The 60,948-nt window shown below is 40.6% G+C and overlaps 1 protein-coding gene across 1 annotated transcript; it reads right to left on the bottom strand.

Moving 5' to 3' along the window:
• Nucleotides 1–330: 330 nt before the first annotated feature.
• On the bottom strand, nucleotides 331–29,562 carry PI4K2B (phosphatidylinositol 4-kinase type 2 beta). Its single transcript, XM_066384630.1, has 10 exons — nucleotides 29,098–29,562; nucleotides 21,008–21,153; nucleotides 18,484–18,684; nucleotides 17,749–17,880; nucleotides 16,492–16,645; nucleotides 14,926–14,987; nucleotides 12,418–12,517; nucleotides 8,764–8,897; nucleotides 8,155–8,214; nucleotides 331–2,696 (listed from the first exon to the last, which is right to left on the bottom strand). The coding sequence occupies exons 1-10, from the start codon at nucleotides 29,402–29,404 to the stop codon at nucleotides 2,523–2,525; spliced, it is 1,470 nt and encodes a 489-aa protein (XP_066240727.1). The 5' UTR covers nucleotides 29,405–29,562; the 3' UTR covers nucleotides 331–2,522.
• Nucleotides 29,563–60,948: the final 31,386 nt, after the last annotated feature.

The raw sequence follows: 60,948 nt of genomic DNA, 5'->3' as shown, positions 1-60,948 counted from the left end.
TTCTGCAAACCGCTTGTTTGTAATCAAACAGGAAGACAGGCGAGTGTGTTCAGTCATGACCGCTGACGGTGAGGGCAGTGAGTTACTGCCAGGACTGGAAGTCACATCGATCTTCCCCACCTCTCACTGGCTAGAATTCAGTCACACGGCCCCAAACTAACTCTAAGATAGGACTGAAAACAGAGCAAACTGAGACTTTCTGCCCCAACTCTGTACAGGTGCCCAAGCAACCCTGGCAAGAAGGCAGACTATCAAACACATGGCACTGCCTGGCTCTTCACAGACCCGTGAAGGACTCAAGATGTAAGCTAATCAAAGAACATGTCACCATCATTTTTAAATAAAGTTTTAATTCCATTAGTATGGTATTTTAAATTATTTTTTAAAATGTGAATAAAATTGTTTTCAAGTCTGCAAAATACCATGTTTCCATGGTCTTCAATTGCTGACACATTAGGGGAGAATAAAGAAGCATATCATTAAATAAAATTAAAATGTCTCCAATGATAAAGGTTCCAGTTAAATATAACTTTTAGAATTATTAAGAATTAAACTATACCATTAAATCTAAAGTTCAAAAATGGTAGTTTGGCATGATTTATAAACATAAATGTCTTCACAAACTTTCTAAATATTCAATATACATACTTTAGAAGAAATCTAGACTTAAGACAATGATTTTTATTACCTTTAGTCTACCATTGACACTATAAATATACTCCTAAAAAATTAACACAATATTTAAATAAGAATTAAATTCATAAACATTTACAAAATATAACCAATGAACTCTGACTTGTAATCACATCTTAAATATTTCACCTTAACTTTTCTGGCCTGGTCAGACCATTAAAAAGTATTTCCACACTATTTTAATTTTAAGATATAAAACAGTAGCAATTTGCCATGGTTTCCATTATAAAAATTAATATAGCAACTCTCACAATACTGAAAAAAACTGTTTTTTGAAAGCAGTACCCACCTCCACACGCTTAGTTCTTCCAGAACAAACGTTTTCAAAGGCACAGTTCAGTGACGAGCACTTATCTAAAGACAGTAGCCTGAGCTTTGCGTTTCCAGTTTTCCATCATCTCACCGTGGAGATGACACAGGGTCGGAGGTAGCAGGACACTTCTACTGGGACAGCCGTCTTCTCACTCGTCACACCCGTGAGATCGAGAGACAGGAGTGAAGGAAGGGAGAACTGCAGACCTGTCCTCCACCCTAACTTAACCTTCGGGAATACTTTACACGAAGTACTTAATTCAAAAACACCACGAGATAGAAAGCGGAAATAAGGCCAGCAGCACATGCGGCCCGGTTTGGTCCGAACGGCGGTACTGTTTGTTTGGAGCCCGGAGAAGAGAGTGAAATGTCTGCTTCTTTGGAATCACGTCTTCACTTTGGGTTCATCTTAATTTAAATCACTTGGTGAGTTAAAAGTGCTACAAATTCCCAGGATGCCAGACATACTGATATTCAGACTCAAATATAAATAATGCTACCGTTAACTCTGTCATGTCCACTTTAATTAGGACTGATATTCTAAATGTGATTGTAATTATAACAACACTGGGAATTTCAAGTACCTTAAAATGCTGCTGTTATTTTTAAGAGTGTATGTCCTAAGATCCCAAAATGTAATATAATGTGCACTTTGAGGTATGGTTTACTTTTCAGTGAAGTTTTAAACTAACCAAAGTATTAAATCGAACAAGATTAATTCTCTGGAATACTACCTGATTATGTCATTGATCCTGTGCAAGGAACAAAAAGAAATTTTTAATGCTATTGTAGAATTTCAAAAACATTAAGGATTTACCTTAATTTTATATAATCCTCCTCAAATCTCAGTTTAGTGTTTCTATTTTTTTATAAAGGAAATATCTTTAATTTTTTTTTTCTCACAGTAACAAAATAATTCACCAAAAATATTCTGAAGCAAAAAAAAAAGTCATCAATTACTTAACCAAGGTATAATTTTCTGGTCCCTCAAAATGGTCCCTTTAGGGGTACTTATTCAAGTTCTAAAACAGCAGCGTTTTACATTAAGGCAGCATTGCTTTACTCTGACCTGCTTTTCTATGAACTAATCTATTAGAGCTCTTAAAAGCAGTTTCACACTCAAAGGCCTTTTATAATGTAAGAAGATTAACATGAACATTTTTTCTTCATGTTATAAAGGATATAAAAAGTTATTCTATTGAACGTCAAAGTCTATCTGGAATTCTACAGTCATTTTAGAATGTGTAAACCTTTTACACATCAACAACATCAAGTACAGTTTTTCTACAAAAATACAATATAGGAGATATACGACTTCTTCCCTGAAATAGAAATTTAATATTTGGACAAAAAACTGTAAACGTTTGATTACATTCAAAATATAACCTTTTAAAAACTTATATTATTTGAGGTTTTGGCAACCAGAACGCTTAACAGCAGATGTATATTGCTGGAATGTAAAATGAACACGTTTTACATTGACACCACCACCAGACCGTTTGCTTCTCTCCCGTCAGCTACCAGGAGGAGAAGAAGGGCTTCCGGCAGTGGAAGGTCTGGGTGAAGGAGCTGTTGAGGTGGACCACGCAGCCCTGTGCTCTCCCCCGGCTCTGCTCCACGACCACACAGGGCATCTGCACCAGCTGCAGGGGACTCTTCCCGTCCCGCAGGGCCTGAGTGAGATTTAAGATCTGAGAAAAGAAGAGAGCTTTTCACCAGTTCAGAAAAGATAAAAATCCTTCAGTTCACTGACAGTAGTTTAGCCATTTATTCATAATTACAATTTTTATTTTATCCATTTATGCCCAATAGATTGTGATGAGGAGTAGCTGCTATAAATATATATTACGTGGCTGTACGTATATTTATACATACACGCATATATACACACAAGTGCACAACATTAGAATTAAATAACTTTTGCCAACTGGTACCTCTAAAACATTCAGTACTGTACCTGTGTCCAGGAGAAGTGAAATCAGAGACTGAATAACGAATGGTTCCACATACTCCATTTGACGTAGACCCTAAACAAATACTGGTCTACACAGTCTGGATTTAGCTAAATAACCATTCAACAAATACACTTATCTCAAGCAAACTACACGCTCAGTTGTTTTAGTGCAGGGGATACAACATAGAAAAAAGCAAACTCAATCCCAGCCTTTACGGAGGTCACATTTTAGCTGGGGGGGGGGGGGGGGGTAGTACACATTATGAATAAGTAAACAACACCAGGACTTAGAAGGCAGAGAGAAGCATGACTCAGGGCAAGTGGGTTACAGAGTTCGGGAGAGTAGCCAGTGAAAATATTTAAGAGCTAACTCTTAAATAGGAAATAAAAAATATATTGCATTCCATGTTTACATACTCTTGGAATTACTACTTGAACTTAAAAATATGGTTATGAAACTCAATACATAGCTTACAGACTATCCTACTCTGTTCAGATAAAATTTTAATAATTCATTTTCTTTCTTCCCTGAATAACCCTTTGTTATGTACTTTAGCAATAAGGATGTCTATTTAGAAATACCTAATACACGGTCCTGGCCGGACAGTTCAGTTGGTTAGAGCATCATCCCAAAGAGCAGAAGTTGCCAGTTCGATCCCCAGTCACAGCACATACAAACAGATCAATATTTCTGTCTCTCTCTCTTTCACCCTCCCTTTCTCTCATGCTAAAATCAATAAATAAAAATTTTAAAAAAGAAACATCTAATATATGGATGATATGCACTTTACTGGTTCATTAAAGATTATCTAATAGTGATAAGGATAAAGATTTCAACACAAAGCCATACTAATAAATACCCTTAATAATACTTTAAGTATTATAAACTAGATGGTTTAGATTTTAGAAGATTTAAAGTATTTAACTCAGCAGGGAATCATTTCTAACAACAGTTATTCATTGCACTTATGTTTTAGGATCCCTTTTAAGTTCTTCCCTTAACATCTTCTAGGTAGCTATATTTGAATAACAAGACAAAAAAGAATTTATGAAATTCTTAAGCACATCATTCTTCACCATGAAAATAAAATGTGGGCACCTGCATGGCTAAGGGATTAAATGGTCTGGTTGGTTCCCTCTACTGCTGTTAAAAATTCTGTTCCAGAAATGTTAGTCTAAACACACTAATTCAAGTAACATCTAATATTTTCCTGACTCTAGAAACAATACATAGTTGTACAGATTCTGGAAAAGAGAACGATATGCAGGAAAAAAAAGTGATTCTACAAGAGTAACAGTTTTCAAATATACACTAACAGCAAAAATTATTGTATTCTGAAAGTATCCTAATGTAAATATTCCTTGAGAGTTGAGAAGACACGAGACAATCTTCCACTTATTAATTAAAGAAACATTTACTGAGCATGCACCATGTTGAGGAGAAGACTCCTCTCAGGAAAAGAACTGTGTGAGCCTTAAAGAACCCACATTCTATAAACAGCCTCATGAACAAATAATGGGAGTTGTGTAGTAAACACTTCAACAACAGCAGATGTACGCCCTGACTTTAAATATGTGCCCCTTCCCTACATAGCACCATTTTTTCATTTCTCAAAGAATAAGCAAATCTGTTATGTTTCCCCCATGAGAACTCAGCAGAAGCCAGGAGTCACAGCCAACCTGCAGCACGCACGTGTTACTACATGTTTAAATCAGAGATTATTTTCAGAAATAGACTAAACATTGTAGTCAAGAAGAAACACTTCAGAATTCTCCGTTTATGCCACATTTGATAACTTGGTAGGGATATGATAGTTATGTCAAGGGCAGATGGTATAAATGTACAGATTTCTTTCCTTTTGACAAGTTAATTTACTGCTCCTTACCTTTTAGTAGGCATAAGAATTACTGTATTACCTCCACAAGGTCAGATATAGTCTACCTTATGGTTGATTTTAAGCTATTTTTAAAAAATAATGTGCCTGATATGCTGATTTTAAGATCCTATTTCTGAGTAAAATGTGACACCAGTGGACTCCTAGAGAGTGCTGTGGAAATCAGAGCTCCCTGGGTGGCAGGTCAGAGCTGGGGCGTCAAGGAAGGCGTGCTCCAGGGGGAGGGGGAGGGGGAGAGGGGGAGGGGGAGGGGGAGGGGGAGGGGGAGGGGAGGGGAGGGGAGGGGAGGGGGAGGGGAGGGGAGGGGAGGGGAGGGGAGGGGAGGGGGGAGGGGGAGGAGGAGGGGGAGAGGCACCCGAGGCCGGACAGCAGGACGGCCCACACAAGGGCACCACTGGGAAAGGAAAACGGAAGGCTGAGCACTGAGGCGGCCAGGCTTGGGGGAGGCTGCACGTGACGAGAGGGACAGGCAAGCGGAGGGCTGGAGGCAGACTGGGAAGGGTCTTTGTTGCCTGCTCGAAGCCGGGCCCGGAGCTTGTGCACACTGATGAATCACAGAAGTTTTCCATCACAGAGGATGGATCAGGTTTTCTCTGAGAGATTGTCTGGTCCAGTGGGGAAGAGAGAGGCCCCGGGCAGAGGCGGTACCTAATGCTGCAGATCCACCAGGCTGAGAGACCCCTTATTTCACAGGTGTGACTTAACCCATTGGAGCCAAGTTTCCTCCGTGTGAGACACAGATAACTATGAGGATAAAGGTAACAAACATAAAAATATCTAGCAAAGGGTCAAATAGTCAGGAGATACTCAAGTGTTAAGTTCATTCTCTTTAACATCAATCATTACTGAATCTGCACAGGAGCGTGGTTTACAAATCACTGAATACAAGCTCACTACGTGCTCATAAAGCCATTTTCTTTTATTATTTCTGCCTTTTTTTATTAGATCATGTGTAAAATATATTTTACATTGCTTATAAATATTTTCTGAGGTCTAGTGTTCCAAACTGGCACAGAAAGAAAGAGAAATGATTATTCTTATTGAACTTCATCTTGACCTACTGCTATTTAATATAAATGCAAAACATGGTTTATCTTTAAATTTCATAAACATTACTATCCCAGATTTTAAAAGAAATGCCTTCATACTACAGTAGTTTCAAGTTCCATTCCATATCTTTATGTGAAGAATTAGAGCATGTCGCTGATAATGTGTATAAAACTAAAGACTTACTATAAACTAGGGCAAAAGACGTGGCTGCACCAAGCTCAGATCATGAAGTTAATTGGCAAAACTGGGGAGAAGAGGGACTGAAGGGATAATTGGAAACGATGGAAGTGACACTCATATTTTGACTCAGTTAAGGAACCAGCTAAATAATGATTCTGTTGTTTGGAATATAGGTTACTGGTATTTGATTTTGTTGTCTGTTTTGTAATGATTTACTTTGGAATATAAAACACTACCTGCTTTTTCACATCAGATTTTTAAAAATACTGTTAAAAACTAGAAAGCTACATAATCATGTACATGGTCAGGGTACCCTACTCTTTCTGGCTATCAGAAAGTTCAAAACCAAATTTTTAAAAAATTAATAAAGTTAAATTAGAACATATAAATTAGGTATTATTTTATTTTTTTCTTTCCCCAGATCTTGATCCTGTAATCTTTCTACTTTATAATGTACATGTGTATAATACTTTAACTCCTTTGTGAATGAGGAAGGATATAAATAAATAAAGGTAAAATATCAGATAGATATTTTGTAACAGCCCTCCCTTAGTACTGGAATATCTCCATGTCTTTCCAGATAAACAGTTTTTAATTTAAATTCCTCATGTACTAATTTTGATTAACAATTGAAGCTTACAAAATTATTTACAGCTTTTATGTTGAAAAATTATCCCTATGAGAAAGATATCTATTTGGGACATGACAATGCCAGAAGATGGAGCATATTGATTGGTTTATTTGTTTCAAGCGGTCAAATTAGGGCATAATTATCAATGCCTAAAAATTTAATTCAAAGATAGCTGGGATGGTAACACTGCAACATAATCACAATCACTGATCACCTAAGCCCTTCATTCATGCCTGAATTATGGAAAACCAACCCCAAGAAGCCTGCTGGCTCTAGACTCCTCCTCCACAGAGTAAACCTGCACGCACTGTCCAGCCTAACCCTCCACAGTGGTTCTTAGTCTTTGTTGGGACAGGGATCCCTTTTGCTGACACAGATATCCTAGTGCCTCTCCCCATGCCCCAAACACACTTATAAATGGTATCTAGTGCACAGTTCAGGGGCTTCAGAGAAGAAACCCGGGGTGACATCTCCTCCAAAGACATGAGTCTCACCAAACCCCTTTAAATGGGAAATCTCTGACTGTTCCAGTCCCTTCCATGTGGAATCTATGCTCTGTCACTCAGAGCCCTTCATGATCTTCCCCTTACTATTTAAAACTTAGGACTCAGCAAAGCAGACATCCATACAATGGAGCAGAGATGGGCACGCCCACAACCAGCCCTTCCTTGAGCTCCCTTAAAAGAGGAACTGGGTTTGCTCACTGCTTTACCTCAATGACTAGAACAATTTCTGGCACTAGTTGTGACAATAAATATTTGCTGAATAAAAGATTGTCTAATTTAATCATATTTATTTGTTAAAGTTATATAATAGTGCCAAATCTAGACTTGTCTTTTTTGCAACAGGGATGCAGCAAACAGCTACCTTAAATAAACGTATATTTTAGGAAGAAAAAGTTCATTAGTAAGTCACTAAAAGACAGTGTTTACAGTATTATTTCTTTTCTTGTCAAGTCTTCCTTTTGGCATCTAAATACTTTTACTAGAGTGAAGGAATGAGGTGTCATCTGTAGGCCAGCCCAGCCTGTGGGTCCACCCCTGCAGCCCTCAGACCTCCACTCAAAGGAGGTGACAAGGGGTGAGAGGACCGAGTCACAGTTAGTACTTTTATGCTCCAATCAGTACTCAACCTTAGTGACATGATCATTTACTGACTGCTCTTGCAGAGGTGAAAATGTTCTATGAGACAAATAATGAACAGGCAACAGCACATCTAAGCAAGTAGGGGAAAACTGAGTCACTTGGTACAACAAATAATAAGACAATAGAGGAAAAATACTATTGAAGTCAACTTCATTTCTAATCACCTGAGCTATTTTGATACAGCATAAAGACAGTATCCAGAATTGCATCTTTGAGTTACAATGGAGAAAGAGGTTGATTCCTAGTTCAAAGAGAGCTTTTTTTTCTTAGTAAGAACATAAAAGGGTGACCTACCTGACCCCTCATCACAGACATCTGACTTTCAAAAGTGCCTCTGTCAAATCTCTTGTCAATCTATCACAGAAAGGAAACGTCATTATAATTTCAAAAATCAAGGTCTTAGAAACAAATACTTCAAAACAAACTCTTTCAATTTAGCACATGAGGTCATTAGAAAGCTTTCCTAACTGATAAAATAACATGAAACAGTATTTTTACCTGAAGTATTTTTGTATACCCCTAGAATGATAACAGTTTATTTATATTCCAACTTGTTTCAGAAAAGATTTAAAAATGACACTCCAGCCAATGAGTTTAGGCTTTTTTGAGAGAAGGAAATTATAGGTCACCAAACATTTGTTATAATTTTTAGAGCTATTTTATAAATATTCAACTTTTGAAGAATACACTGTCTCAAGTTTTAGGTCTCACTTCAAAGAATACTCATAGTAAGTGTAACTTCACAAATTTATGTTCCTGTAGAGTAAAACTGCTAATTCCTTTCTGTTATGTTAAGTTCTACTGCAAGAAGTGATAACAGCAGCAGTAAATTACAAATGAGCCCTACTGAGAAAATCTCTTCTAAGGTTTCATTTTCTGTAATAATTGAAACTAAAAATTTACCTTAAAAAGTTCATAAAGATCTTCACATAAATCTTGCACAAAGTTCATGTCAGAAATATATGGTAGAATCAAGTTTCTTGTTTCTTCAGAAAAAGAAACTTTTGCTTGAGGAAGCCAGGCCCAGTGAAATGGATCTAACAGAAAAAGGTGTATTAATCAGTGGGGAAAGAGTTTATTTTGACGGACATTTATCCTACTTCTTTTCCTGTAATTCCCTGGTTCTCAAAAAACAAACAAATACAGATAGGAGAAAGAAGTTAACAGAGAACAATTATACTTTGTTATCTAAATTTTTCAGATTCCAAGTTTGGATGTTCAATTCAGATGGCAAAACACAGCATTGTATTACCTGAATTAGGTTTCTTTAGGTTTTAAAGAATAAGAGTTTTGATAATGAGTCTATTTCAAACAGCCCTATATAAAAACATATATCTGAATCTCTGGTTCCTAAGTTTGGAAATTAAGAGATAGCTATAATTTGTTCACAATCACAGATCAAAAACATCTTGGCTGAGGTCTCCCTGCCTGCCCTTCCAGTCACAAATCATCAGGAATTGTGCGCGCACACACACACACTTCTAACATTTTAAATCATCAGTAGGTAAATAGGTGAGTGGCTTTAAGGGATAAAAGACTCATCACCCCAGGCTAACTGTAGTTTTCTTCCAAGAGGACCAATATCCACATAGTGCCCAAACTAGAAAGAGTCGTAAAAGCTGTAAAGTAATGGAACCTTATAGAGAGAGTGCATATTCGTTTTCCTGTATGAAAGTATATGGCTTATGACGCGCTCACTGACAGAAGTACTGAAGGTTTATCAGACGAGAACCTCCAGCTTTAACGGAACCTCCAGCTTTAACGGCGCCTACCATTCAGAGAGCCCTAAGGAAGAGATCTGCCTGCAGTCATTCCTTCTTACTTTTATCTGTCTTTGGACACTGTGCTAAGTACACAGTCCATTCCAAAGGAAGCTTTTCTGCTGGCCCACATCTCTGAAGTTATACCCAATTTCCTTTTTACCTTTCCCCAATCAATTACATAAGAAAAGCCCTTCTTCGGATGCCTGCCTCTACTTCCAATCCCTATCCCTCAACTTGACTATCACTGTCTCCCCCAAGAGCACATAAGAGTCTCCCCAAAGGCCCACGTGCAATCCTCATCCATTCAATGTCCTGGTGTCACAGAGCTCTGTTTTCTGTCATCTCCTTCTGTGACATTCTCTGCTGGCCTTTGGAGAAACTCTCCAAGTTGACCTTCTGTCTCTGCTGGCTCCTTTTCCTCCTTCGGCGCCACCCCCCCCCCCCCCCCCCCGAGTCTATCCTCACTCCTCTCTCACTCGTTTACTGATCACTCACGAAACACTGAGTACGATGTCTCTGCTGGCTCCTTTTCCTCCTTCGGCGCCCCCCCCCCCCCCCCCCCAGTCTATCCTCACTCCTCTCTCACTCGTTTACTGATCACTCATGAAACACTGAGTACAATGTCTCTGCTGGCTCCTTTCCTCCTTCGGCACCCCCTCCCCCCAGAGTCTATCCTCACTCCTCTTTCACTCGTTTACTGATCACTCATGAAACACTGAGTACGATGCACCTTGAGTTATCCTAGGATGGCACTTGTTCACCATGCTGTCCTTGGGTGACACAACCATGGATTCCAATACCAAGGTGATAGTTTCAAAACCATATTCTCAGTATCATTTCCTCTTTCAAGTTCAAGACCATCAATCCCTAACTGGGTGTTTGGTAAAATTTCTCAGATGTAATATAGGTACCTTAAAATTAACATTTTTTTAAGTGAGGAGTGTGATTTATTAACTCTCTGTACCTGAGGATCTGAGTACCAATTATAAAACAAACAAACAAATCATTTCAAAAATTAAATAGAAATAGGAAATACATTTAAAAATCCTAACACTTTTAGGACTGAAACAAATATCAACTCAACTAACAATGAGACATCAGTTACAGTAACAAATTAGCAAATATTTAAAATACACTGCTCACAAAAATTAGGGGATATTTTATCACTTCATATTCAAAATTAACCTTTTTAAAGTACAATTTGCATCAGATTCCAGATCATTGGAGGAAAAATAAATGGAACAAGACATCTCTAGTCAGTTCAATAAAAATAGGAAAGGAAAAGAATAATTGGAATTTATGGTAAATAGAAATAAAAAGATGGCAGTGTAAGTTCAAACATATCAGTAGTTTATTAGACAAACTATAGAGTTCACTGTACCTATTAAAAGAATCTCAGGCTAAGTTAAGAAAAAAGTCAAGAATGTGATTTGACTAACAACTAACAAGCTTTTGTTAGTAGATAAAGAAATTTATGCCCAAACATATTCTTTTCAAGTGCAGTCCTTCAAACTGGCCATATATCAGAGTGTATAGAAGTTACTAACAAATTTCAAAAAGCAGATTTCACACCGTCATGTTCATAGGTCACAAAGCAATTAAACTTAATAGTTTAATTAATCAATATTTTAATTCTAGATCCAATATTTAAATGGATCTAGAAATTTTACAGTCAAACAAAATGTGTCTAAATGACTTCTGTCAAAAAGCAAATCTGAAGGTCTGACTCTATAAAGCAGACTAATAGAGAGAGCAGCGTGCCCAATCTATGGTTTAGCCAAAACGATACCTAGAGAAAACAGAGGAAAGAACATACAGGATGAATAGAGAAGAAAATAATGATGATGGAAAACATAAATCAATGCAAAAGAAAAAGTAAATATACTGAAAATCTGATCAATAGAAGGCCAATTAGCTGAAAAACAGAAATAGATGTAAAGAGGCCACTGTTTTATAATAGACAAATCTTTGGCATCTCCGATAGAGAAAAAGGATACTAACAAATAATAGAAATTTAAAACAGGCATAGTAATAGATACAGAGATTACTTTTAAATTTATTACACATATTTCAAACATACAAAAATAAAAAAACTAGTACTATGAACTCCTATATTCTGAATAACCTAATTCAATTATTCCCAAATTTTTACAAAACTGGTTTAATCTATCACTGCTTTCTCTCCAAATACTTCAAGGCAAATTTCAGACATTTCATTTCACCCCTAAATACTTAATATACAAAGAGGAGATTTTCTTGTTTATAAGAGAATTCTATAAAAATCTTTATACCCATAAATCTACAACTCAAGATATGGACAATTTGAAGAAAAATAAAAATGTCTAAAAGTGGCTTTAGAAGACATAGAAATCAGACCTTGACACACAACCCAAACCAGTCGAGACTGGTCAGGCAGCTAAAGCACCACTTACTGACAGGGGGGAGGTAAGACCTAAACTGTTTTGTCAGTGAATATTACCCAAAATATTAAAATAAAGCTCTACCAAAATATTAAATCGATAACTCCCATGTTTTATATACATTTAAACTTGGAAAGCTACCACACTTACTTTGCAAGGCTAGCACAAGCCAAAAACTCAGGAGCAGACACAGCTACCCGGAGATGAGCGAATACACAGCGAGGCCCACGTGGTACCGAGTGCCGAGAGAAGAGTCCTAATGAATGAACTCTACCCAGGTTTTCTTCTGCTACTTTAATAACCATACAGTTTGTTCCCTTCCGTTTCTGGAAAAGGGGTAATTACAGAACCTATAGGAGGCTCTAAATACTCACATGCTCTCCATTCGTCAGGGTGTTTAAAAGGAAATGCTAGACCGTTATCAATTGCAGCTACTTGAATAAGTGGTTCTTTATCATCAATCCAGTTTGCTTCCTAAGAAGGAGAAAAATGGTCTGATAATAAAAAAGTATATAAATATTTTTAACAGATAAAGTATTTACAGTAATTGTTGAGGGTAAAAGATGTTTTATCTGAAGAGCCTATAAAAATTAAAAAATAAGTTCCCAGAAAGTACAAATTCACAACTGAAGGGCAGAGACTGTTTTCAAAATCAGTAAGAACTTGCCTGACTGGTGGTGGCTCAGTGGACAGAGCATCAACCTGAGCTGTTGGAGACCCAGATTTGAAACCCCAGGGTCTCAGGCTTGAGCGCAAGCCCACCAGCTTGAGTGCAGGTTGCTGGCTTGAGCGTGGGATTATCGACATGATCCCAAGGTCACTGGCTTAAGCCCAAATGTCACTGGCTTGAGCAAGGGGTCACTGGCTCAGCTGGAGCCTCCCAGTCAAGGCATGTATGAGAAGTAATCAATGAACAACTAAAGTGACACAATTACAAGTTGATGCTTCTCATCTGTGTGTGTGTGGGTGGGTGGGTGTGTGTATGTATAGGCAGTTACCATTATTAAGCAGTCTAGATAAAATAATAAAAGGTAAAATCAATAATCTTTAAATTAAAAGCACATGAGTTGATAAAAAAGCTGTGGTATATTTATACCATGGAATACTACTCAGCTATAAAAAAGCAGGAAGTCTTACTTGTTGTGACAGCGTGGATGTATCTGAGGAGTTTATGTTAAGTGAAATGAGCCAGCCAGAGAAAGACAATACCATATGTGGACTCTAATGAGCAAAATAAACTAACCAGCAAAACAGAAACAGACTATGTCATAGATACACAGAACAGACTGACAGCTGGCAGAGGGTGGGGGACTAGAGGGCCGTGTAAAAAAGTGAATGAATTAAGCAAAAAACAAACAAACAAACAAACCAAAACCCTCATTGACACACACTATAGTGATTATCAGAGGGAAAAGGGGCTGGGGGAGGTAGAAGGTTAAGGGGTGTAAATGGAGATGGAAAGAGACTTGACTTGGGGTGGGGAACACACAATATAATGTACAGATTACTTATTATAGAATTGTACACCTGAAACCTATATCATTTTATTAATAAATGTCACCCCAATAGATTAAACAAAAATAAAAATAAAAAATTAAAGTATTAGAGTAAAGGTCTATATGATATATGCCAGGTTTATTTCTTTTAGTTTATATCAAATATCTCAGTGAAAATGCACAAAATACTTAAGAGAAAAATAATTAAGTTTTCAGTAAAATCTAATTGCTCAAGATATACCAATAAAATATATTGATATTTAGTAACTACTATAAATATGTACATTCAAATCTGTATTTTAAACCCATTTCTGCTCTAACCGGCATTTATTTTTTATTTCTATCAAATTATTCTATTTAAAGCTTAATTGGGGTATGATCACACACAATAAACTTCACATGTTAAAGTGTACACTTGATAAGCACTGACAGACATGCAACCTGCACCCCAAAGTCCTGTGCGGGGCAGCCCCCGCCCGGCCCCAGGCCGTGAGTCTGCTGGTCCGCCTGCCAGAGGGTCGTCTGCACTTGCAGGGCTCCCCTGGCTGGGGTCAGAAAGCACACCGCCTTGGGGTGCAGCTTCTCCCCCTGCTCCTCTCCCTCAGCACAAGTCTGAGGCAGCCACATTGCTCCCTGTACTGAGTCTGCTCTGCTTCATTGCTAAGGACCATGAATAGGAAGTTTTAAATTGTTTTGACGAACACTGGAAAGTACACACTCACTAAACTGACGCTGTTCCTTAAAGTGATGAGAACACACAGATTATAATATTGGGCAAATTATTTTTTTAACTAGTTAAAACTTTCTCAAATGCATAGACTATTTTAAACTTAGTAAAACTTCTGAAAATATCTCATGTAAATATTTAAAATTTGAACTTGGGTAGTCAAAGTTGACAAAAATTGATCTAAAATCTCTGAATCTGATGTGTTATGGTCTATGCAGTCCATTATGTACATTAAACCTAACACTGAGCCATAAAAACCAGAAAGAAGTGAATTAGTAATACAAAAACATGACCAAAAATACCAGAAGCCTTCATTACATAAAAGCAAAATAAATCTGGTCATTCTACAAAAAGTTTCCAAGCTCTATTAAAAGTACCAAGCTGGTATCATATTCTATTCCAATGCACCATAAAAAATAAAGCTGCATGGAGACTTTTTAAACATAGAATTAAAAAAATGTAAACAGAGGAAGGAAAAAAAAGAGATGAGAAAAACAGAAAAAGGAGGTAAAAACCAAGGATCTGAGTAAAGAAAATGAGAAAATGATGGAGAGTTACTCAAAAGGAATCTTTTACAGGAACTGTGTATGCATGTGTGTGTGTGTGTGTGTGTGTGTGTGTGTGTGTGTGTGTGTGTGTGTGTTTCAAATTTTCCTTACCTTAATTTCCTTTCCAGGTTTCTGCTTTTCATATTTGATTAACCAGTTATCATTTCCCCTGTCTTTTGAAATAACAACAAAAAAATGTTACTTGGTTTTTTTATGGATATCATAGCTTATTATCAAGGGGGGAAATCTAGTGACCTCCTGATTTTCAAGACTTCACTGGTTATCTGTGACATATGTTTATATATGAAAGGCTTCAATTTAACACATACAAGCTAAAAATATTCATAAATATTAGCTAACATTATTGAGCATTTATTCTGTAGCAGACATTGTTATAAATGCTTATCATGTATTAATTAATTTAATCCTCATAACCACTCTTAATAGTTCTTCACAGGTAGGCATTACTGTGAAGAACTATTCAATCAATGTATTAAAATCAAGGATAATTTCTCTTCACCTTAGAAAGAAAAAGCACCTTACCCTATTACCTGGCAAACATCTGGATAGGCTCCCACCTAATGTCTATATAGAAGTATTCTAGACTCTACACTAATTTTAACATTTAGTTTATTATGAATTAGTTTATTATGAATTTAATATGAAGACCATATTAAGTTAAAGATGGTAAATCTAGAAAAATATATAATGCTTGTTGAGAAACCAATATAAATAAACAAATGTTTTGAACCTGTGGTTCTCAAACTTCAGAGCACAGCAAAATGACCCAGAGGATTTGTTCAAGTACAAGCTGCTGGCCCCAGATGCAGGCTCTGCTGCAGTAGGTCTGGGAGGGCTCCTGAAGACGCACGGGGAGCAAGCCCCCACGTAACACTGACCTTCACTGGCCAGGCACCGCATTTGGGCACACTGCTCCCTTCCAGCCCATAAAGAGTTGAGAGTTTAGCCTGACCAGGCGGTGGCGCAGTGGATAGAGCGTCAGATTGAGATGCTGAAGACCCAGGTTCGAGACCCTGAGGTTGCCAGTTTGAGCATAGGCTCATCTGGCTTGAGCAAAAAAGCTCGCCAGCTTGGATCCAAGGTCGCTGGCTCGAGCAAGGGGTTATTCGGTCTGCTGAAGGTCCACGGTCAAGGCACATATGAGAAAGCAATCAATGAGCAACTAAGGTGTCGCAATGCACAACAAAAACTAATGATTGATGCTTCTCATCTCTCCGTTCCTGTCTGTCTGTCCCTGTCTATCCCTCATTCTGACTCTCTCTCTGTCTCTGTAAAAAAAAAAAAAAAAAAAAAAAAGAGTTGAGAGTTTAATGTATTTATACATTACCCTAAATTACCTATATTTAAAATCATTTACACAATCTGTTTTAATTATCCATACTAAGCAGATAACATTTCTAATAACTAGCTTTGTCTGCTGCAAGAAACACCACCACCACTAGGGACAGGGACTGCGCTCGCTCCTGAGGGCAGAAGCCTGCTGTGCCTCACCTCTGCCTGGAGGGTCTGCACCACCCCATTGTTTCCTCAGGCAGGGAGGGAAAAGTGGCCACGAGATTTCTGCATCAAAACTTTGCTTTTGATTTCGATACCAACAGTTGAATACAGTTTAAAAACTAACAAGAGCTGAGTGTACAAATGAGAGAATTTCAATACCTGTATTTCTGATGATGTAATCCAAAATCACTAATCTTTCAAACTGTGACTGAAATTGTTTTCTAATATTTTCAGGCAAAGGGTCAGCTTCAAATTTCCTAAGCCAAAATTCAGCCTCTTTGTAACCATCAACAAATAACTGAAAGGAACCAATCTATAATTATAAGAACCATAGTTAGAAAAGAAAGTACAAAAACAAAGGGATTATTTTTAAAATTTCTCTGCAGTATCATCATAAAAATATATATGTATACACAATAAGAAAAACAGAAAAGTTAACACTAATTTAGATAAGCCACATTTATCAATATCAAGAACACTATTTTTATATACCAACTTTAAATAATCATATAAAGAATACATAGCAAATAAAAATGTTCAACCCTAGATTTTCAAGGGGCATAGCAGCTATTTTAGGATAAAAGGCAAAGCTATCACTAAAATTACTGGTTAACATTAAAAAAGTTATTAAAGGAAATACAAATTTATACTGCACATGACACACAGGTAATGGGTAACCTCACAAATACAAGAAATCACCACACAAAAAAATCTACTTCTTATTCTTCCTTAACAATTTATGTTCTTGTGGTTGGCATGAAATTTTAATGATTTCCTAAAGGTTTTCTCTAGAGTACTTATAATTAAGTTCTAGTAATCATAAATATGGAAATAATACCCATTTTTAGTCACACTTTATTTCAGCATATCCAAGGAGCAATAGGCCTTGTAAAAATTTTCCAACTCCTTGCTTTGACTACAATTTTAAAGACAAGTTAGGCTAACCATAAATTTCTACTCAAATTTTTTATCTAGATAAATGCATAGCTACTACAAAACAACAAAATCACAGGTCAAATATATTTAAAAAAAAAAGCCTAGAGCTTTTGCTAAAATACCTCTCCCATTACCCCTCCCACTATTACTTAGCTAGCTGCTCATCATCCCTTATTCTCCACCTGTGCTTTTAGCCATTCATTTATAAAGCGTTAGATGCAACCTCCTCTTGCAAACATTCCCTAGTCCCCAAAATAGGTTAGGTATCCCTCGTCTATCCTCTCTGAGTTCGCTGCACTTAACTATCCTAACAACATTATCATATTGCACTGAGATTGCTTATTTACTATATAAGCTCTTCGAAGATAAAAACAAATTTCTTTTACTATTACATCCACAGCCCATCCACGATGTAGCACATGGAGCTCAGGTAATAGGTGCCGAATTGCCCCCCAAATAGAGCTTATCTCAGTAACTTACCTTTGGAGGAAGTCCTATCCGATGAAATTTTCTGCCTACTTTTGGCACTTTCTCTAAAGCATACTTTTTGCCTCTAGCTTTTGCACGGTCAATTGTATTGTAGTTAAATGTCTCACTGACAAGCCAAACCACCTAGAAACATGCCGTTTAGAAAAATGGTTATTAGAATTTGCATGATAGTATCTATATTCATATACTCCATGAAACTCACTCAAATACTGTAAATTAGCAAAGTTCAATCCTATGCTAAATGCCTCACAGAATCTCAAATAGAAAGGCTAAGGGATTTTGCAGGCAGTTAAATGGCACATTTTTCTGAGAGAGGCAGAGAAAATTAGCCAGTGGAAGAAAGAACAGTCCTGAAATGTACAATGAGGAATGAATATTTTGAGGAAGACTTCAAGTAAAAATGTATAAAGGACAAAAAGATAAGAAACAGTCTCCTGGGCACATTAGTTATCTCTGCCTTCAACAGAGTTTCTAGATCCCTGATCTGTACCAGCTTCTAAAGCTCGTTCTTTTTCCTCTTTTTGTTAGCATCATCTTAGTTCACGTGTGCACGAGATACTCCCTTTGGTACTTTGGGGTCTATGCTGGAATCAAATTGTTAGTAACTCATGACTCTGGGTTACCAAAAAGGCAGTGCTCAACTTCGGGCTCTGCCATTAGAAATGTGTTCCCAGAGAAGTAGGCTGTAAATGAGAAGTCCACGCTTAACAACAAATTGTCCCTTACCCTTGTTTTCGGTACAATGCCCAGATGAAGCTTTTCGTCCACAAGGAAGGCAGCGGCCTCGGAAAGGTACCCCTGGTTGGGGATCAGGCAGCCCCTGCCGAAGCAGCACGGGCAGCAGACCTTGTGAAAGTATTTGGTCCATTTTGGGTTCAGGTGACCATAAGGCTCTTCTGACTTGGGTTTAAACACACCAATAATTTTCTATGGGGGGAAAAAGTAGAAATTTTATTAGACTTTTAATATATAAAGGATAATAATCAATAAAGTTCATTCTGATAATTTTTTCATACTTTTTCCCATCTCAGACTTGGATAACCCTTAAATATTAAGGGATTTAGTTTCAATCCTATTTTTATATTCATTCTCATCCAACAGTCTAAAATCAATAATTCTTTGGGCTCGTGGTTTCCAAACTGTGCTCTGAGAAACCCTAGGGGAGGGCGGGGGAACAGGGGAGGTGGGGCGGGGCTCTAAGGCCTCACACCACTGAGCCTGATGGACTTGGATGCCACCTGTTTTATATTATGGACTTCCCAGTTATTAAAGGGTCCCACTGATTTTAAAATATGTGAAAACTCCTGCTCTAGATCAAAGTTACCATTGAATATGTTAAATATCCAAATTATATGTTTTATTGTCTACTTTCCTGACTCGATGTACATTCTAAAAGGACAGGAACTCTCTTAAGACTGTATCCCACCTGACCAGGCAGTGGCGCAGTGGATAGAGCGTCGGACTGGGATGCGGAGGGACCCAGGTTCAAAACCCAGAGGTCGCCAGCTTGAGTGCGCCTCATCTGGTTTGAGCAAGGCTCACCAGCTTGAGCCCAAGGTCGCTGACTTGAGCAAGGGGTCACTTGGTCTGCTGTAGCCCCCAGGGTCAGGGCACATATGAAAAAGAAATCAATGAACAACTAAGGAGCCTCAATGAAGAACTGATGCTTCTCATCTCTCTCCCTTCCTGTCTGTCTGTCCCTATCTGTCCCTCTCTCTTTGTCTCTGTCACACACACACACACACACACACACACACACACACACAAAAGGTACTGTATCTCAAGTACTCAGAATAGTACTTGACACACGCAGGCATTCAAGCATTTGTTAAATTAATAAAACCAATGACAAAACGAGTTCTCTGTACAAAGATAAAATGTAAATGTAATGACAGGACACAGTGAACACCTTTGTTGTCAGGTTCTCCTACCCTAATCTTTTTTCCATTTTGGGGGGAAAAGACAGACAGATTCTTGCATGCGCCTGACCGGGATCCACCCGGCATGCCCATCAGGGGGCGATGCTCTGCCCATCTGGGGTGTTGCTCTGTTGCAACTGGAGCCACTCTAGCGCCTGAGGCGGAGGCCATGGAGCCATCCTCAGCGTCTGGGCAAACTTTTCTCCAATGGAGCCTTGGTTGCAGGAGAGGAAGAGAGAGATAGAGAGAAAGGAGAGGGGGGAAGGGTGGAGAAGCAGATGGGCGCTTCTCCTGTGTGCCCTGGCCGGGAATCGAACCCAGGAGTTCCACACGCCGGGCCGATGCTCTACCACTGAGCCAACCAGCCAGGGCCTCCAATTTTTTTATGAACCGATTTTAAATACATTTTCTCTCAAAATTTTTTTGCTCATGAACATCTATTAGTTTATAACCTTTACTACTGGTCTGATAAACTATATTCATATTAAATTTAGGGACTGAATTATCTTTAGACAAGAAATAAAAATCTTATTATAATGTTAAGTATATAATAGTTTTATAATGCAAAATGTCTGCAACACTAGTCAGAAAGTAAACAAGCGCATATCAAGAAATCAAACTCAGATTAAAGACTGAGACTGACATTACTTATATACCTATACCACAAAAAAGACTGTTTTAAAATATAACTTCAATCTTTATAAGAAAATATCTAATAAAATTATAATCTCTCTTCCTCCTGAAAAAGGAACTCATGGCTATGCATCATCCAGAAAGCTTTTACAAATGATAACATCGATATCTGAACAATTTTAGACTCAATGGAACAAAGTCCCATATCAGCCTCTCTTTTCTGCCCTAGAATTATACTTCGGTTCGCTTCCCTTTGTGACATCCCAGTGCCTTCAGACTTCCCTATTCCTAGGGTAGAATAAACCTTTAAAGAAATCAAGTAATTTGGGAACTAAATGAAACATTATTTGAAAGTTTAAACTTCTACTTGGCTAATACTGTTATAGACAACTGTAAGGTAAGCACTTATGATAAATTCAACAAATCTACAGCTGAAAGTGAGTATTCAATAAATGCTTGAAACCAAATATTAAAATAACAGAACAGTAAACTATGACTTCAAATGAACAGCTCTATTTCTAAATAGTAGTGCTTTAGTAAAAAACAAAACAAAACAAAAAAACAACTGACCTTTGTTTCTGAAAAGAGGTAGCAATCAGATTTATTAGGAAAATATCTTCAGAAACTCACAATGACTTCACATTTAAATTAGTGTTTTCCAAAATTTGTTACATATAGTAGGTCTGTGAAATTCTCACCCTCTTAGGATCCTTCACAAAGTAACTTCCACTTGAACCCTGAGGTATTCTTTCTGGAAGAACTCCAAATTCTATGGCTTGCTCCGCTTTCAATACAACATCGGCAAACTCCGGATCATCCAAGAATGTATTCAACTCTGAACAACCTACAATTATTGCATTAAGAAAGTCAATGTTAATACTGTGCATGAAGAAGAAAGAGCCGCTATGAAAACGTTCATGATATGAACCTATAACATTGGATCAGGTTAACAGCACTGGGACGTGAAAATGTAGTCGTGTATTATATGGGCTGCTTTGATCCTCCTTTTTCCCCGCTACCCCCACTTTCCTTTAAGCTTCAAGTAATGACACATGGAACACAAGATTCCTATTTGTTGAAATAACCACAGTACTACTTCACATTACTTCGAATGCCTCTCTTCCGGTGATTTTGTTTTCCATTTGACCTACGTCTCCAACTACACAGCGATACCTCAGATCTGTCAATACCAACACCTGCAATCTCTCCATCCTCTGAATTTCAAGCACCTTATATCTTACCTAATTCATCTTCTAGCACCAAGCTCCAAAATTCTTCCATCCCACTAGGATCTATAAGCACTGATCTATCATGTTGTCATTAATCTTCACCTCCTTTGTGCCCTTATTTTCCTCCTTGGTCATTCATCATATAATCCCTCTCTTTTTCACTCCCCTCATCATGGTCACCTGGAAAAATCCCAATCCTGGTTAAACTCATTGTCAGCTAACTATGCCTATGCTCAGACACCCAACCTTGACAAGAGAAGCACACAAAACACAATGCCTGGTCTCACTTTAAATTCATCAGGTGGGCTTCATGCTGCCCAAGAAGCATGATACATTCTGGTTATGGACTAAATGTTTGTCTCCCCTCAAAATAAGCTGAAGGTCTAATTCCCAGTGTTATTATATTGGAAGACAGGTCTTTCAGAGATCATTATATTTAGATGAGGTCATAAAGATACAGCCTCCATAGGGAGATTAGCGCTGAAGGCAAGCTCTCTCTCCCTTCCCCTCTGCATTGTGAGGATACAAAATGAGAAGGTGGCCATCTGCAAGCCAGGGAGAGTCCTCACCAAAACCTGACTATGCTGACTCACTATTCCTGGACTTCCCGGACTCTAGAACTGAGAAATATATGTTGGTTAAGGCACTCAGTTTATGGTATTTTGTTATATGTAGCAGCCTGAACTAAGACAACTCCCCTGGTCCATAGACTCTCCCAATCTTCTGAACAACTACCTCACATATTCTCCTCAAATTCCCAATGCCTCCTCTCTCTCAGCAGATGATCTAGCTTCCTATTTCACTATGAAAAGAGAAGCAATCAGAAAAAGCTATCATTAACTCTCAGCACTGCCTCTACCCACCCACTATATAATAGATGAACCGCCCAAGCTCTAAGATCAACTCTTCCACTTTGTATATCTTAGTGACTGCTTCAGGACATTTCTTCAGTAAGTCATCCCTGCATCAAAATTTCCCTCTTTACTGATCATTTCTCTCACCCACCACATCCCATCCATCAGCAAGTTGTGTGGCTTTTGCCTTAGGTTATCACAAGTCTTCGGACTGGTCTCCCTTTTCCACTCATGACCTCTACACTCAACAGAGAAGCTATAGCCATCCTTTAAAGTAAATCAAGTCATCTCTCTCCTATGTCACACTAAGAAAAAGTCCACATCCTTAGAATGACCCCCAATACCCTACCCAGTCTCCCCCAACCTCCACTTTAATTTTCTGCTTAGCACTTACTACTTACCCTATAACTTATTTCTTTTGTGAGCTCCAAGAAAACAAGGATTTCTTTCACGTTGTATGCCCAGAATTTTTAAAAATCTTGGAACATAATAGGCACTCAATAAATACTTGCAGAATGAATTAATAATCATTTAAAGTGGTAGACAAGCCAAAAATTACTTTGGAAGGCATTTAAATGCTATTATATGCATTTTACAAAAATTCAAAACATAAACTTTCCTTAATTTAAAATTTGCCTTAATTCAGACAGAAATAAAGCTGTTATTTACTAATTTTTAAACATTTGTGCTAAGAAAAATACTATAAAAAGGCCCACTGGGCATATATAACCTACTTTAAAAAATAAATAATCCAAGTATTTCAGTCTTGACTATACAATTGATATGCTAATTCCAAATCATTCTCATCTACCCTGTGGAAATCTTTAAGGATGAAACGAAGATTGTCTTTATTTTTCTCTGGGTATCCCTAGTACCTGGAAGAGGGTAGTATATAATACTGCATTGAATAAATGTATTATTTAGATGCCTGAGGGTGCCAGTCAGCATTATCATTAGGTGAACGAGAGTTCTTCTAGGTCAGGCCTCTGAACAAGAAAGAATTTGAAAACCTTGCTCCCAATACTGGTAGATGTTCCACAGTACATCACCAGCAGGTGGTCTTTGGGACAATGTTTAGACACTTTCAATGAGATAATTCCTTTTCATATGTTCCTATTGTTTTCTTGAAAACATAAACTTCTCCCTTTACTTCCAGAAAGTAAGTCTCCTACAGTTTCACCCAATGCCCTAGACATGGCATCTGGAGCAAAACCAAAGTCTACCTGCTCCTTTCTTCCCAGGGATAGCCCTTCCGATAGTTGAAGATCAATTCATGTTCCCCCAAGTCCATTCTTTTTCCACATGGAAGTGTTTAAAGGCTTTTCGGCATCTGAGTTGCCCTCCTGTTTTATACCTGTTTTTCCAATGTGCCTCCTTAAAATATGTTCTCTAGAATTAAGCATCCTTTTGCAAAGAATAGAGACATCTCTTAGTCTTGACACTATATCAGAAAAAGAAGCCCTCTACTATTTCATTAGTTGTTTAGGCGTCCTGTCATACCTATAATTCATACTGAAATGGTTAGACTCTTAAGGCTACTTTTGGTCTCTCCCATCCTATATTTGAGCAGTTCTTTTGGAAACTATGTGAGGGCTTTGACACTATTACTATTAAATGTTATCAAATTGCTCTATGGGTTAAGCTTTATGAGTTTTCATAGCACCTGCCTTTGCTGCTCTCATGGAGCCCACGATCATACTCTGAATATTTAATTCCGTTTCAACCAATCAGAATAGAACCATTCCCAGAAAATCAGCCAACATGTTCCCAATCCCTTTAATTTGTCCCTTATTGAGTAACTTTTTTTGGATAAGTGAGATAATCTCCCTCCATGAAAACAAGCACTCTTTGAGATGGCCAAAATTTACCATTACAAGAAAGGCACTTGAAAGACAACTGGTCCTGCTATCTAATTACTGCCAGGAGAAGAGGCCACATAACTATTCTAAGGTCAAAGTAATTTTAAGATAATTTTCCTCTTACTGAGACTCATAACTCACATTCTACAACTTTCTGCATTCTAGTTACCTAAATGTACTTTGTCAATGAGTTTAACTTGGAGGACACCCTCAAGTTATGCTGCTTTAAGCTACATGTGCTATGGAGATTTGGCTTGAAAGTTTGTCATTGTTTGGTTTGATTTTTAATAGCTGAGGACATGGTTAGCTACATTTTCTTCAATTTTCTTATCAGTTAAAATTACTACCACCCCTTTTAAGGAATAAACCATTGGCTTCTGTCTCTATATCAAAGAATATGCAGATTTTCTAGAAGAATCTCAATTCTGCTTCTGTGTACCCTTTGGGTCTCCTCTAAGAAGACACAGTGACCTTCTAGTCAAGTTCCAGTCCCATTCAAGCTTCTCACTTTTTACTAGACGTTCAGCCCACCCTCTGAGTCTAAAGCTTTGCTCCTGGCATTCCCATGTATATGCCAAGCTTCCTTTCCATGGCTAATTCTTACTCATCCGTTTACTCCATCTCATCGCCTGCAGTGCCATACAAAATGCTCTAAGTTCCAGGAGTGCAGGCCTTTGTTTTGTTCTTTGATGTACCCCAAGTGCCTAAAACAGTGCTGGGCACATGGCAGACCTTCAAATATCTTGACCTAACTATCTCCTTAACCACACTTAAGGGTTATTACTGGCCCTTTAGTAAGTTGAAATTGAAAATGGAATAAGAGAACCCATTGTATAACCTTTTATAGATTTGTTTGTTTGTTTGTTTACATGTTTTATGTGAGAGGAGAGGAGATATACACCCTGACCGTGATCCACCCAGCAACCCTGTCTGGAGCTGATGCTATAGTACCGAGCTATTTTTAGCACTTGAGGTTGCTGCTGGACCCAACCGAGCTTCCTCAGCATCTGACGCCAGAATTGAACCAACTGAGCCACTCGCTACAGGAGGGGAAGAGGGAGAAAGGGGAAGAGGCAGGAAGAGAGAAGCAGATGGTTGCTTCTCCTGTGTGCTCTGACCGGGAATCAAATCTGAGATGTCCATACACTGGGCCAACACCCTATCCACTGAGCTACTGGTCAGGGCCTATAGTTAGTTTTATGGTGGTATGCATGCTAACTTACCAAGTTCTCATTATAAATCAATCAAATGAATTCTTCCTCACTTAAGGGTTGAAATTATCTTACCCACTAACCTGAATATTTTCTTAAAAAAAACCCAAAACAGTAGCTGGCTCACAAGTTTGGCAACCTAAACTCTGCCTCAGTGCTATTCATCCTTTAAGTCTCAAATTAGATGCCACTTCTCAGCTAGGTCTTCCCTAGTTCCTAAAAATCTAGGGCATAGCTCAATAGAATCCTCAGTTTGCCCCATCCAAGCACTTATTTCATCAGTTAGAAATGTTTGTTTTAATTGACTGAACCACCATTAGGCTATAAAGCTATGTGGACAATGACTGAATTTCCATTTGATACATGGTCACCACTGTTTCCCCAAAGCCTCTATCTCTACTGGTTACCCAGTAGGCACTAAAACATTTCACGAATGCTGTATCTCTGCAAAAAATAAAAAATAGGTATATTATAATTACTGGAATAATCTCTAACACACTGCTGCTTACTACATACTTTCAAAAACTCAGTTATGGGGGATTTTTAAGACACACAGAACATCTACTCTTCTAATACCTTCCTCTAAAGTAAGCCAGATTATCAGTATCTTGAATCTATATCCAGCAATACTGATACACCACCCATTAGAATTACTTGTACTGAAACAGGCTTCAGTGAAGTTATAAGAAATACTACAAAATCAATCACTTTTATTGCACAGGTGTTATTCAACATATAGTCTCTTCTCCAAGAGAATACATGATAGGTTATCATTTGTCAGTTCTGTTTTGGTTCAAATAATAGTTTGTTTTAACTTTATGGACACAGTAATTATGTTTCTCTCAAATTGGCTACTCAGCAGTATTTAAATCGAATTTGTGAGCTGCCTGCATCCAGTGTCTGATGTGCATTTTGTGCACTTACTCCAGCCTCCACCTAGTGTATTTTATTATCCTATTTCCCATTCTTATCTTTCCTCCATACTTTTAAATGATTTTTCTTTGTTCCTATTTATAAGCCACAATGATTCACTAAATAGCTTATAAATACACACTTCCTTTTACTTTAGTAGTTCTTTGTGAATTCTAACACTGTTCTCTAATTGTTAGGCTCTCTAACAAAATTGGAAAGTGCACCTGGTTCGTATTAATTGGGATCTTGGAGAAGTCACTTCACCTCTGTGTGTGCTTCCTAAAAATGAGAATAAAAAATAGCACTCACTTCACAGGGTTGGTTATAGTTTGCACATAGAGCTATATATACCCTGCATGTATGGTTATATAGGTATTAGACACTGCCATCTTGATTACTCTCTAATTCACCGATTAAAATGACAGAAGAATGCCACTGATCCTTCTACTTTGCATTGCTCCAACGAAACTATGGTTTATGCTGATTCTAGACTTTGTCAAATGCCTTGTTAAAGATCAGAGACAGGACATTCTTCCACCGGCTAAGGTACATAAATTACATAAACAGAAGTCATAAATTATGTTAATATTAATCTAAAGGCAAGAATTTCTTGGAACAGAGAAGTGGGTTTCTGGAAATTAGATGGTAAAGGACAAAGGAAGTTAGTGTACTCACTGAAAAATAACTAAACTTAAAAATCTAGTTAAATGACTGAATTAAAAACTTTTTAGGAGACGGGTTTAAACTTTGTAAAGTAACATTTACAATTCAAAACTATTTTTAAATGCATTAAAATCAGACCTCCATACAAACAACCAAAAGTAACAATTATTTTATAATACTTGGGGATCCCCAGCAAAATAGAAAAGGTGCCGGACATGAAGAACAAGTCAAGGCTCAGTCCTGGCTTTACCACTTCCTGGATACTTAACTTTGGCTGACCTCTGAGGTTCTGTAACTATAGTACTAGTCATTATACTTTTATTCTTTTTCAATCCTCACAACAGGGATGGGGGTGGGTAACTAACTTGCTGTGCTGTTATGAGAATTAGTAAAATAGATGAAAAAACCCCAAACTTAAACCATAAACTGTAATAACAGTTATTATGAGTTTAAAAGGTAGGAATTCTCATTTGTATTCTGAGTACCATATCCCCATTTTTACTGTTTCTAGCCTTATTTGTTTTAAAATCTCACTTTCACAGAATAAACACACTTTCAAGGTTTTAGGCTCTTTTAAAATATAGCTACACAGGTAACTTTGGGGTAGAAAAAGGCTAGGTAGCCACATGGGTCTTAGTTATTTCACAGACTGGATTTCAGGTAATATGTATCCAAAGTATCAATGTAGCTGGTGAATGTGGGTCCACTTGTGATCTGGTTTTAACTTCATGTTTCTTTGTGCTGTTAAATGTTGTAATGTCAATGCATCCATTAGCTAACATTATAATGGTAGCAACCTGCATGACTGATGGGTTTGCTAAAGCTTTATCCATGAAACACTTAATTGGAAAGTCTGCTGCCTTTCCTTAGGTCTCTCTGATTATTGTAGACATGTCTGACTCCAAGTTCAATACAACTTGAATAACCTATTCTCTCTAAAATTCTTTAAAATGTAGAAGGCCCATTAGTGTACTAATAGTAGCAGCACAGGTAAAATTTCACCACTCCAGAGAAAATAAGCAGTATTAATGAAAACTCCATTTTCTGTGACTTTCTGTTTTTGTTTTTTTTTAAGCTGTCATGTATGGAGCGATACTTCAGACATAGTGCACACACCGTTTCATTTAAGTCATCCTAACAACTTATAAGTAGGTGTCATCACAATTTAACAAACGAGACTGTCTCATCTCTAGCTAGGACTCTTACAAGTCTACTGTATTTGACTATCGAACTAGCCTAACTCGACTTGACATGCCAAAAAACTCAACTTTGTGAACAAATATTCATGCCTGCGGTAGCACGCCAAAATTTTGCTAACTTTCAACATCATTTAATTTTCTCTCTCTTTCACCTGAGGCTATCAGTCCGCTCATTAATGCAAAATTTTTTTTCTTTTCTTTTTAAGGTAAAACATAGAAATGACTCAAGAAAAATTACATTGCAGAAGAGATAGCAGGTACAGAACTTCAACTGCCTCTGCCCCCTCTGGCCAACGTCACAATAACAATTGAAGAGCAAAAAGTTTTTGAAGCATGTCCCAGGGGCACCTGGATATTCTTGCTGTACATCTTGCACATTCACCACTCGGGGCACTTTCTTGACAGTTTAGGGTTCTTAACCCAAAACTCACGTCCGAACTTAAGTAAACAACTTGCGTCATTTTACAGTGTCAAAAGTTTTCAGTGTCAGGTTCTGAAAGTCTAGGCTTGCTCCTAGGCGAGGCCTGAGGGATCAGAGTTTAATGACAACCACAGGCCTGAGGTGAAGGAGCCTGCAGCCCCCGGAAAAGGTGCAGGAAAGGCGGGAGCAGGGGAGAAAGGCAGGGGGTGTCCGAGGTTCGGGCAGGGGCCGCCGCCGGCCTGCGCTGCGGACCGGGTGCCCCTCCTGGACCAGGACCAGGGCCAGGGCCGGTGCGGGACAGGGGTCAGGGGACAGGGGACGGAGCCCGGGCGGGGCGGGGACCCGGGGGGCGGGGGGATCGGGAATGGGGGGCTGAGCGGCGGCACCGGCGGCAGGCGCTCCGGGCGGGCCGCGGGGACGAGGGAAGAGCCGGGTCGCACCTGAACCCACGGGGCGGTTCCAGTCCGGGTCGGTGGCGGGGGTCCGCGGGATCCCCACGCCCCGGGAGGAGGAGCCGAGCGAGCTCTTGAGCCGGAGCAGCAGTTCCTGGTCGTCGGTCTCGCCTGACGAGGAGGCGATCTCCTCCCGGGCAGCCTCCACCATCCTCACGGCGGTCCCCGGGGCGCCCCTCCGCGGCGGGGCCCAGGCGACCCGCGGCAGCAGCGGCTCCCGCTCCTCGTCGTCCTCCTCGTCCGGGCTCTGGCCGCCCGCCGCCCCCCGCCGCCCGGGCTCGGACGGCTCCGCCATCGCCTCCCCCTGCGCTGTCCGCGCTGTGACCGCTCAGGGAGCCGAGGTGCCCAGGTCTGGCCTCGGCATCCCGGGGGAGTCCGCGTCGCTGGGTCGGTCGGCGGCCACCTCACTGGCGTGCGGCCGCGCTCCGTTCCCGCCCAGCGGTCGCCCCGCCCCGCCCCGCCCCGCCCCCGGCCGGGGCCCACCTCGCACCGTCGGGCGCCTGCGCGGAAGAGCCGGGGCGTGGGTGGGCGGGGCGCGGCGCAAAGCCGCCACAGGCCTCTGAGCGTCGGGGAGGACGCGTGGGGAAGCTTGGTGTCGCTCGTCGTGGAACCCTGCGGTGCGCGTTGTTATTCCCGCCGCGTGCTCCTCTGCTCCTCTCCAACCTCTGCCGGCCTCTTTCTTCACTGAAGGTTTCTCTCGTCGAGCTTGCCACAGTCCAGACCTGTTTCCTTGTCTGACTGTAAAACATGTATTCCCCCCACTAAAAGGGGTCCATGAGAGCAGGGCCCTTGTCTTGTTCAGACATTCCTGGTATTGGTAGTTCGTCTTTTTTCCCCCCCCTGACTCATCTAGCTAGAAGTTTATCAAATATTCAAATCTTTTCAGAAACCTATCTCTTGTTCCATTGAATTTGTTTTCTAGTACCCTAACTCTTGTTCTCTATTAATTTCTTTCATCCCATTAATTGGGATTTGATTTCCTCTTCTTTTTCTACTGCTTAGAGTAGAAGATTACATTATTAATTTTTTCACCCTTCTACTTTTAATGTATTTTTAATATAAGCTTTCTATTGTTTAATTAAGGCTATGCATTTTTCTTTAAGCACTGCTTTGGCTGTGTTTTACAATTTTTGCTATGTCATTTCATTTAGTTCAAAATACTTTGTATTTCCTTTATGATTTCTTCTTTGACTCACTTCTTTGAATCAAATATTTAGGGGCTTTTCTAGATATTATGCTATTTTCCATCTGTTAATTATGACCACTTATTTTTAAGTCCCTTTTTAAAGTTTTTATGTGTAATAACTGTTTAAAAGTCTTGGCTAATTCTTACATCTGTGTCATCTTGGAGCCAGTTTTTATTGACCACTTTTTCTCTGGATAGTGAAACAAAGTTTCCTATTCCTTTACTGGATATTGTGGATAATTGTAGAGCCTCTAGGTTCTGTTATCTTCAGCTGATGAGTGTTGATGTGTTCAAGTAGGTAGTTAACTCAATTAGAGTCAAATTCCACCTGAAATTTCTGATTATTTCTTTTAGCTTTGGCTTTCTTCTGAGCTCTTTAGACTGTCCTCCATTTCTACAGAACTCAGGAGTTAACAAAGAATTTGGGCAGAGTGCATGTATAGATTTTGGAACTCTTAGCCCAGACCTCATCCTTTAATTCCTTTATTGGGGTGACACTGATTAATAAAATTATATAGGTTTCAGGTGTACGATTCTGTAATACATCACCTGTATTTCTTAGTGTGCTCACCACCCCGTCTCCTTCCATCATTTACTCCCCCTTGACCCTCTTCTATCTTCCCCCACCTCTTGTCCTCTTGTAACCACTGTACTGTTATCTGTATCTACGAGTTTGTTTTCTTTGCTTAATCTCTTCACCATTTCCCCCCAGACCTCCAAACCACACCCTCTCTGACAGCTGTCAGTCTGTTCACCATATCTATGAGTCTCTTTCTATTTTGTTTGTTAGTTTATTTTGCTCATTAGATTCCACATATAAGTAAAATCATATGGTACTTGTCTTTCTCTGACTGGCTTAGCTTATTTTACTTAGCATAATACCCTCCAGGTCCATTTATGCTGTTGCTAAAAGTAAGATTTCTTTCTTTTTTACAACTGAGTAATATTCCATTGTATAAATGTACCATGTTTTTTAATCCATTCATCTATTGATGGGCACTTGGGCTGCCTCCGAATTTGGCTATTGTAAATAACACTATAATGAACCTGGAGGGGCATTTATTCTCTCAAACTAGTGTTTCAGGTTTCTTTGGATATATTCCCAGAAATGGAATTGTTGGGTCATAAGGCAGTTTCATTTTTAATTTTTGAGATAACTCCATGTTGCTTTCCACAGTGCCTGCACCAATCTGCACTCTCACTAACAGAGCATGAGGGCTCCCTTCTCTCTACATCTTCAGCAACACTTGATTGTTGATTTATTGATGGCAGCCATTCTGACAGGTGTGAGGTGATATCTCATTATGGTGTTGATTTGCATTTCTATGATGATTAGTGACATTGAACATCTTTTCATATATCTGTTGGCCATCTGTGTGTTCTCTTTGGAGAAGTGTCTATCAGGCCCTTTGCCCGTTTCTTCATTAAGATTGGTTTGTTTGTGGGGTTTTTTTTGAGTTTTATAAATTTCTTATAAATTTTGGATATAAAACCCTTATCAAATGTATTGGCAAATATGTTCTCCCATTCAGTGGATTGTATTTTCATTTTATTGATGATTTCCTTTGCTGTGCAAAAAAATTTTTTAGTTTGATATAGTCCCATCTGTTTATTTTTTCTTGTTTCTCTTGCCCAATGTAATATATCAGAAAATATATATATACTTCAATAAAAAAGGTCTGAGATTTTTACTGCCTATGTTTTTCTTCAGAATTTTTATGGTTTTGGGTCTAACATTTGTCTTTAGTCCATTTTGAGTTTATTCTTCTGTATGGTATAAGAAGGTGCTCTAGTTTTATTTTTCTGCACATATCTGTCCAATTTTCCCAACTCTATTAACTGAATAAACTGTCTCTACCCATTGTATGTTCTTGCATTCTTTGTCAAATATTAATTTACTATAAAGGCATGGTTTTATTTCTGGGCTATCTATTCTGTTCCATTGATCTAGTAACTGAGCCCAACAGGCAGCTGGTAGGCAAAGAAAGCTGGATATTACATAAAACAGTATGCCCGTTTTATGCCAGTACCATGCTGTTTTGGATACTATGGCCTTGTAGTATAGTTTGATATCAGGTAGCGTGAGTCCTTCAACTTTGTTCTCAAGATTGTTGTTGCTATTCAGGGTCTTTTGTGGTTCCATAAAAATTTTTGGAATATTTGTTCTAGTTCTGTGAAATATGCCATTTGTATCTTGATAGGAATTGTGTTGAATCTATAGATTTCTTTGGATATTATGAACATTTTAATTATGCTAATTCTTCCTATCCATGAATCTTCCACTTATTTGTATTTTTTCTTTCTTTTTTTTTTTTTTTTTGTGGCAGAGACAGAGAGAGTCAGAGAGAGGGACAGATAGGGACAGAGAGACAGGAAGGGAGAGAGATGAGAAACATCAATTTTTCGTTGTGGTTCCTTAGTTGTTCATTGATTGCTTTCTCACATATGCCTTGATCGTGGGGCTACAGCAGACCGAGTGACCCCTTGCTCAAGCCAGCGACCTTGGGCTCAAGCTGATGAGCCCTGCTCAAACCAGATGAGCCTGTGCTAAAGCTGGTGACCTCGGGGTCTCAAACCTGGGTCCTCCACATCTTAGTCTGACGCTCCATCCACTGTGCCACCGGCTGGTCAGGCTCAATTTCTTTTCTTTCTTTCTTTTTTTTTTTTAGTGTCTTATAATTTTTCAAGTACAGGTCTTTTACAACCTTGGCTAAATTTATTCCTAGGGTCCTGGCTCGGGGGCTTAGTGAATAGAGTGTTGTCCTGGAATATGGACATCCTGGGTTCAATTCCCAGTCAGGGCACACAGGAGAAGTGACCATCTGCTTCTCCCCTCTCCCTCTTCCCTTTCTCTTCCTCTTCCCCTCCCACAGCCAGTGGCTCATTTGGTTCAAGTGTGACCCCAGGAACTAAGGATAGCTCAGTTGTTCTGAGCACATCAGCCTCAGGTGCTAAAAATATGTCAGTACTTGAGCATTGGCCCCAGACGGGGTTGCCAGGTAGATCCTGGTTGGGGCACATGTGGGAGTCTGCCTCACTATCTCCTCTCCTCTCACCTAATATATATATATATATATCCTGTCTCTCTGTCTCCTAGGTATTTTTTTGACATAATTGTGAATGGGATTGTTTTATTAGTTTCCCTTTCTGATAGTTCATTATTGGTATATAAAAATGCAACCAGTTATGGATATTTACTTATTTTTTAAAATGTTTATTTTACTGATTTTAGAGAGGAAGGAAGAGAGAGAGACAGGAACATCAATCTGTTCCTGTATGTGCCCTGACCAAGGATCAAACAGGCTACCTCTCTGCTTCAGGACAGTGCTCTAACCAAGCAAGCTATCCAGCCAGGGCAGGATATTTATTTTGTATCCAGCTACTTTAATGAATTCACTTACCAGTCCTAGTAGTTTTTTAGTGGATTGTTAGGGTTCTCTATATACATTATCATGTCATCTGCAAATAATGACAGCTTTACTTCTTCCTTTCCAATTTGTGGCTGCCCCTGCTGGGCTTGGATGTGTGCGGGAAGGACCAAGCTGCACACCACAGCTGGCTTATACTAGCATCAGGCCCAGGAGCAGGTCAGCAAAAGTCCGAAAGCACCCCAGGACCTGGCTCCAGCTTTCTTTGCCTAACAGCTGCCTGTTGGACTCATTTACTAGAAGAGCCTCTGGTGGAGTTGGGAAGATGGGGCTAGTGGATTTTCCATGAGTGGGAGGTGTTGATTAGATTTCAGGGAAGGTTGGTGGGTGTGGTCCTCCACTCAGAGCCACCTGACTCAGTCTGACCTGGATTTTGCCAGACCTCAGCAGGGTGGAGCTACTAGGATTTGGGTGGGTGGGGCTTCCAGAGCCTAGAGGTTGGAAGCCAGGAGAATAGTTCTTTCGGATCTTCCATGAGGGGAAACACCAGGCAAGTTCATGGGAATGTGGTGGGGGGATGGCCCTTGCCTCACAGCTAAACAACTGAGTTATGACATGCCCTGAGTCTGTCCAGATCTGTGCACACTGGCCAAGGCAACTGACTCCTCAGCAGGCCCCCAGCTCTGAAGGATGGGGGGAGAGAGAGTCTGAGAGTGGGGCAATTGTTTCCCCCTAAGGTGATGCCACATAGAGTGGAGTGCTACACCCCAAAACGATAGTGTCTGTGGTATTGGAGAGTGACTCAGCACAGAGGCCTGCTGGCTGTCCCTGTGTCTCTCCCCAGAGCCACAAACCCCAGACTCTCCACACATGACTCTAGGCTGCTCTGCCCGCCCTCTGCCAGGCCCCAGGGTGAGTGCCTGCCAACAAAGTTTTGTGCATTGGCGCTTTAAGCGGGTGCCTGTGTCTCTAGCCATGTCTCCCTGGTAGATAGAAACCTCAGTGCTTTTCAGTGGAGTCGCCTTTTCCAGGCTAGAGAGGCTGGCTTAGGGTTTAGGCTCCCCACTTTTCAAAGGGACCCCCCACAATTAAGATATCTCTCCAGAACCTCAGCTGCTGCCCCTAGAAGCAGAGCCAGCCCTTTTCATGTCTCCACGCTTCTTACCATCTCCATGTGGCTTCTTCTGTAAATCCCTGATTACAGGTATAAGGCTTCACATCAGCTAGTCTTCAGTTAGTAATTCAGGATGATTGTTCCATAATTCAGTTGTAATTCCAGTTTGGTTGAGAGGAAGTGAATGTAGCTTTCACCTACTCCACCACCATTTTGATTCCCCACAGACTGGCTTTTTTATTGAGTTCCAGCTGCCTTTCACAGTACAAACTGAGTAGTGCTCTCAGATGACAAGATGTATGAGCATAAGTCACACTCATTATACTTCAATTCTTTGAAGAGTGGCTATTCCTTCAATTATTGCCAGCTAGCTTTTGATTACTTTCCAGTGTCTTCAAATATAATCATTCATCACTTACCAATGGGGATATGTTCTGAGAAATGCATTAGGTGATTTCATTGTTGTGCAAACATCATAGAGTGCATTTATACAAACCCAGATGGTATGGCTGGCTATATGGTAGATCCTATTGCTCTGTGGCTATAAGCCTGTACAGCACATTATTGTACTGAATACTGCAGGCAATTGTAATGTATTGCACTACAATGTTACAACAGTTATGACATCACTAGATGATAGGAATTTTTCAGCTTTATTTTATTTTATTTTTTAAAGCTTATTTAAAACTATTTTTTTGATAGAGAATGAGAGAGAGAGAGAGAGAGAGAGTCAGAGAGAGGAATGGACAGGAAGGGAGAGAGATGAGAAGCATCTGTTCTTTGTTGCAGCCTCTTACAGCAGAGCAAGTGACCCCTTGCTCAAGCCAGTGACCTTGGGCTCAAGCCAACAACCTTGGGCTTCAAGGCAGTGACATTTGGGCTCAATCCAGTGACCATGGGGTCATGTCTATGATCCCACACTCAAGCCAGCGACCCCGTACTCAAGCTGGTGAACTTGTGCTCAAGCTGGATGAGCCCACGCACAAGCTGGTGACCTTGGGGTTTCGAACCTGGGTCCTCTGTGTCCCAGCCTGACACTCTATCCACTGCACCACTGCCAGGTCAGGCAGAATTTTTCAGTTTTATTATAATCTTATGGGACCACTGTCATGTATGTGGTCCATCATTGACCAAAACATTGTTATGTGGTACATGACTGTAATTGTTCTTACATTTTGTACATAGTTTATTTTGTCCATAAAAAGGTTAGTCCAATAGAGCCTGATCTGTGGTGGCACAGTGGATCAAGCGTCAACCTGGAACGCTGAGGTCGCCGGTTCAAAACCCTGGGCTTGCCCGGTCAAGGCACATATGGGAGTTGAAGCTTCCTGCTCCTCCCCCACTTCTCTCTCTCTTTTTTCTCTCTCCTCTTTCTTCTCTAAAAAAATGAATAAATAAAAATAATTAAAAAATTTTAAAAAGGTTAGTCTGATATAACCTCCTATGACATATTTTATTGGAAGTATATCTTTTGGTGAAATGAATGGTGCTATATTTTTGTCAGTAGTTTAAATATTAGCAGAAGAATATTAGTTATTATGAAATAAAACAGGATTCATCATCAATTCTATTCATTAAGTTTTTGTGAACATAAACACTAAGAAGATCTGTCCAAATAAATAGGTAAAAGTGGAAAACATTTTGTAATAGCCATGTCACTCAGATCTTTAATCTTCTTCTATGATACATGCTAAAAAAATCACTTGGTACGCTTTCATTAAAAATTATTTTCTATAATTTATTATCAGGTACCTCATTTAGGTCCTCCTTTGTTGGAGTTACTTTCTCAAATTCTGGGAAGTATACCAAAAAGCCTTTTAAAAGACATCAAGTTATTAATAATCATAATATAACACTTTCATTTCAAGGCACCTTATTTTTTAAGTCAGAGTTGAGAAAACAAAGATATTAACATTTCTACAAACCTTTTGCCAATACAATATTATTTATTAAAATTTATTATCTTATCATGAGCTTCAAGTATATATTTTTTAAAACCTTGGAACTAAAGATTTGGCTCATTTATTGCATGTAAAACTTGTAACTTAAAAGTTAATTGGCAAAGTCAGGCTTCATTATCAAATCAACCAGTGAAACAGACTTTTTTTTCAATTCACATAAACATGTTAAAATATACCCCCGTGTCAACACCTCAGGTTTGAATTCCAAGGCTCTACTGCCTTCAGTATTCCCCACAGGCACTTTCTTTACTTTGTTCCCATGGAATATTCCTTAGGAGTATATTCTTTGATAGTACTCAGGGCAAAAAACTTTAAATGACACTTGTCGCTCTCCCAATCTTACTCCACAATACCTATGTATTCAGAACATCCGGACACAGGCCTCAATGCACCATGTCCAGTGTCACCATCACCTTTAAAATGCTTCTTTAATGAGAAAAGGCGTGATGCCCTGCTGCTCCCTCGTGGGGCCTCTGTTAAAGGAGGCTTTGCCAACACCTGTGTTTCAAATCCAGTCTTTGTTGGGAGCCTCAGGTGTTTTGCACCCTGGAGCAAGGAGCCATTGGAAGATTCAGGATGGGCGTTCCAGTGCCAACCAGTGTAACTACAGTTCAGTTCTGGCACTACCCCCGCCCCCGGAGTTAGCACAGATCCCACAAAGTAAAGGGGCAATCCTCCATCAGGTTGTTAACACTTCAGATAACAGCAACACTTGGGCGAGGCCCAGGCCACCCCCATGTATGACCAATTGGCTTCCAATTTGGGGAGCTTGTGATCTCCTCAGGTTTTATAATTTACTGAAATAACTTACAGAACACAGCAAAGATCTCAAGGTTCTCGCCCTCATGGAGGTCATGAGGAGATGAAACTTACAAATAGGTGGTTACAGCACAGTACGCTGAGAGCTCTGTGGAGGAAGTACAGGCTGCTAGGAGAGCGTATACAAGGTGCTCAGGGAAGGAGGTTAGGAAAGAGAATACAGGGGTAGGGGAGAGACTATGGGTGATGCAAAAATCTCACCTGACATTTTTAAAATCATTTTTTCAACAATCCAAGCTGCTGCTTTTTGCTGGGCAAGTAGAAGGTCAGGGGAGGCCCAGCAGGGCAGATGACATTTAGGTGGAGACGTGAGTGATAAGAAAGAGCTGTGTGTGGAAAGAATGGAGGAAAGAGCAATCCTGGCAGAGGGAACAGCTTGAGCAAAGGCCCTGAGGCGGTCCAGGGCCTCACTGTGTTGCCTTTCAGTACAGACATCATGCCACTATATTTAGTCCTTATGCTGAAGGTCCTGACCACTCACTGCTTTGTCTACGATCCACAGGGTGGCCAATGACACAAAATAAGGTTAGAGATTTAGGAGATTTACGAGGCTGGACTGTAAAGGTTAAGTAGGGTTTAGATTTAATCGTAAATTCCGTGAGTTCACAGCCATCCCAAAAGGATAAGAACTTTTGCTTAGAGACATTTTAAACAAATGTGTGGGTCCCCTAATAAATGAACTCAACAGAAAACTGTACACAGATAACTGCTGAAGGTTATTCTTCATCTTAGATGCATACACCTGCACTGAATGTTTTGGAAAATATATACAGAAAAGTGATAACAATGGTCGCCTCTGGAGAGGGATTGGGAGATGAGAAAATGGGGTGGACATGAGACATGCTTTTCTCTCTATACGAGTGGTGGGACCACGGGTAGCTTCTTGGCAGGACCATCAGCAACCCTCCTCCCTCCAGAGCACCCCAAATGAATACACAGTCTAAATAGGAAACCATGCTAACTAAGAAAACATGCACTCAAGACTGTTTCCTGGTTCCTCCACTCATTCATTCAGCAAGTAAATTGTGGCAGGTGCTATTCTAGTGCTGAGGAGAGAGGAGGAGACACATCTCTGTTCTCATGAAGCCTTCATTCTCATGGGGGAGACAAGCAATAACGTGCAAAGAGAGGCTTGACGGCATTGAAAATGATAGTTATGCCTAGTCGGCTACCCGGGAGAAGATTCTAGATAGACGGCCAAATCTAAATCCTTTTTCTATGGGAATTCTGGACCTTCTACTTCTATATTTGTTTTTGAGCTGTTTGAATTTTTTTTTTTTACCAAAAAATTACATTAAAAATATATTTTTAGTACATTAATAGGTTTTTATAGCAATGGAAATAAAAAGAAACAAAATGACTTGACTTAATGTGAGATCTTAATTAGATGTGGTGGGGCTTTGAGGTTATGACTCATCTGATTAGCAATCAGTATGCATGGAAAACACAGAGAACACTAGCATTTGAGTAAGTCAGATAATAGCTACTGGGTTGATAATGTGCATTGGCTTTGGTTAGCTAGCTGCCGTGGGCTTTTGCTTCGTGGGCATCTGTTATTACCTTGAAGAAACACAGAGATCCTCCAGATGAGCCCTCCAACCTCTGTGTTCTCCATTTCATTATACTTGTATATGCAGTGATCTGAATACAGATATATTTAGGAAAAACTTGATTCCTACATCCCTGTCATCCTCAAAATTTATCTTACACTAACACTAAATCTTGCTTTAAGCAAAATCCGTTCCCAAAAACTTATATGCAACTAAAACACTCATGAAACAAATGTGATTTTAGTGCAGTAATTAGGAAGGCTACAGGTTATGGAGGGCAGAAGCTGTGCCATGTGCTTTGAGTTGATTAGCATATATACCTTCACAGCAACCCACTGAGGCAGGGGTGCTTCTTTTCCTCTCTTTGCACATGGAGGATACAGCCATTCATTCTTTCATTAACTATCCACTTATATGTCCAGGCCTGTCCTTAGCAGTGGCACAATTTCATGCATGATCTAGACACAAAATGTGTTCACTTTGCTTTCTAGGTTCTGAAGATACATATGGTGGCTCTAGATTTTCCTTTTCAGGCTAAGAGGCTGGATGTAAACCATGCTGGGGGCAGTGATACATAGACTATTGATCTGATCCAGTCATTTGAATTGGCTTATACCCCAATGGGATATAAGAAAATGGGAAAAAATAAATAACAGAAAAAAGTAAAATAGCCCTGAGATTATAACAGTCTTTGACTTGGACAATAACAAGTGAATTTAAATGAAGCTAGATCTCAAAGTGATTTCTATGAAAACAGACAACTCAGTTTTATTTTTCTTCTTTCCCCCTTTTTAAAAAAAGATTTTAATGTAATCTGGTAAAGTAGAAGAAAATAACTCAATGCTCTGAAAATAAATTTCCCAGAGGAAGCTATTACGGCAGCCTCTTGTTTCCTGTCATACTCTGAATCAGTTACAAGGACAAGCTCTATTTGTTTGGGTACATTAATTTTGCTCAATGGCCTTTCTATAAAATGAGCATCAAATTGATGGGACCGGACCTCAGCAAAGAAGAAGTTCCAATTTTCTCTGGCTGGATTGTTCTGGACGTGCAGTGGAAAATTATTATTAATAGCGATTCATGTTTACTATCCAGTGAGCATGAGAGGAAGATGGGATTTAGAAATGCAGCTGTATCCACGTAAGCCCTGAGCATCATAGGACAAATTACTAGGGAGTGACGACCCCAATCTTTGGTTCCTGTGTCTATTTGGGCCACATTTGGTGTGTTGGATCAGAGGTTTTCTCTGATTGTGCCTTGATTCAGGAACTTCAGGGAAGATAGATTTTTGATCTGCTCTAGTCATTTGAATTGGCTTATACCCTGGATGTATATCCATGTGTTTCTTTCAATCATTCAACTGGGAACATGGAGAGAGTCTGACAGACATGGTCCCTTCCCTCATGGAATTGGTATCTAGTGATGAAATCTGGTTCCTAGGTCTACCTGATTCTGACTCAGCCTTCAAACCAAAACAGAGACATATGGTGGCTCTAGATTTTCCTTTCCAGGCTGGAAGGGGATGTGAGGAAGAACATAGAGGTCAAACAACTTCATCTTCTGAAGCTTAATCAGAATCCAGCTAGTCCCTGTGGGTATGGAGAAGTGCTATAAATCTTATTTCTTATAAACATATATGCCTGTGTCATTGCATTCTGTGGGCTAAGCTAGTTCCTGAGTTCATTTCTCTTTCTCTTCTGTGGAAATAAATGAATACCAACTAAATGAGAATGGGCAAGGTGTCTTTATTTAGTGCTTGCCACCACCGTTTGTGTTTGGGCAGAGACTCAAAGGCAGGCAGAGGAGTGGGAGTTTTAGAGTGAAACAAAGCGAAGCCCTCAGATATGCCCTGAGTAGAGGCTATTGACCTGGGGAAGCTGAAGGTGGGGCTAATTAGAAGTGGGCCACCTTGTGTGATTGGTTAAGAGTGCATATTGGGCTCTGTCTGGTTGGTCCTAAGTTTAAAGTAGGGGCAAACATTAGGGAAGCTCAGTTATTAATCAAGTCCTGGCTGTTGGGGTTAATTGCAACCAAGATTATTGTTTAGCTTTCTGTGCTGGTTGATAAAGATAGTAGTTTGACTTACAGATCAAATATTGGCTGCCTGGGCTGGCAACTGACTGTAGATAATAGGTTGGTTTCCCAGGCTGGTTGCTGCAGGTTGTGGTCAGAGTTCTGTTTTTATTTATTTTTATTATTATTATTATTATTTATTTTTTTGCAGAGACAGAGAGAGAGACTCAGAGAGAGGGATAGATAGGGACAGGCAGACAGGACAGAGAGAGATGAGAAGCATCAATCATCAGTTTTTTGTTGCGACACCTTAGTTTTCATTGATTGCTTTCTCATATGTGTCTTGACCGCAGGCCTTCAGCAACCGAGTAACCCCTTGCTCGAGCCAGCGACCTTGGGTCCAAGCTGGTGAGCTTTGCTCAAACCAGATGAGCCCACGCCCAAGCTGGTGACCTCGGGGTCTCAAACCTGGGTCCTCCGCATCCCAGTCTGATGCTCTATCCACTGTGACACCACCTGGTGAGGCTAGAGTTCTGTTTTTATATGTGGTCTAACCATTTCCTGTTTGTATACCCAATCTCTCACTTTTTATTTTATCTAGGTTGCTTCATTTATTTTAACTTCTAAATCCTTCATTTTAATCATACCCATTAGTAACTATCAATTATGCAAACTCCATGGTTCATTTTCAAAAAAAATTTAATTACAAAAATAATGCATTTTTATTGATAAAAAGTTTAAAATAGATTTAAGCAAAAGAAAAAATAGTCTTATAAACTCCCAGTAACCATAGCCCTACTGCCAATTTGCTGTATGCTCTTTCTATGCATACATATCACTGTAACTCCATAGCACTTTGTACCTTCATGACTCCTGATAAATAGTTGCTGTTTTCCCACTGGGGGTTGTGCAGAGACGGAGAGTATTTATTATTCAAGCCTTATTCCACCAACCTCACATAATGCATTGCACAATGTAGCATGTTCAATAAGTATTAACTGAATATTTTATATTGAATTGTATGAAGTTGCTTTTCTTCTAAGTCAATAGTAACCAAATAATGGTATTTTCATGTGGTTAAACCTAATTGATGAATATGAGTGGGTGGGTGGAGGGATGGACAGACAGACAATGTATGGATGAATTGTAATGAGTTTTACTATGGTCAGTTCTGTTCCACATAACTAAAGATTTAAGCATCAGAATTTGGGATGCCTATGTCGTGGTCTCTCAACAATGAGGGGGAAAATTCTGACTTCTGCTCTCAACTTAGTGATTTCTTCCACTTGTTTATGACTGTTATTTAGCCAGATACCAAATGGCAGTGTCAACCCTTTTCATCCATATGTGCAGTCAACATTTTTATAGGATTGCAATCTTCCTGTCATGAGTAGAAGATGGATCGTTTTCATTTTTCAATTATTTGAGCTTCAGTTTAAGACTTTGGTTAATGATTTTTTGCAAGACACTGATTAGAGAGGTCTTTTTCTTTCCTGATTAAAAGCATATAGGATATCGTCTCTCCAGCTCTCCTTTATTTGTATCTAGTAATTGTGGATCTAAATATATGACTATGGTAATCTGTCATATACTATATTATAAGAATTTTTCAGGAAGCAAAATCATTTTTAAAAAAAAATCATTTCAGAAGGTTGTCATTAGTCAGACTAAGGATTTTGGAAGTAAATCTTAAGTAAAATGAATTGTTTCAGTAGAACACTATAATAACAAATCACTGCTGCCAGTTCCTCTTCAATATTCCTCCTATTATGCTATCTGTGTGTCATAGCTAGAGAACGGTTTTCCTGTAAGTTATTTCTAAGGTGTTGTTCTATGGCTCGGTCTTTAAAACCCGCAACCAGTTGGTAGTTTAGTCAGTCTGTTCGGCAGGAGTACAAGGTTGGCCGTCCCGAGTTGTCTTTCCTCCCAGCTTTGTCTCTTACAAGTTCTGTTATCTTGGGCATGTATCTTCCCTCTTAGAGTCTCAGTTACCTTATCTATAAAATAGTGCTATAGATTGAATATTTGTGTCCCCTCCCCCAAAATTTATATGTTAAAATCTAACCATTAATGTCAAGATATCAGGAAGTGTTGTCTTTGGGAGATCATTAGGTCACCAGAGTGGAGCCCTCATGAACGAGATTAGTGCCCTTATAAAAGAGACCCCAGAGAAATGCCTTGCCCTTTCTGTCACGTGGGGTTAACTGGATAAGACTATTGTTTATGAACTAGAAAGTGAGCCTTTGCCACACATTGAATCTGCAGGCACCTTGATCTTGAACTTCCCAGCCTCCAGAACTGTGAGAAATAAATGCCTGTTTTTTATAAGCCATTCGGTCTATGGTATTTTATTATAGCAGCCAGAAAAGACTAAGACAAATGGGGGTAATGTTATCTTGGAGGATATAGTCATTCTTTCTTTCATTAAATACCCATTTATGTGTCCAGGCCTGCCCTTAGCAGTTCTATTGGGTGGCACAATTTCATGCATAATATAGACACAAAATACATATGTTCACTTTGCTTTCTCTGTTCTGAAGATGCAAATGGGGAAAAAGGAAAGAAAAATATTTTTAAAATCTTTTCTCCAAGTGCAATATCATTGTATAAGTCAGTTCTCAAAATGAGCACGTTATGGTAGGAGAAAAAAGTACTTGGATTCAAGTTTTCTGTTATTTGATCTTGGGAAACGTCTCAAGTCTTCCCTCTCCATTTCCTCCTGGGAAAAATGTAAACAATGGTTTCCCAGAAGTGTCTAGGCATTTGTACCCGTTAGCAGTGTACATACAGTCCAATGAGATCATCCAATGAGATGATCTCTGAGTGCCTTATGTAAACTGTAAGAAAAGAAGTGGTGATTAAAATTCTTACTAAAAAACACATGGGTTGGTTTGAGGAAAACAGTGTCTTTCTCATGTTTTGGTTACAGAGTTCAACTCTCCAAGAGGAGTTAGGAGTTTGGAACATCTGCCTACACTTGACAGAGAATTCATCCACAGCATTACCCAAAGGCTGACATTAGCCCAACTCGTTATTAGCATTAACTGGGAAATATCTCAGAAATACCCCGGCCTGGGCCTCACCCCAAGCAATTGAATTCTAATCTCTGGGGGTGGATTATTATACAAAACTTCCCCAGATGATTCTACTGTTTCGTCTGGGCTGAGAAGCACAGCCCCAAGAAATACTTTTCTAATCTAACATCTGCGGTTGCCCTCAAGCATTACAATTGTTCTAGATGGGTGGGTGGTGGCTTGTTCAGCTTCCCTCCCACCTTCCAGAGGTGGCAGCTGAGGCAAGACTTGAGCTCCGGGATGGCTGGATAGAGGATCTGCCCTCTGCCCTTACAAGTGGCACTGCCAGCATTTATAGTTTCACAAGAGTGATACAACCACTTTTATTACTGAAGTGCTTCACAGATTACAATATGCTTGCAGAAGTTTTTTTCAGATATAAAGAAACATTGCTTATCAGAGGAATCTTAGAAAATATAGAAAAGCGAAAGAAGACATCAAAAAATTTTTTTTCCTAAATTCCATTATCCAAAGACAAGTATTGTTAACATTTCATAAATTTTCTTCATTGTTTTTAATGAGTTAAATTTTTAATAATAAAACTATGCATATTTATTGTAAAAAAAATCAAATACAGAGTTTACAAAGCAAAAAATGACAGTCCCTGTCCGTCCCCACTTGCCCAATCCCCCTCCCCTCCCACAATTCCTATACCCACCCTGCTGACTCACATCCTTAGAGGCAGTAATTGACAATGGTTTTTACATGCAAACGCATTCAGCCTCTTTCTTTCTACAGGCATAAGTTTAAATATTTTTTCATGGTTGTGTTCATAAAGTATTTGCAATTTCAATTCCATTTTACCCCACTGAACATTATATCATGAACTTTCTTCAACATAATTTTTAAAGGCTACATAATATTCTATTAAAAAATGTATAATTTGGCCCTGGCCGGTTGGCTCAGCGGTAGAGCGTCGGCCTAGCGTGCGGAGGACCCGGGTTCGATTCCCGGCCAGGGCACACAGGAGAAGCGCCCATTTGCTTCTCCACCCCTCCGCCACGCTTTCCTCTCTGTCTCTCTCTTCCCCTCCCGCAGCCAAGGCTCCATTGGAGCAAAGATGGCCCGGGCGCTGGGGATGGCTCCTCGGCCTCTGCCCCAGGCGCTAGAGTGGCTTTGGTCGCAATATGGCGACGCCCAGGATGGGCAGAGCATCGCCCCCTGGTGGGCAGAGCGCCGCCCCATGGTGGGCGTGCCGGGTGGATCCCGGTCGGGCGCATGCGGGAGTCTGTCTGACTGTCTCTCCCTGTTTCCAGCTTCAGAAAAATGAAAAAAAAAAAAAAATGTATATTTTACTTTGCATAATGGTCTGCTATTCAATAATTAGGTAGTTTCCAGTTTTTCACTAATTTAAGTGTTGTAGTGACTATCTTTGTACATAAAGGCTTTTCTGCTCTACTCAGGCACATTCTATAGAAAAATCCACACCTCAGGAGAGCATTCATGAGTCACGTCGCCCAGGAGACTCCACGCCCTTTCCTCCTCAATAACCGTCCCCTGTCACAGACGTAACCACTGACTCTGTCACTATGGATTGGTTTTCCCTGCTCTTGAACTTCATTTAATAAAATAAAATAGTACATAGTCTCATATATATGGTGTTTTTTGCTGAATACTATGTCTGTGAGATTTATATATGCTAATGTATTAATAGTCTGTTCTTTTATATTGTGGTATATAGTATTACACAATATGAATATCTCAACATTTATTTATCTATTATTCTGTTTATGGACATTTGAGTTCTTTCCAGTTTGGAGCTATTATAAAAATGTTTCTACATGTTTATGGTGGATACATAATACAGTACTCATTTCTTTTGTATACATACCCAGGAATGAAATTGTTTGGTCATATAGCTTTGGTAGATACTTTTCTTATCTTTTATGATGACAAACGTTGAAAAGAAAAGAATCATGTATTTATTTATTCAGTAGATGTTTGACAAGTGCCTAATATTCACCAGACACTGTTCTAAGTCTTGAGGTAGAGGGGTTCCAGGGTTAGTTAAATGAGAAGTTCAATGTCATTAGGGACCGCTTTTCTTTTTCCCTATCTTTAGAGTGTTTTATAGTATTTAATTTCATTTTCAGGTTTGAACCTCATAGACTCAAGAAGGATGCTGCAGCTCCAGGTGCCACATCATTATAAAACCTCATCCAAAAACGAAAAGTAGGGGGAAAGAGGACCTTTCTTATATGTGTGTGTTTTATTTTATTTTTTAATCAGGGAAAAAACTTTCCCACTATACCCAGCAGACTTTCCCTGAGGCCCCTTTGGCTAGATTGGGTCACATACTCATGCTCTCATAGCAAAGAACTCTGGGGTAAAGTATTGTCAGCATTTTCAACTTCTTTAATGACAAGCATGTTCAACCAGCAAAGACGAAGGAAAATGGTTATGGATGAGCAACTAACAGTGTCTACAATAGCTATTTTATAGCTGTTTAAACTTGGGTGAACTTGGGAAAGCTTTCTTATTAGAAAAATGGGGGGAAATGACACCTGTTCTAAAGGTTAGGGTCAGTATTAATAAAATAGCATGTGATGTGATAGGCACATAATATGTGCCAAATAAATATTAATACCCTTTCTTTATGTTATTCTTATGCCTATGCCATTCAATGTTTCTGGAGATTTCATCAAGAATTGTTAAAATGAAACACCAGTTGAGAAGGATAAAGGAGAAACGAAGAAAATATATTTCATGTTATGATATGTCTATGTAGTTTATAAACTATATGGCTAGAGAAATTACAGTTTATTATTTTAGGGGGTCAAAGAGAATGTGGAAATCTGAATCAGTTACAAGGTGTATTGTAGTTAATCAAATTTTGTTGTTCACGAATACATGAAAAAATATGGTCATGTGAATGATATTGGATATCAAATGGGCTTTATTTTTAATTGTTTGTTTTAATAGCTCATAAAAATCTGGTGGGTTTGTTTTAATAGCTGTAATGAATTTTAGGGATATGAAACTTCACTGCAGCTAGTGCTAAATCTTTCTTAGTGGAGGGATAAGATACTCAGTACTGATGTCTCTCCGTGCATCCTGGTGGTCAGTGTCTCTTTCTTCTGCTTTTCATGCTCTTCTAAAAACTGCAGGCTGTGAACATGGATAAAAGGGGCGACCATTTAAGGAGTTGGTGCCTAGGAGGTCGGTGTGATCGCCCATGAACTTCACTTGCCTTCCTCACATTTATTCTCACTTCTTAGATACAAACCTTTCTCCATTCTTGTGTAAGGCATCTAATGGCTTCTTTGGCACTGGAACTTTAAAAGTGGGAAGAATACACGGGTGTGATAAGATTCTTTGATTTCAGTATCAGAAATTCAGTTTAACTTCTTAGCCAAAGAAAGACTATTGATTGGCTCCCATAACTGAAAAGTCTAGGCTGCACTGACGTCAGGTGCTTGAATGTTGTCAAAGGATCGGTTAGCATGTCGTGTGCCTTTCCTGCTTTCCTCTGTGGTGGTTCCATTTTCAGAGAGGCTGATCTCTAGTGATAAAAGGACAGCCACTGCCATTTGTCTTCTCAGCAAACCCAGTAGATAAAAACCATATCCTTTCATTACTAGTTCTAGGAGAAGGTGTCCACTCTGGAGGATGAAGGGTAAGGGCAGGGCTGACACCGAGACAGATAGCACCCATACAGGTGGGACAGTAGTTCATAGTGGCCGTCAGATTGGGCTGTGCCTATGCTGTACCCACTTTTGGAAGTAAAAGAAGAAGTGGCAAAGAGTGAACCCTATTGTACTTTTTATAGCCTTTATTTCATTTCATTCATCTTTGTCTTTATCTTTCCTTCTTTGCTCCATCAAAATCTTAAGAAGTAGGTGGGAAAGATTTGACCCTAGTGTGATATGGTTGTAGCGGTGGTGATTGTGTGTTTGGAGAGTGTGACCTGGTTATTCCTGTCCCTGTTTTCTACCACAAATCCCTTTGTTCAAGAAGAAAGCAGGAAAACCGTCAGCTTCACTTGGATATGTGCCTAATGTCCCATTTACCATAATATATCAAGTAGGAAAAAAAAGCTGAAACATTGTGTATGTTGTGATTTCTACTTTTTATATATAAAAGCATACGTGTATTTGCATAGAGAAAACATTTTGATAGACCTGCAACCAATGTAGTAACAGCGGCTTTTTTCTGGGTGGTTTGTTTTAGGAGGTGATTCTTATTTTCTTTTATATACTTTACCACTGTCTGATTTTTTCTTTTCTTTTTTTCAAAAAGCACATATTATTTTTATAAACAGAACAAAACTATTTTTAAAAAATATGTCAATGTGACAGGGTCAGATAAATATTATTGGTCTAAACAGGTAGACTTTGGAGCCTGGCGGGTCAGTGATGACACGTGGAAAAGCACAGTTACAAGGGTGATTCCAGATTGCAGGCAGAGGGCGTTTACTCTCTGACTCATGATATTCCCCTCGTTGATCATGTCTCCTTTCTGTGTAATGTGGAAGTAAAAGGGATGTCAGAAAGTGGTCTGCTAAGTGGAGGAGTGTTATGGGCTGAATTGCATCTCCCTAAAATTCATATGTTGAAGCCCTGATCCCTAGCACCTCAGAATGTGACTGCATTTGTAGATAGGGTCTTTAAAGAAGCGATTAAGTTAAAATGAGGCTGTTTTGGTGGGCCCTAATCCCATCTGATTGGTGGCCTTATAATAAGAAGACATCAGACATACAGGGAGACACTCAGGATGGGAATGCACCGTCCATGTGGGGAGAGTGAGAAGGCTTCCACCTGCAAACCAAGGAGAGAGGCCTCAGAAAAAACTAAGCCTGTTGACACCTTGATCTTGTACTTCCAACTTCCAGAACTTCAAGAAAATAAATGAATTTCTGTTGTTTAAGCCATTCAATCTGTTATATTTTGTTAAGACAGCCCTAGCAAACTAATATAAGGATTTCACAATTTTAAGTTTTTGCATGTTGAAATGTGTAAATATTTCAGCCCAAATAGATGTGGTCCTTTTTGCCTTAATTCAGAGTACCTTTCTTTTTTTCTTTTTTTTTTTGTATTTTTCCAAAGCTAGAAACGGGGAGAGACAGTCAGACAGACTCCCGCATGCGCCCAACCGGGATCCACCCGGCACGCCCACCAGGGGGCGACGCTCTGCCCACCAGGGGGCGATGCTCTGCCCCTCCGGGGCGTCACTCTGCCGCAACCAGAGCCACTCTAGCGCCTGGGGCAGAGGCCAAGGAGCCATCCCCAGCGCCCGGGCCATCTTTGCTCCAATGGAGCCTTGGCTGCGGGAGGGGAAGAGAGAGACAGAGAGGAAGGAGAGGGGGAGGGGTGGAGAAGCAGATGGGCGTTTCTCCTGTGTGCCCTGGCCGGGAATCGAACCCAGGACTTCCGCACGCCAGGCCGACGCTCTACCACTGAGCCAACCGGCCAGGGCCAGAGTACCTTTCTTTAACAAATATTTTATTTAAAAAAATAATCAAATAAGTTGTATTTACTTATGATTTTGCATAATTATAGGCCTCCTAAATCTCATTTCATTCCAGTACAGAACATAAATTTATCTAATTAAAAATATGTGCTTCAACAAATGAGTCATCTTGCAAGTTGAGATATTCCAAAACACAATTACAGAATTTCAATGTTAATATTGTATACCATTTGAGGGCTCATTGTTTAATTTGTTGGGTATCTCTTGTACTTATGAAAGGATAAATTTCAAATCTTGCTTCCAATAACTGCCTTTTGGCATTTCATTTGATTAAATACTTTGATTAAAAAATTTCATAAGCACACAAAAAAGATGTCTATTCTTATTGCTCACCAGAGCAATCTCATTAAGATCACAATGAGATATCACTATACACTAGAATGGGTAAAATAAAAAAGAAAACTGACATCACCAAGTGTAGGTAATGATATGGTACAGCTGGAACTCTCAGACTTTGCTGGTAAGAATACAGTCTTTGGAAAACAGTATAGCATTACCTTATAAAATTAAAAATTCATTATCATATAAGCCAAAAATTCTACTTTTGGGTATTTACCCAAAAGAAATGAAAATATGAGACCTGGCCAGTTGGCTCAGTGGTAGAGCATTGGCCCGGTGTGTGGAAGTCCTGGGTTCGATTCCCTGTCAGGGCACACAGGAGAAATGCCCATCTGCTTCTCCACCCTTCCCCCTCTCCTTCCTCTCTGTCTCTCTCTTCCCCTCCCACAGCCAAGACTCCACTGGAGCAAAGTTGGCCTGAGCGCTGAGGACGGCTCCATGGCCTCCGCCTCAGGCACTAGAATGGCTCTGGCCACAATGGAGCAACACTCAGATGGGCAGAGCATTGCCCCCTAGTGGGCATGCCGGGGGGATCCCAGTTGGATGCATGCGGGAGTCTGTCTGACTGCCTCTCCGCTTCTAACTTTGAAATCCAAAAATAAAAAAATAAAAAAGAAATGAAAATATGTTTCCAGCCCAAACATGCACATAAATGGTTGTAGCAGCATTATTTATAATAGCTCCAAAATGGAAACAACTCAAAATGCTCACCACAACTGAGTGGATAAACCAAGGGTGGTATCTTCATACCTTGTAAAACTACTGAGCAATGAAAAGGAAGGAAATATGAGTACAGACAACAACATAGATACATCTCAACAATGCTATGCTAAGTGAGAGAAGTCAAACACAAAGATTCTATATTGGATGAGTCTATATAAAATTTTGTAATATGCAAAACTATAATGATAAAAAGCAGACCAATGGTGAAGGGAGATGACTGAATATGAATGCATGTGGGGAAACTTTTTAGGGTGAGCAAATCATTCTATATCTTGATTGTGGTGGTGATTAAATGATGGCACAAAATTACAAAAATTCACACTTCTGGACACTTAAAGTTAGTGTAAATATTACTTTGATTAACAAAAAAGAGGGGGGAAACCCCACGTATTTTGAACAACATGCACCCAAAATTTAGAGGACTTGTTGACAAATAGTTTGATACAACAATGGTAGAACTCTTACACTGATTTACAAAGCTTAAACTTCAAGGTTCATATATTTGTGGTGTCAGATTGAAGACATTGCATCAACTCTTTGAGTAAGTCTCATCTTCATTTTGAAAATAATAAAGCAGGCTGCGAGAACATGAGTAACTTGCCCAAGGAAATAGCTAGCAAGTAGTGAGGCTGGAATTCGAATGAGCTCACATCCCAGCCGCTATCTGCCTTGACTTCTTTTTTTTTTTTTTTTTGTATTTTTTCTGAAGCTGGAAACGGGGAGAGACAGTCAGACAGACTCCCGCATGCGCCCGACCGGGATCCACCCGGCACGCCCACCAGGGGCGATGCTCTGCCCACCAGGGGGCGATGCTCTGCCCCTCCGGGGCATCGCTCTGTCAAGACCAGAACCACTCTAGCGCCTGGGGCAGAGGCCAAGGAGCCATCCCCAGCGCCCGGGCCATCTTTGCTCCAATGGAGCCCTGTCTGCGGGAGGGGAAGAGAGAGACAGAAAGGAAGGAGGGGGTGGGAGGTGGAGAAGCAAATGGGCGCTTCTCCTGTGTGCCCTGGCCGGGAATCGAACCCTGGTCCCCCGCACGCCAGGCCGATGCTCTACCGCTGAGCCAACCGGCCAGGGCTCTGCCTTGACTTCTTTATGGGACCTGACACTAGCATTTAGCATGGCCTTTTGGGGCCATTTGAACATATTGTGGTTAGCATTTAAGGATAGATCTCACTTTTAACCTGTTTTAAGTGATTTCTATTGTAGCCTCCACCAGAATCACAGCACCTTCCCAGTGGTCAGAGGATGAGTCTTGTGGGCACCCTCCTCCATGCCTGAGTCTCCTCCATTGGAATCACCCTCTGAGCTTCCCCTTTGCTCTCCATCAGTAGTTCACACCCAGGAAAGCACAGACCTCCCAGAGGTATTTGGAAACGTGTGTGTCAGGTAGCATTTTGGACCCACTGGTACTTAATGGGCAGGAGTCAGGGATGCTAAATATGTATATTATATTATGCCACAAAGCATGAATGTATCACCCAGCTCTAAATTGCCAATAGCACTAGAGCACCCCTCCCAAAACTCTCGCTAAATCCTGTCTTTAGAAACCTAACTCACATCATCTCTGTGAGGCTTTTTTTGCCCAACCTGGCCAAAGTCCCTCTTGAATGACATCAGGCTGTTGCTACCCCTGCATAACTTTTCATCCTACATTCTCTGGGGTTTTCTTCTCTTCTGGGTGTAGAAGCCTGTCTGTTGAAGCACACTGGAGGCAATCTGGCTTCAGGAAGCCAGTCTGCCCCTGGTGCTGAGGATGGCTCTATGGCCTCCACCTCAGGCACTAAGAAGAGCTCGGTTGCTGAGCAATGGGGCAATGCCACAGATGAGCAAAGCATCACCCCCTAGTGGGCTTGCCGGGTGTATCCCGGTGGTAGTACATACGGAAGTCTATCTCTCTGCCTCCCGTCTTCTCACTGAATAAAAAAAAATAATAATAAAAAGAAGCTAGTCTGCGATTCAGTTGTACCCAGCAGGTCAGGAGCACAGTGCTTTGCTTGTTCGATCAGTCACAAAATGATTTAAAGAGGTTTCAGTGGCAGTGCTGAAGGAGTTCCTACAGGGATTGCAGCTGGAGAGACAAACAGGGGGCCTTTGTTCAGAATGAGTATAAATATGCATGTTGCACATACCTGTGAGAGACCTGGGGTGTGTGGGGGGCCCTTCAGTGGTGGCTGACCTTTGCCTGGGGCTCCAGGCAGCGCCAGAGATGGCTCTCCTGAAACCTCCAGTTAGCACTTAATTCTGTGCGGGTAGCCACTGTGATTCATGCACCAGACCATTAATCTAGCAAGAAGCTACTAAATGGGCAGACGAACAAAACAGGAGGCCCTTCTGAGAGCCATCAATTACCTCTCATAACAGCTTTATATACTTGAGAGTGAGGGGTATCCGGAGCTCTGTGGGACGTACCTGGGACCTCAGTTTCTAATAGAAACCTCAGAAATCTGATTCAGCCACTAACAAATTGAAGACTTATTTTGTACAAGTGGCTGCGCTGGCACAGAAATGAATAAAAAGACAGAGTTTAATCTGTCAGGAGCTCAAAAACTCGAGAGAGAGTGATTCTTGAATACTGTTTTCCCCTGCCCTGCCCCCACCTCCAGTGCTGAAGTACCAGCCCTTTAACATCCTTTCCAGACTTTTCTGCTTCTTCACCCCTATTGCTGGACGATGGCTGCAGCAGCCTCTTACCCTGGTTTCCCTGCGACTCCTGCCCCATTTGAAGCCAGGACCCACACACTAGCAGGTGAATGTTTCCAAAAACAACCTAATCATCTCACTCAGTAACTGATGCAAAACCTTTTCATGGTCCTCTGTTGTTTTATAAGGATGGAATCTGAACCCCTTCCCCATCACAGTCTTGTCTGCATCTCCGGCCTCTCTGTAATACAACCCCCAACCCAGACATACTGACCCTCTGGCAGTTTCCCAGACCTCTGTGCTCTAACTTCTACCACCGTGCACCACGTGTCCCAACCTTAGTCCAGATAACCAAGCTTTCAAGATTCAGCTCTGGTTCTGCCTCCTCTTCCTCCTGCCCCTTGGCCGAGGGGCACCTCTCTTGGTGCTGCCCTAACCACCATGCTTTCTCACTCATCACATGCACCAGATCTGACTCCTTATTTGTCTCTCTCAGTCAATTTTCTCAACTAAACCACAAGAACTATACCTGATTCATCCATGACTCTTCAGTACCTAGCAGTATGCCAGATATCTGACAGGTGCACAATAAGTGCTTGCCAAATATATTTGACTGAATGCCTATGCAAGGTCATAATAACTAAGACAAGAGTGACTCATTCCGAGATGCTGCAAAGCGCGTTTATCTCTATGTGGTCCCTGCTTTGTTTCTAATATTGCATATTGGAGAAGTTGTTGTGGACATTTGAATGCCTCACTGTTCCTGAATGATGTATGAGAGTAGAAAAGAGACAGTATTTGTTATATTTGGGGAAATCAAAATGCAAGTCTGTAGCCCTGGCCGGTTGGCTCAGTGGTAGAGCGTCGGCCTGGCATGTGGAAGTCCCGGGTTTGATTTCCAGCCAGGGCACACAAGAGAAGCACCCATCTGCTTCTCCACTCTTCCTTCTCCCCTTTCGCTCTATCTCTCTCTTCTCCTCCCACAGCCAAGGCTCCGTTGGAGCAAAATTGGCCCAGGTGCTGAGGATGGCTCCATGGCCTCTGCCTCAGGCACTAGAATGGCTCCAGTTGCAACCAAGCAATGCCCCAGATGGGCAGAGCATCACCCCCTGGTGGGTATGCCGGGTGGATCCCAGTCAGGCACATGCGAGAGTCTGTCTCTGCCTCCCTGCTTCTCACTTCAGAAAAATACAAAAAACAAAGCAAAACAAAACAAAACACAAGTCTGTGCTATAATTATGCCTCACAAGTGATATGAATATTCATATTCAAAATAATGGAAGCACTGCCTTGGCCGGATAACTCAGTTTGTTGGAGCATCGTCTCGAGGTACAGAGGTTGATGATTCGATCCCCAGTTAGGGCACATACAGAAACAGACTGATATTTCTGTCTCTCTCTCTCCTTTCCTCTCTTGCTAAAATCAATCTATAAAAATTTAAATAAATAAATAAAAACATAATGTATGCATAGAAGATGTATAGTTTAGTAGGTTGAACATTTTGGTTAATTAGTTGAATTCAATACTTCATAATTTTGTCAATCTGCTTTGTTTTGAGCTCATTTGGGTTTTTTGGGGAGGGTTTGGGGGTTTTTGTATTTTTTGGGTTTTTTTTTTTACTTGGACTGTGTATTAATTTCCTAAGGCTAGCATAACAAATGACACAAACTTGTTGGCATAAAACTACAAATTCTCTTACGGTTCTGGGAATCAGAAGTCCAACATCAGCGTGTTGGCAAGCGGTGCTCCCTGCAAAGTCTCCGGGGGAAACTCCTTCCCCGCTTCTTCCAGCTTCTGGCAGCTCCGGGCCTTCCTTGGCAGTGTGCTCACACCACTCCATTCTCTGCCTACATCCTCACAAGGCTTTCCCCTGTCTTCTCGTCTGTCTCTTCTAGGGACAGTTGTCACTGGGGGTAGGCAATTACCCAGGTAATACATGATGATCTCATGTTGTGATACTTAACTTGATTACATACGCAAAGATCCTCTCCCAATAATGTCCTGGGTTCCAGAGATTAGGGCGTGGACATATCTTTTTGGGAGGTTGCAGGGAGAAAAAGGCAACCCATCATGAACTGGAAATAGTAATTTTAAATACCTTTATAAAAGCTATTCAAAAAGTCTAGGGGTTTAAATAATTATTTCACCTTAAATCAGCGGTTCTCAACCTGTGGGTCGCGACCCCAGCGGGGTCGCCTAAAGCCATCGGAAAATACATAATGCATATCAGGTATTTACATTCCGAATCATAACTGTAGCAAAATTACAGTTATGAAGTAGCCACCAAAATTATTTTTTGGTTTGGGGTCACCGCAACATGAGGAACTGTATTGCGGGGTCATGGCATTAGAAAGGTTGAGAACCACTGCCTTAAATAAATATAAAATAACTATTTTGAAAGGCTTTGAGAGGGGTCTTATTTCCTCAAATTGGAAGAGGCCGCAACTGGGTGAGCATTCAGTATTAATATTACATGAGAACGCCACCTACTGGTTGCTAAGATCCATGACTTGGAAGAGTTCTGTGGTCATAACACAACTCAGAATTACTGGGGTGGCGCAGATACAAGCCTAATTATGCGTTATCTGTTAGCATATTTGGAAAATGTAAAATAGCTATACAAATACATTGGATATGTTGAGTCCACTTGAAAAGTTTATTTTTCTCTTGAGCTTTGAAGCCGTGAACTCGAAGGGGTAAAGGGTAAAAGCCATTTATCCCCTAGCGTTAATGATATTTCATGTTCATTAAGGAAGAGGCAAGGAGGAGCAGATTAACTCTAGGAATCCTTGAGCTTCAATTCTAGAGTCTACAATAAAGTGAATGGGAAAAGTGGTGCATAAATAGTACTATGGTGCTGTGAAACCAGTCCGTTCACATGTCCAGTGGTTGGTAAGCTATGGTCTCAGGCAAAATGTAGTCTACTTCTGTTTTTGTACACAAAGCTTTATTGGAACATGGCCATGCCCATTAATTTACATATTGTTTGTGTCTGCTTCCGCACTCCATCACAGAGCTGAATAGTCAGGACAAAGACATCATGGTCCTCAAAGCCAAAAATATTTACTATTTGACAACTTTACAGAAAAAGGTTGCCAACCCGTGATTCTATTCACTAATATTTAACATTTTTGAACATATTCCGTGTACTGGATGTTGCGATGTTTTCTATGCATTTTTTGTATAGTTTCATTGCATCTTCAGAGCTACACTATGAATTAGTCATTATTATTGCCATTTTATAAATGAGGAAGCTAAGGCGTAAGGACCAAGTAACTTGCCTTGGATCACAAAGCTGCTGGGCGACAGAGGTAGGTCTCGAACTGCTGTCTGTTTGATTACTGAGGTAGATTTCACTCATTAAAGTAAGTGCAGACTTTTGTGTTTCCTAATTACCTACATTAGCACGGAGAACACAAAAGGCATATATATTATATACTGGCGTGTATTTGTTGTTGCCTTTTGAAAAACACAAAAAGGCTTTTAAAGCCTTATTACAATACTATTGGAAGATAAGCTATAACTTGTTTTAGTTAGTTAGTATTTAATCATCTAAGCTGTTTTATATACAATGAATTTGTGAAGTGAGCCCTACGCTCTTGGTTATAAACATGATGAAAATGAAGGTCTTGTTCAGAAGCTACCCATGGGATGGAAACCTGACCAACAGATTTCACATAATATGGTGGTTCTCTGCAGGGGGAAGAATGCCTCAAGCCATCCTACCTGAGGGCCACTACGAAACTCTCCCTACGTGACTCTCCTCCCTCGGGCTCTATTTTCAACACTGAACCTACTAGATATTCAGCGCTGGTGCACTGAACAATTATGGGGTTGAGGGGTGTGCCATTCACTTTGCAGTCTACGGGAATGGCAGAGCCCTGCGTCACGGGAATGGCAGGCCCCTGCGTCACGGGAATGGCAGAGCCCTGCGTCACGGGAATGGCAGGCCCCTGCGTCACGGGAATGGCAGAGCCCTGCGTCACGGGAATGGCAGGCCCCTGCGTCACGGGAATGGCAGAGCCCTGCGTCACGGGAATGGCAGACCCCTGCGTCACGGGAATGGCAGGCCCCTGCCTCACGGGAATGGCAGGCCCCTGCGTCACGGGAATGGCAGACCCTTGCGTCACGGGAATGGCAGGCCCCTGCGTCACGGGAATGGCAGGCCCCTGCGTCACGGGAATGGCAGAGCCCTGCGTCACGGGAATGGCAGAGCCTCGCGTTCCACAGTACGCAGCCGGGGATGCGATAGGTAGGTGGCTCTGGAAAGAATGGTCTTGCTGACACCTGTAGGTTTAGTGAGAGTTATGTCACCCGTAACATAAACTGGCGTCCAGTTGTATGCATTGCTGTCTGTGAACCTGAATTAATGTGTCCACCGGTGAGACCGGTCTATTTTCTCAGTGCTCACACCATCACAGCTTTGGATTTGGCAGACTAAGAACCAGTCCCTGGAGTGCTGTAATGCTGCCAGGGAAATAGATGCCACATTATGAGGTCTCTGGGAAAAGAGCTATAGACTTCCTCGCATTCGGACGATAAAACCACGTCCTCCCATTCGCAGAAGATGTTTTGCTGTGCCACTCAGAAGTGAAGGACTAACTCCCCAGCTGCTGGGCGTGCTGCTTGGCTGCTAGCCCTCAGCTGTCTACAGGGGTTGCATCAGCTAAGAGGGCTGCCTCGTCCCACTGCTCCAACTTCTAAGCTCCAGCCGTGTCAAAGGCTCTACCTGTTTTCAGAATTCCCAGTCGAGTTGGGCGAGGCTTCTACCAGGGTTGCATCACGGTTCTACTTGTGCCTCTGCCCAGTCCTGCTTCCCGCCCCTCCCCGCCCAGATGCTGAGCCACTGCCTGCACGCTAATCTCCATCTTGGAGCTCGTCTTCTGGGAAACCCAACCTGTGACACCACTCCAACCTCAAAATCTGAGACTCCGGCCCTTAGGGACTGTCAATCCATCCAAGCGGCAATAAAAAAAATCAATCTTCACTTATTCATCAATTATTATTGAGCCTCTGTTATGAGCCAAGTACCTACTAGGCACTAAGAACCGAGCAGCAAATAAGAAAAGTCTGTCTTCCTGGAGAACTTTCTAGGGTGGGAGGCACACACAAACAAATGGGACATGCCAGGCTGAGACATGTACTTGAAGAAAAATAAAGCAGGTTGAAGGGTCGGAATGTCGGGGTGGGAGGGGCTGCCATAGGGAAGGCCTTCCGGAGGCGACATTGAGTAGGGACCCGCAGGAAGACAGCCCCGCAAGGATTTGGGAGCAGGGCATGCCCAGTTAGGTCAACTGAAGTGCGAAAGGCACATCCTAGTTTAGGGATGAGCACTGCGTTTTTGAGGAATATCAGGAAGGCCAGCTTGGCAGAGTGGAGTGAGCAAGGTGTCAGATAATGGGAGGTGAGATCTGAGGCCCAGAGAGTCTTGTATTCTGAGTACTACAGTGGGCAGCATTAATGGGTTCCAAGCAGGAGCGCAACAGGACATAATTTATGTTTTTAAAGGTCACCTTGACCTTTAAAAAGGTCTCCCCTGTAGTGGGGGAGAGAATGGCAGCAGGGGGCCTGTGAAAGGCTTTGCAGTTTGCAATAATCTACATGGGGGTGATGGTGCTTAGACCAGTGTGGAGGTGGTGAGGAGTGGCTGGATTGGGGGGGGGGGTGTTTTGAAGGTGGAGCCTCAGAATTTGCAGATTGTTATGAACTGAATATTTGTGTCCCCCCTACTCCACGCCCTGAACCGTCAGGGTGATAGTAGTAGGAGTCTTTGGGACCTTTGGGCGGTTATTAGAATGAGATGAGTCCATGAGGGTGGAGGCCTTATGATGAGATTAGTGCCCTTCTGAGAAAGAGGCTCCAGAACATCTTCTTACTGCTGTGTGTGGACACAGCAAGACGGCAGCCGTCTGCAAGTCAGAAGAGGCTCTCCCCAGACCCCGGCCATGCTGGCTCCCTGATCGCAGACTCCCAGCCTCCAGGACCGGGAGGAAGAAGGGTTTGCTCTTTAAAACCACCCAGTCTATGGCATATTGTGGCAGTTTGTCTTATACTAAGACAATGATGGGTTGGATGAGGAGGTCAGGTTAGGGAGAGAATCAAAGTGGCTCATTTGCTTCTGGCCTGAGCATGGGGGACAGTAGTGGAGCTGTTTTCTCAGAAGGGCATTCTCCCCATTTGTAGATATCTAGACTCTCTCTTCACAAGGCAGAGGGGCCATGTGGTAATTTGCATCCTCAGAGGAATCCTTCACTGTGTGCCTGTAGAGACCCATGAGGAAGGAAGCAGAGGAGATGGCTGAAATTTCAGTTAATACAAATAAGCACGTATCCTTTTATGAGAAATATTCCTGGTGGGAGGGAAGAGATAAGGGAAATTGCAGTTAGGGCATTCTGCTATTATTATTCCTAGGAGAAGTGCCATCTCTGTTGTAAAAGAGAATTAGGGATGAGAGATCAGCTTTACAACCAGAGGAGTGCTGGATGCAGTTGGCATTCCTGGTCAGTTCCATTGGCATATATTGATATAATTACAGTTTTCTTCTTTAATATAGCGTAATGCATTTTGCTTATATATTTCATAATGTTGACTCATTCTAGCATCGGTGAAATAAAATCTACAAGGAAGTGATGTACCATCTTTTCAATATACTGTACTAGTGGACTGGAATTGCTAATTATGAATTAATTATCTGATTTATTTGCTAATATTCAATGTTCTTTATTTTTTATTTTCTTCAAGTGCTGAATCTGTTTCATTGAATATCAAATTATGAAATTATATGGCAGGTTACCATTTGCTACTTATCAATGTGTGTGAATATTAATTTTGCTAGTCTGCCATCTTGACCAGAATCTATTTAATACTCTTTAAAAAATAAGCTTAGGGTATTTTCTTTCCATTGTCTTTTATTTTCTATTTTGTTAATTTATTTTTGTATTTTTTCAAAGTGTGAGGCGGGCTGGGGGAGACAGACTCCCGCGTGCGCCCGACTGGGATCCACTTGGCATGCCCACCAGGGGGCGATGCTTGGCCCATCCGGGGCATTGCTCCATTGCAACTGGTACCATTCTAGCACCTGAGTTGGAGGCCATAGAGCCATCCTCAGCGCCCGGGCCAACCCTGTTCCAATGGAGCCTTGACTGTGAGAGGAGAAGAGAGAGACAGAGAGGAAGGAGAGGGGGAGGGGTGGAGAAGCAGATAGGCGCTTCTCCTGTGTGCCCTGTCTGGGAATCAAACCTGGGACTTCCACATGCCAGACCAATGCTCTACCACTGTGCCAACCAGCCAGGGCTATTTTATTAATTTTAGCTTTTATTCATTACTTTCTCCTACTTTGTTTCATTTTAACCTCTTTGTAGTTTCCTAAACTGACCATGTATATTTTTATATTTTTTGATTAATAAAAGCATTAAGTCTATAAATTTCCATTTGAGTATAATGCTACCTGTATGAATAGGCTTAAGTATGAAATGTTTTCCTTGTTGTTAATTTCCACATGATTTTTCAGTTTTTATTTCTCCCTTTGATCCAGGTTGTTTCTTTTTTTTTTTATTTTCAAAAGACAGTTATAAAACTCT

Source organism: Saccopteryx leptura, chromosome 5 (assembly GCF_036850995.1).
Source record: "Saccopteryx leptura isolate mSacLep1 chromosome 5, mSacLep1_pri_phased_curated, whole genome shotgun sequence".
In the NCBI taxonomy this organism is placed as follows: domain Eukaryota; kingdom Metazoa; phylum Chordata; class Mammalia; order Chiroptera; family Emballonuridae; genus Saccopteryx; species Saccopteryx leptura.
The sequence above is the reverse complement of the archived record's forward strand: the minus strand, read 5'-3'. Positions and strand labels throughout refer to the sequence as shown.

Bases quoted from the DNA above. Each gene is read 5' to 3' on its own strand.
- PI4K2B (XM_066384630.1), bottom strand. From the start codon at position 29,404: ATGGCGGAGCCGTCCGAGCCCGGGCGGCGGGGGGCGGCGGGCGGCCAG. The intron at 21,154-29,097 runs GTGCGACCCGGC...CAATAATTGTAG, and splicing joins GAACCGCCCCGTGGGTTCAG to GTTGTTCAGAGTTGAATACA. The intron at 17,881-18,483 runs GTAAGGGACAAT...GCATGTTTCTAG, and splicing joins GCATTGTACCGAAAACAAGG to GTGGTTTGGCTTGTCAGTGA.